This window comes from Scardinius erythrophthalmus (assembly GCF_964197995.2).
Source record: "Scardinius erythrophthalmus genome assembly, chromosome: 2".
NCBI classification, from domain to species: Eukaryota; Metazoa; Chordata; class Actinopteri; order Cypriniformes; family Leuciscidae; genus Scardinius; species Scardinius erythrophthalmus.
The window spans coordinates 43639127-43700074 of record NC_138222.1 but is presented as its reverse complement, the minus strand read 5'-3'; the positions used below and the strand labels follow the sequence as shown (position 1 = coordinate 43700074).

At 37.5% G+C, this 60948-nt stretch overlaps 4 protein-coding genes across 11 annotated transcripts in view; 3 read left to right on the top strand and 1 right to left on the bottom strand.

The window, feature by feature from the left end:
- Positions 1 to 991: 991 nt before the first annotated feature.
- apba2b (amyloid beta (A4) precursor protein-binding, family A, member 2b) lies at positions 992 to 31224 on the top strand (the record flags this gene model as incomplete). The annotated part of the gene is made up of 12 exons (XM_081394185.1): positions 992 to 2140; positions 4393 to 4473; positions 6741 to 6780; positions 7571 to 7716; positions 16156 to 16191; positions 17263 to 17352; positions 22106 to 22291; positions 25592 to 25771; positions 27981 to 28193; positions 28447 to 28566; positions 28659 to 28799; positions 29808 to 31224. The coding sequence occupies 12 exons, from the start codon at positions 992 to 994 to the stop codon at positions 29877 to 29879; spliced, it is 2454 nt and encodes an 817-aa protein (XP_081250311.1). The 3' UTR covers positions 29880 to 31224.
- A 2880-nt stretch (positions 31225 to 34104) lies between these two features.
- Positions 34105 to 41410, bottom strand: sord (sorbitol dehydrogenase). Its single transcript, XM_081389823.1, has 17 exons — positions 41333 to 41410; positions 41088 to 41169; positions 40701 to 40840; positions 40550 to 40596; positions 40059 to 40147; positions 39740 to 39828; positions 39535 to 39658; positions 39371 to 39387; positions 37108 to 37169; positions 36977 to 37010; positions 36708 to 36872; positions 36218 to 36377; positions 36016 to 36134; positions 35657 to 35722; positions 35389 to 35567; positions 35130 to 35251; positions 34105 to 35007 (listed from the first exon to the last, which is right to left on the bottom strand). The coding sequence occupies exons 1-17, from the start codon at positions 41394 to 41396 to the stop codon at positions 34842 to 34844; spliced, it is 1725 nt and encodes a 574-aa protein (XP_081245949.1). The 5' UTR covers positions 41397 to 41410; the 3' UTR covers positions 34105 to 34841.
- LOC308686228 (uncharacterized protein) lies at positions 38050 to 40054 on the top strand. Its single transcript, XM_081358668.1, has 4 exons — positions 38050 to 38280; positions 38451 to 38871; positions 39108 to 39247; positions 39373 to 40054. The coding sequence occupies exons 1-4, from the start codon at positions 38119 to 38121 to the stop codon at positions 39403 to 39405; spliced, it is 756 nt and encodes a 251-aa protein (XP_081214794.1). The 5' UTR covers positions 38050 to 38118; the 3' UTR covers positions 39406 to 40054.
- Positions 41411 to 42821: 1411 nt separating the features above from the next.
- LOC308686187 (uncharacterized protein) overlaps positions 42822 to 60948 on the top strand; it is a 74537-nt gene continuing 56410 nt past the window's right edge. For 2 of the 8 annotated variants that reach the window (XM_081358639.1, XM_081358644.1), the window contains exon 1: positions 42822 to 42872. The gene's annotated coding sequence lies outside the window, so the exon portion shown is untranslated. Of the gene's footprint in view, positions 43107 to 60948 lie in introns of all 8 variants that reach the window. The other 6 variants (XM_081358640.1, XM_081358643.1, XM_081358638.1 and 3 more) reach the window with 4 other exon arrangements.

Below are 60948 nucleotides of genomic sequence, written 5' to 3'. Positions count from 1 at the left end.
ATCTGCCCACTTGGGCCAATATTTTTTTCTTTTTCTTTATTTTTTCTGCCAACATTTTTACTGCCCCAGTCATAAAAGAAAAATTCAAAAGTTTTAAGTTAAGTAAAAAAAAAAAAAAAACTTTTATTCACCAAGGACAAATTGATCAAAAGTGACTAGGTAAAGATTTGTTCGAAAAAATATTGTATTTATGTATCACAAATTATACAAAAATATTAAGCATACATTAACTATTTTCAACATTGATCACTGACTGAAATAGTTGTTCTTCTCAGCTGGAGCGGTTCAGTGATGGTGCTGGAGTGAATGTGGAATGAGCATTAGTTACTGGATGACTGAAATTGATCAGGTGCTGAGAAGAGATTGTGCCTCCACTCAGAGATCAATACACCTCAACAGTGCTTGAATATGTGGCTGTGTTACAGCACAACTATTATCACACATGAAGACCTGTGTGTGTTCTTTAGACTGTTGTACAATTGTGAGGGCTTCATTGGAAACATAGTGTTCTCATAAGAGCACAGCACTTTTGGCAACACAACATTTTTTTTTACCCCAGTCCCCAAACCTTTCAAAGATAGTGTATACATTTGGCATGTGCCTTTTTTTAAAGCGACAAACATTTTTATCTACACAGTGTTTATTATTGTGTTCCCTGGGAATCGAACCCACCCCCTTTTAACGTCATGCTCTACCATTTGAGCCATAACAACATTTCATATATTTTCATAGATTTCCATTGGTTGGTCAGATATGTTATAAAGAAGTTGATTGCTGAAAAATAAGGGTCAGGCAAATCTTAATGTGAATTTCCACCTTCTTTTGATTGTCAGGGTTTTGTTGTCCACCTACCTTTATTAAATTGACTGTTTTTATGCAATTTAAGTGGTGGTTATGGTTGGTTAATGTTGTCACGTGAACTTATTATTCACGTGTTTTTGTTTTGCAGGATTGAGGTTTCCAGTGATGATCGGCCTGTGAGTGGTTCTCAATGGCTCAGAGAAAGAGGCCAGGGACCAACAGCAGCATGGCCACAGAGCCTCACGCTTCAGCTCCACGCTCCTGCCCAGCCCCGTACCCCAACCCTGAGCACCCCGAGGAGGAGTATGAAGAGCATGGGGAACCTGAGGAGTCCCAACACTCCTACCACAACCAAGAAGAGGCAGATTTGACAGACAGCCGGCCGACCACACCCACCACTCCAGACCATGGCCACAGAGAATACCACAGCCACCCGGACAGTCTGGATGGAGACTCTAGCTCAGACTACGTCAACAATACGTCTGATGAAGAAGAGGACGATTTTGATGAAGGGCTACCGGAAGAGGATGAAGGCGTGACATATTATATCCGCTATTGTCCTGAGGATGACAGCTACCTGGAGGGAATGGACTGTAACGACCCAGAATACAGACACCCGGACGGTCGCATAGAGCCACCTCCGGACACAGAGGAGTGCCAGGAAGTGGTTGAAGAATGGGTAGAGGACAGTGCACATGGTGATGGAGAGGTGCGTTGCGAAGTTCTCGAGCAGGACTCTGACCAGCAGCTGTACGACGGCAGACCCGAACCTGTTCTCGATCACCACCACCAACACTATCCGGATCCCCAGCAGGACCAGATTCCACCTCCTGTTGAAGATCAGGATGTGCAGGATTTTGAGGGGAGTGAGGGCTACTGCCCTGATCAGGAGGAAGAACCGGAGGTGGGGCAAGACAGAGATGGCTACGCAGGTGACTGCTATGCCACAGAGGACAATGGAAACTCTATGCACAGGTCAACGTACCGGGGGCATAAAGGCACAGAGGGGGAGACGGGAGAGGAGGCGGAGGAGGATATTGATCAGATAGTGGCTGAGATTAAGATGAGCATGAGTATGGGCAGTCTTAGCAGTGGCACTGATCAGAGCCCGGAGGAGCTGGCACCTGATCCAGCACCAAGCGGGTACCAGCCAGAGACACGCTCCAAACCCGAACCTGCCCCTGCCCCATACCCTCAGCCTCACCGTCATGATGGCAGACCCAAATCCCTCAACATCCCCCCTGCCAGACACAATTCTGAGCTCCAGAGGAACTATAAGGTACGACCTCACACACCAGAGGACAGACAGAGATGGACGCAGGACCAAGTGAGAGAGCAGGTAGGTGGATTTGCATAGCAAGCTGTAAATGCATCTATCTGTTGCAGCTTATTAAATTAAATACATGGTTCAGTTAAAACAGAATAAATCAGCTCTGTAAATATGAAAGCAATACGATCTATTAAAACATAGAGAATTTGTATTCAATTTATTTAGCAATTTATTCAATGTATTCAATTTATCTCAAACTAATATTCTGTGAATAAATGATGAAATAAATTATCTCGGTAACACTTTACAATAAGGTTCATTAGTTAACATTAGTTAATATATTTACTATCATGAACTAACAATGAGCAATACATTTGTTACAGTATTTATTAATCTTTGTTAATGTTAGTTAATAAAAATACAGTTGTTCATTCATTGTTTGTTCATGTTAGTTCACAGTAAATTACAGTAACTAATGTTAACAAATACAACCGTTGATTAAAATAACGTATTAGTAAATGTTGAAATTAATATTAACTAAGATTAATAAATGCTGAAGAAGTTTTGTTCATTCTTAGTTCGTTAACTAAGGTAGGTAGTTAACTAATGAACCTCATTGTAAAGTGTTACCATTATCTCTTATTAGTGTCTTTCTGAAGGCAGCTGCTCTGTGATGATACACTACCGTCCACAAGTGTGTGGGGTTGGTACAATTCTTTAATGTTTTTAAAAGCAGTCTCTTATGCTCACCGAGACTGCAAATATTTGATAAAAAAAATTTAATTATAAAATATAATTTTTTAATTATACATCTATTTTAATACATTTTAAAATGTAAATGTTTAAAATGTTGATTGATTGATTGATTGATTGATTGATTGATTGATTGATTGATTGATTGATTGATTGATTGATTTTTGTACCATGCTTCAAAACTCGAAAAGTCTTCTGCATCCTTTTAAATAGTTAAACAGTCAGAAATATTAATGTAATAATAAATGTTACTTATTTTAATCTAATAAGAAATATAATCCCTGAAGGTCACTCTGAAATATGCATATTCATTATTCTAGTTAAATATTTATGTGAATGTTGACAACCCTCATTTAAATGCAAGTGGCATTTAAGTAAACAAAACTAGTCCTTATTTATGCCAAGTCAAGATTGAACCTCAATATCTTGACAGCTGAACAATGAGTAATAATCTACTATTTTATGCTCTTTAGAGCTGATGCATAAAATGTGATATTTGGAGATGGCTCAGAATGTATTCTTTAATGTGATGTAAATGTATTTATGCATAATTCTGGGGGTAGATCCAAAGACAATTATAGAGAATATGCCGTTTTTACCATTTACTTGCTCATTTCAAGGCGAAAGCATTCAGTTTGAGCAGCAAGTTGAAAAGGATGAAAGAAAATCATCTGGCAGATATTGGAACCGTCTCATAACCCAGACATGAAGGGGACCCTGATCAAAAGCAATTTCTTGAAATCCCCAAATGACTTTCATATGTGCAGCCATTTGTTAATATTCAGGAATAAACAAATTTCCACCCTGCTAGAATACATTACCCTGAGAAGCTTTTTAGATTCCATCCCATTATGTTCACTCAGGTACATTGTGCGGGTGTTTTTTCTAATCTGCTTGAACAACCCCAAAATGAAAAACTGGCTCATTGCTAGAAACCTCTGACTAAAGTCACTAAGCAAGCAATAAAGACAAACAATGATATCCATGCATTATGCCAAATAGTTTGGTTTGCTGAAAAATGAGAAGAGGTGCTGACTTTCTAATGGAAGTTTTAAAAACTCGAATCGAGTTTGAAAAATGTTTTCTTAGATATTTTCTGGAATTAGGTGAAGGGGTGAGATTTAGTCAGATTGCCTCATTGGTCCAGTGAATGTCTTGTGAAGTTCTATTACCCTCCTGCTTCTTTATTGCCTTTGGGCAATGAGGAGATTACATTTTATCCTGTCAGGCAACAAATGAATTTCATCAAGTAATAATGTCCTTATGTGCAGTAGACAGAGTGCTCATTTGAGACTTTAACTTCCCTGCAGATAGACAAAGATTAAAAGTGTCTTTTTAAGCACTGTGCATTTTCAGTTAAAGACAACATCTGTTCATTTTACCAAAGTGTTTCAATACATTGTGTTCATTGTACTGTCTAATTTGTTCATGTTGGTTTTTTGGATAGCATCAACTTTTTAATGCTGGTCAGTGCTGTCTGCAACCCTTCATCTGTTTTTTTTTTTTTATGTCACATTTCACTCTCCACTCATTTTTCACTCATTTCTCTCAATTTAAATTCTCTCTAGGTGTCTAATAGTGCAGAACAGCCAAGGAAGCAGCAGCGGTCTGATCTCAATGGACCACTGGAGAACAACAATGTCACTGAGGTGAGCCTACAGTATAATCATAGAACACATTAACCAATCGATATGTGACAGCATGCAGACATTGCACCCCACATAATCACCACATATTTCTTTCCATCAGAGCTCTTCTAGTCAATGTCAGCCTGTTTTCTTATTTACTTCACGTTTCTCTGGCTTTCTTAGACAATTTATGTTTTTTTCCCCAGTATATCTAAGCTCTTGCACTAGCTTGTCACCATCCTCCCCCATGTGTTGATATAGTAAAATAATTGGCTTTGCCCTTTCCTGCCCTGGTTCTACTGTATTTACATAGACTGAGGCGAGTTCAGCCTTGAGCTGCCTGTTCGACTGCTTCTCTACATTTTTTATGTATTAATGTAACCTCCATAAGAGCCTTGCACCCTGAATGCAAGAGCCATAAAATGAGACATCGTCTGGGCAGCTACTCAAAACCACCAAATAGGTGTTTAAAACATGTTTTATAGCGCTACCAAGCAACCTGCCAAGGTCATTTTTAGATCATTCTCAACACAAGCATTTGAATGTTCATGTTTTTTGTGCCCTTTTTTTGGTATAAAAACTGCCTTTATGAATGTTTCACATGTAGGAGGTAGTGAGACAGCCAAATAAAATTTGTGAATTGTGTCAAGAATATTCATTGTTAAACCTTAAAAATGTCTGAGATGTTCTTTTTTTTATTTTTATTTTTATTTTTTTTTATTCGTTTTTTGTACATATGTTATTTTTGCAAGTTAGAGAACACTCGCCCAATAAGTCAAATCGTAATGGTAATAATTATCCACCAAGTATTCACCCAAGGGAATTCTGTTTGTACACATCACTTGCATTGGGATGCAACTATCTTCTTATGTCATGTAAAGCAGTATTCAGTCTTGCCTTACTTCCTCTGAAAACATTTAATTACCTGGGCTGAGGGAGCTTTTGAGTTCTTAGATTGCATTTAATGAAGGCCTCTTGAAGCATAACCTCCATTTGGATAGCTCTGTAGTAAAATGATGGCTATTACTCTGTCTGACAGTGTGTCTGTGGCATACAGTGCTCGGCACAGTCCTGCAAAGAGCCACTTCAGAATGAATGACAGGATTTTGTATTGTGATCATACATTTGATTCTGAGGTTTAGGTAATTTATTTATGTTAATTTTTTTTTTTTCTGGGCTCATTGACTATACTCTGGTCTGGATGGCAAACATTTTGTGATAACCATATTATATTTAAAGGTGCATTGTATAATATTTAGGAGGATCTGTTGACAGAAATGCAATATCATATGCATAACTATGCTTTTAGTGATGTATAAAGACCTTACATAATGAAGCGTTATGTTTTTATTACCTTAGAATGAGCCATTTCTATCTACATACACCGCTGCCCCCTTACGTTGAAATAGCCATTTTCCCCCGACATGTTTTTACAATAGCCCTAAACGAACAAACTACTAGAGCGCGTTTCGTCACTATGTTGTTCTTCGTGCAAAGAAGCTAGCTAAAGTCAGCAAATAAAACACTGACACAATGATGAACAAGTAACAATAATATTCACAATAACATATCGTTTTACTGAATAATTATGTAAACATAATTTCTTAATTTGTCTTTGTAAAGAAACCTCATTGCTTAACTGGCTACTCTCTGCTGTCTCAGACGACGCCATCTTTTCCTGTCGGCCACCGTAACTTCTGTTGGGTGCAATTCGCAACCTCACCGCTAGATGCCGCTAAAATTTACACACTGCACTTTTAAGATATGATTATTTAATTAAGTCAAATCACACAATCGTGCTCCGAATACAGCTGAGTGCCACACAGTCCTGCTGATATTGAGACCAGCATGATAAAGAGTAAACAAGAAGTTAATTTTGAGCAAGCAATATTTTCCACAAAATATTGCCAGTTACTTTGTATGTTTATATGTTGGCAAACAAAGCCACATGCGGAACCGTTCTCAAACAATACAATAGTGTGAGTAATTCAATGACTCATAAACAGTTGCTGAATTTGAAATAGCAGGATATAGTATAGTATTTGAAATAGTAAGAATAGTACTTTGTTATGCTACTTTTAAACAAATCGTTTGATTGAATGATTCGCTTGTTCCTTTTAAATAAATTGTTCCATGACTCACTCATTAAGACACTTGTTGCTACCTCATGAAGTTAAACTAGAGATTATGTTTTTCTTATAAAAGGTAAATACTTTATAAGCATGCTGTATGTTGTGAGGACGTTTCATCTCCTTACACACATCAAACACTGTTTCTCTGTTTCTTAGCCAGCAAAGAAGACGGCCTCATTTCCCAGCTTTGTGGATGGTAAGCGAGCATCTCCTGTCTTTTATTTTTTCTGCATTTGATAATCTGCTCCCAAAACTTTTATTCTATCAGAATTAAATCAACTCAAAAACAAATCAAATTCACTAAACCAACTCAGAGCATGGAGATTAGAGAACCGCGCTGAAGAATGAATTATGTCTCAGTGGATTTACATGGTGAAATGCAGGCAGAATTGTAAGCTGTTTTAAGGGGTTACAGTGGTGAGACCGTAATTAGAAATAGTCATGTTTGCTAAAATAAGGGCACATGGAGTAGATGCTCAGCTAGAGAAATACTTACAGACTGTTGCAGGAAGCGAAAGAGAGTTCTGGAAAACCAGAACAATCGATTGACCACATCTTATTTTTGGTTTATGGCAGCCAAAGATTTATTGCTGCTGTCATTTTTGGGAACAAATTCTGCTTTCTATTAAATGGATAGAGAATGATGGCAGTATAATGTATCCCTTGGTGGGTGTCACTGTCATCCACATTTCCATATCACACAAACAGAAAACACGCCACACACTCTGGTTTTCCTCATGTGGCTACCTTCGTTCCCACATTTCAGTGTCTGCGGTAAAATATTATCTGCACTCACTGTGGGATGGAATTGAGAAGAACACATATATTCAGACACACTTTCATACACACAACATCTGCATGCAACTTTTCTTCCTGATAAGCTCACGCTCATATGCCTTATCAGTCACTGTGAGGTGGTCTACAGAGGACGTGGCAACACAACAAATAGCTTTAATAATGAATTCTCAATGCTTCCCTTCTAACAGTGCCAGGCCCATGTGAGCCTGAGGACCTCATTGATGGGATTATCTTTGCCGCCAACTACCTCGGGTCCACTCAGCTTCTGTCAGAGAGAAATCCATCGAAAAACATCAGGATGATGCAGGCCCAGGAGGCAGTGAGCCGGGTCAAGGTACAGAAACCTTGAACCTCTATTTTTACGTTTTATTTTGGTGTGGCTCTCAAGCGAAGCAGTTTGGATGAAGCTAATGCAGATTTCTCTGTGGAGAATTAGATGAGATGAGATTTGTTTGTTTACACCCCGGGACTTGTTGACTAATCAGTAGTTATAGGATTATTTTCCATGGTGTAGGAGTGTAATCCCTCTTCCTCCCAATTGGTTAACGTAGAAACGTAGAAAGCCCTCCTGTTGCCATGTTACATGGAAAATTCAAGTGAATTTATTGTGTTTTAAGAGAACACGTGGCGCAATCAAACTGGGAGTTTTTTTCCACCTTCAGTGTCTTAATATTCTAAATGAATTTGATTAAATGTAAGAATTTGAATAAATGTAAGAATTTGACATACGGTTAATACGGTTAGGAAAAATAGCCCTTATGAAGGTAGAAATGCCCCTGGAAATCACTATAGTGAGGCAAATATCACCCCTTAATGGTGATATTAATATATTTATAAACTTCATTTTTTGCCATTTCCACCGCCCAGAATAAGAAAATTAAAAGCTTCGGGAGTCAGCTGTCCTAAAACCAGATAAGGTACCAGCTCAAAAACACACTCAGCAAAATATTGTCTAATTATCATCGACAAACAGAAGAGGATTCATATTGCCAGGATGAATCTTTAGTTTACCCACATCTATTTATTTTGCTGTTAATAATTAGCCATGACTGGCACTCCATTGCACTGGGGCAGGAGTTAATGGACTTGTTGTTAGCCCTGTATTAGATGTTTTATGCCTTTCAGCACTAAGCAATGGGAATCCACACAAGCACTGTGAGAAGCTGCCACCCTAACAAAAATATGCTGTGCACGATGTGTCTCAATCAGTTTCAGACTGCCTGGCTCCACTCATGCTTGATATACTTCAATTTAAATTTTGCAGGACAGGAGCCGTTCTAGAGTAGTGCATCTGAATATAAGAAATGAAAACATGCTGTAGAGCCGCGAAATTTGAATGCATCAGGAATATGCAACTTTTGGCTAAGTATGCTTGTTTGTTCATGACAGGAGAATCTGTGAAGGGTAAAATCACTGCTTTCTGGTCCTATGGATACATTGTACTTTGATGGTATCAGATGGTAATAGTTGGTTCAGAATGATTATCATATTCATATTCATGTTCATCATATTGATTGATGATTGTTAATGATGATAATGATTATCATATTCATATTCACAAAGGTATTTATATGGCACATACGTCAAATAAAAACATTGTATTATCTTGCATTACCATGTCCAAAAAAGTGATACCATGGTGCCTTTTTTAGGCTGGTGAGACATCAAACTTTGAGATCGAAATGACCTTTTAATGCTTTGAAATGTGGTACAGAGTATTGCATTCCTTATCCTTACAAAGCAGTAGTCTTTAATCCCTAGTTTACATTGCTCCCTCTTGTATTGCATGTTATTGTAGGAAAAGACTGTTGTTTTAACTGCAGTGATGCTTCATTGCAGTCCTCCTGGTCAACAGCTGGCAGTTAATTTTACATGAGATGCTCCACAGTGGCCCTCTAAGCTGCTCCACATTTAGAAACACATACCTGTGGCAAGGACAAGCACACACACCAACAGACATACAGTACACATAATTTGTCAGCTGGGTGCACACTCACACAGACCCATGGTAGGAATGAAGGACTGGGAATGTGCCCCAAAAAGGCAGGATCACTCACTTGAATCTGTGTAATACAGAGGTTCTGTATAATACTACATACAGGTCTCTCTTTCGTTCACAATCACACAACGAAGTACCCCTGTCTGGTCAGTCTCTCTCTCTCAGATTAAAGACCCCATAGAAGAAACTTTCTTAGGGTACAGTATGTTCCAATTGGCCATTATAGAGTCCTGTGAAGTCTGATCTTCAAGCAATCTTAAAGGGGTGGTTGATTATGATTTCACTTTTCTAACTTTAGTGTGTAATGTTGCTGTTTGAGCATAAACAACATCTGCAAATTTACAACGCTCAAAGTTCAAAGCAAAGGGAGATATTTTCTTTTAAAGAATTGCTACAACAAATGGCTGGTAAGGACTACACAATCACAAACCCTAAAAATGTACATAAACCCCGCTCCCGGGAACGTGATGTATAGATTATCATGACAGAATATGCTAATCAATGACTTGAAGATATCTACACATAAGCTACATAAATTCATCAGCTAACCATTCAGAAATGTCCTGTTGCTTCTACATGTTGTCACTTCTTCTTGAGTCTCTCCCTCTTTGTCTGACATGGTTTGAACATTAAAGGCTAAAAGTTTTTAAAAATTTCAGTGCAAGTCTGTGTGAGGTCAAAGGACACAAGCTGTTGAAGCTCCGCCCCCTGTGCTGGGAGCAGCAGCTCATTTGCATTTAAAGGGACAGACACAAAAACTTTTTGCTCACCCTCAAAAAGTGACCATTTTAACATGCTAGATAAAAATATCTGTGGGGTATTTTGAGCTAAAACTTCACAAACACACTCTGGGGACATCAAAGACTTATTTTACATCTTGTGAAGATGGCATTATACCACCTCTTTAACACTAGAAGTGCCAGAATTCCATAACTACTAGAACTGCCGCAAGCGGTCATTTTGACTGCTAGATTCCAAACGCTATATCTTTAATAATAAATACCCAATTGAGAGATTAATGCATTTATTGTATTAGGATGTCTTTTAAAAACAAAACAACACCAAACTGTACATTTAAACAAGTTTAATTATACATTTATAAATAAATAATATCCGTAGATGTCCTGAACAAAATGACGGCGTAGGCTATAGCCTATGTTTTCATGTTTCTGTTCGATCGCGCTCGGCGACACATACACCATTTTCCAGCATTGCAATCTTGACATTGCAGCCTGTTCATTATAGCTAAAATAAAATATAATAATAAAATAGTCAACCTAACATATAAAAATTCCACTGCTCTGTTTGTCAGTAGCCTACAATTCGTACCATTTTGCGCGTGTGAATAGGATGATTTTTTCCGTCGATACTGGAACATGAGTGAAGTACAAAGCCTATAATAAAGAATAGTTTACCATTCAAATACATCACAAATGTTGAAACATTTTGATTCTAATTAGAGAGTTACGTGAGCCCAACGCCGCTTACTTTCACTTTCGCTTATAAAGTAGCCTATTTCATTTTGGCTTGTTTATAGTTATTTTTTTCATTCTTGTTCTGTTCTGAATATCATTACATTTAAATGATTTGTTGTTGAATATTTTTAGTGTATTTTTTTACCACATTTTATTGTTGTGTATATTAGTATAGCCTATAATAATACCGCGAAATTCAGTGCGGTCAATATGACCGCCTATGGCCGACATAGGTAAATATGTTCATTTGTTTTTTTGCCTTATGTGTAATTTATATGAAACACATTTTAAATGAAAATACAGACACTTTTAGGAAAAGTCAGGTACCAGCAGGATTGTATTTATTATTTCAACAAAGTTATTGCAGATATAAAATTCAAAACGGTCAAAATGACCGCCATGGCCGTTCTAGTGTGAAGTAAGATTTCAAATCATAAGGTGTATGTATTACCAATATTCATTGATATATCACAATATATTGTGGAGAAGGAAATTTATCGATCAGACATTATTTATCTTCACAAAAATCAAGGAGTTGGAGCTCTGAAAGTTTCGTGCAGTTTAATTCCCCTCAGACATGGACATAGGTTTTTGTGCATAAGTTTAATATGCACAAGATATATGACACAATCAAGAAGAAATATAGTGCAAATTAACCAAAATTAGTTTTATATGTTAAACATGACAGTCTTTAATTTAAATTAATATTCTAGTCACTAAATGCAGGATTTTCAAATATGACAAATTCTAAAATTATATATATATATATATATATATATATATATATATATATATATATATTGTTTTTTTGTTTTTAAAAGAAGCCTCTTATGATCAAAATACTGTAAAAAAAAACCCCACAATATTGTGAAATATTATCATTTAAAAATAACCGTTTTCAATTTTGATATAGGTATTTAAAATGTAATTTATTCCTGTGATGGAAAAGCTGAATTTTCAACATTTCTTATCATTATCAATGTTGAAACTTGTTGTGCTGCTTAATATTTTCGGGGAAACCGCCATACTTTTTTTCAGGATTCTTTGATGAATAGAAGCATTTATTTGAAATATAAACCTAGCATTGTACTTATTGCTGAATAAAATAATATTAATATAATAATTTTCACAAGTTGTCAAGTGTAGAGCATAATTTTTGTCAAGTGAACTGAAGTTCTACAGATATTTCTTGCCGAGTGAACACTGCGTAGGGACCTTGTAATTCAGAACGCAGCTTCAGTGTCTACCCCGGCTACCAGTGATCTCAGACCTCCTTCTGTTTCCTCTTCCAAGGGCCATGCCGGTCATTTTTCTTGCCAGCCTCCATTAAAAGCCATTCAAAATGAAACCATGGCAACACACTCTCTCCTTCTCCTCTCTATCCCTGCTATTATTATGTGGCTATAGATTCTTAAAAGTTGAGATGAGCTGCACAATCTTCCTTCCTTTTCCTCTCTTTCTCCTTCTTCCTTTCAGTATCTCGCTCACACACACACACACACACAACTCTGACATTCATGCACTCATACATCTGCTCTTCCTCTCTGCAGATGATAATGTGTCTGTCCACAGCTGAGTGCGCAGTTTGTCAGTGCAGTGCCTGAGGACAGTGTTTTTCTCGTCGCATTTCTAAAGTAGTGATTTCCAACCGGGTGTACGCATACCCAGAAGGGAGGAGACGGTCTACTCATATAAAATTGAATGGGAGAAATTGTGAAGCTCCGTATGGTGGCTATAGGTTCCATCGTAGAGTTAAAAAGGTCACATCTGTTTTTTTCTGTAGTTTTCTCTTGAATGTGCATTACCTGGACCAGCCTAAAATGTATAGTGTTATTGTTGTTTGCGTGAGAAAAAAACAAAGAAGCACTTTATGGTACCATCAGTGTCTGAATTTATTCCTGATATGAAATATGTTATTTCAAAGTTCAAGATCAGAACACACAGCATATGCAAACACTGAACATGATGCAGTTCCATGGTAATTATAATAGTTTTACCCTCACTTAATTCGGTTTAATCTTGCAAATGTTCTGTCATTGGCCTGTTGTACATGTATAAGTTCTGATTATCGTTTGATTTCGCTCATGTGATATTTTTCATACAGATTTGGTGTCGATGTAGGGGTACTTGAGCCTTACTGATGGGGCTGTGGAGGAGAAACACTTGCCATACCTCAGTCTGTCTCTAGCATCTCACATTTTTTCTGAATAATAACAGTAGTACTTAAGCCAACATAATTGCAGCACATTGTTTTTCATGCTGGCCAAGAAAGCAGGATGTAGCCATTTCTTTTGTTTTAGGCAAGAATCGTAGGAAAGATGCCTAATGTTTTATTGAAGTGTATCCATGTAGCCTCCAGATTGATGCAGTATTTATGCAACATTCATCGCCCACACGTTCACCGTCTCATTTCCCCTTTACTTTCAAGCTCTTTCTTTCTCGTGCTGTTGATTTATCTCCTCATTTCTCTCTCTCGTCTGCCAATGGAGGATGAGGCATGTTGGCAGCCAAAATGACAGTAAAGGAGCAGTCGTGCACATGATGCTCAGTCAGAAAGAGATGAGAGCAGTTCAAAGGATCATGCTCCCAGTCAGGTGGAAGAAGTCTGTAGAGAGAGACTTGAATGGGATCGGAATGGAGAATGCTTGTGTTGATGTGTGCATTCAAGCTGCTTACACACTATCAGACAGACTCATAATGTGTGGGCTCTTAAAAGTGTATTGCAGGACAATTTTTACCTCTTTCTAACCTTATCACTCTTCTTTGTTGAAATTGTATGTTCATTCTAGACAGATTTACTTTTATAATTCAAGTAGGCTTTATATTACTTGGAATTGTTTAATGTTTTGTAGACAGCTTTAATTTGAAATTAAATGAAAATAATTTTAGTCATAGTTTTTGTCTTTCAGTGAAAATATCCTAGTCATGTTCATTAATTTTAGTCAATTTCATTCTGACTAAGATGGCATCAGCATTGTTATTGTTCAGATTAAAATATTACATTTTTAATTTAAGTAAAGCTGAAATAAAATTGTAACAGATCTACTGGAGGCAAGTAGTAGAGAACCCAAGTGCAGTTTATTACAAACAAGAAACAAAAACATGGCGTGGCATGAAAACTCAAAATGAAGACATTAACAGACTTACACAACAGTGATCTACAGGAAACAATACTTGACAGACACATGGCAAACATGAGGGCTTAAATACGCAGACTAATTACAAGACAAGGGACACCTGTGAACAATGATCAAACTGTTAACCAATGACAAGACACATGGCAGGATCACATGACAAACAGGGAATCACATGACACAGAAACATGGCAATGACAAAACTAAAACGTGACAAAAATATAATATAAATATTAGATGAAGAACCTAAACTTAAAAAACAAAAGGCGAAAATTAGAAATGTTGCCTTGGCAACTAACTAAAATAAGTTTGAAGTACTGAAGTCCAAAAAATAAAACTGAAATAAAAAAATGTAAACTAAATAGAAATATATTTAAACAAATAAGAAGCACGTAACAAAATGACTGAAACAAACGGTAACACTTTACTTGAAAGAGTGTGCATAAGACTGACGTGACACCTTAATTATAATCATGACATGACACATGTCATGAATATGAAGGAGGTTTTATGCATGTTTATGACGACTGTCATTAAGTGTCATTCGTTCAATTGTCATTTTTAATGCAAAGATGACATTGTTTGAGATGTCTTTGTTATGACAACTTGACATAAACCAATACATCATAACCTGTCAGTGTCTTTTTCATGACAACTTGACATTACCAAGACAACATAACCTGTCATAAATATGTCATACACATGACATAGCAGATTAATCATCAAACTTAAGAAACTACTTAGCTTTATGGGTTAACATTTCATTATATTACTGACCACTTTTTTTCCAGTGGTACAAATTGAATTTGTCATTAAAATGTAATTAAGTGTTAATACTCTGTCAAAAAATTTGATAACAGTGACATGAATATTTTTCTTGACCTCAACTACTGTCAAATTATTTTATAACTAATACTGGAATACCGGAAAAAAAGTGGTCAGAAATATATTCATGACACAGTTATAATGGCCTCATGACAGTCAATGTCAAAACCAACCACATGACATTTTAATGCAATGGTAACCCATAAAGCTAAGTAGTTTCTTAAGTTTGATAATTAATCTGCTATGTCATGTTTATGACAGGTTACGATATATTGGTTTATGTCAAGTTGTCATAACAAAGACATCTTATGTAATCTTTGCATAAAAAATTTCATAACTGAGCGATTGACACTTAATGACAGTTGTCATAAACATGCATAAAACCTCCTTCGTATTTATGACGTGTCATGTCATGATTATGAAGGTGTCATGTCAGTCTTATGCACACCCCTTCAAGTAAAGTGTTACCAAACAAACTAAAATTAAAATGAAAACTGAAATTTTTTGAAAAAAGTTTCAAAATTATAAAAGATAATTCAAAATAATAAATACTATAATAGTATATAAATAAGACTAAAATCATAAAATAATATTTCAGTTGACCAGCAAGTGCAAAATTAAACCAAGTGATTTAAAACAATCATATTCTTTCTAGATTTTCCTTCCTCAAAAAACATTGTTAGTGCATTATAATATCTTGCCATGTTATTATGGTATGTTGTTATTAAAGTTGCTTAATTACCATCATGACGCATTATTGTTAATGAAATCCAAATAGCATTTTTCTCTAATTTCGTTGCACAGTAGGAAACATTGTATCCAGTCAGGTCCACTATGACAGCTGTTGTTCTCCCTGCAGTCATAATAAATGACAGGTTAATAAACTGAGGTGTCTGCATTTCAGTGTCAGTGATGAATCACACAACAATAACAATTTGACATTTATTGAAAGTAATGACTGCTTGTGTTATAAGAGGGCTAAAATATCTATTTAGGTACAAATATAATTTTTTTTCTTATACTGCTGCTGAGAAATTTCAATAGATAAAATAATTTAAACCTTCTGTATTTTTTGGCTTTCAGTGTAACAGTTATTAAACCCATATCTGCATGTCCTATGATTTGCTATCCGTATGTATGTGTGTGAAGGGGAAATGTTGCTGCATTCTGGGTTTGTTTGTGTTTGTGTACAAAGAACACACATGCCATACATGGCATGCAGACTTTGTGTTTGGTTGTTTATATGTTTTTGCCTGTTTTTTAATGTTTTTTTTTTACCTTCATGCCTTTTTGCTGCTCCCGTGTGTGACGACCCCTGTACTGTCCTGAACGTCTCCCAGAGGGTACAGAAGGCAGCCAAAATCAAGAAAAAGGCGGTGTGTAAAAACAAAGAGAGCGATAAAAGAAAGAACTTGCCTTTTTTTACCATCCACTCCATGACTGTGTCCATCATCTGTGTAGTTTTCATAAGTGCTGGTTCATACCATGTGGAGAGAAGCTTTAGATCGGGCTGTCTGGGACCTGTGAGGGCCTCTTCATGACCGCAGTCTAACCAACTATTGGCGAACCAGCCTCTTCTAGGCTGTGACTGAAGCATATGAACCTTTGAAGATACAGTATGGAGTCAAAATTTCAAAGCCATTTTACACAGGCTGCACTTTTAACCCTATAAAAAAAAATGTAGCTCTAAGCATCCTTGTGTAGAAAGTAGCACAAAACAAAAGTAAGAATCTGAGCAGAAATGTGCTGACAGGTAAATGATTGGCACTCTGAGACAGCCTGACAGCTGGTTAAGTGTGTCCATTGTGTTATTTTACTTGCGTCTGTCATTGCATCACCTCACTGCACCGAATGGGTCTCGCTCTCTCTCTCTCCTTCACTTTGCTCTCTAGTGTCAATCATCTCATTACTTCAAACCTCTGCATGGCTTCTACTTATAACAGGAGGCTGTATACCCAGTTATTATTTGTCTCTTGGCCTGATTACCTCACTGTGTTTCTCACTAATAGGCTTTGAAGAGTTTAAAAAGAAAAAATGTTTTCAACAGTTTTGATTGTGAGTACGTTTGCCACCATTGCCCAGCAGTAATCAATTTTTAATTGGACAGGTTATCAATGAGCAATGCAGTTTCACATTTTCAATCCATATGTTCTTTGCCCCTGAGCATACCATATTGTTTCCCATTTGGACTATTAATGCTGCAATTTACTGAGGTTAAGCACTGCTCTGGGCTCCCCTCCCATGTGGACAAACTTATACTAGTGCATGATTTATGAAGCATAACATACTTTCATTAGGGGCTTGTGAGTTTGTGCTTTTTCCTTAGGGCTTCTCATGAGCCATTGTGAATTATGGCATTGATACATTGGTGACCTCTTGGAGGTAGGGGGCAGTTTTTCACAGTTTTGTTCTTTTTTTTTTCTTCTTTTTTTTCTTCTTTTTGTCAGCAGAGCCCAGAGGGAGATGCTCAGACTTTGACGGAGGTGGATCTTTTCATCTCAACTCAAAGGATCAAAGTGCTCAATGCAGACACCCAGGTGAGTTCATGCAGCTGCCTAGAGCTACAGGTATCAACATCAAATCTGAAAAAAGACCACACTATAAAATAGAAGCACATTAGTTTAAATCATTAACTGACAGCTAAATTAATTGTAACACTTGGATGCTTTTCATAAAAAGCTAATTAAATAAGCCCATAAAATATGATCAAAATAGCCCTGAAGCAAAATATGTAGCCTATACAGGTTTCATTTCACTGTTGCTTGTTTTCTTCATTATAAATTTTTTTTTTATAATTCTTTTTAAATAAATTCTTAAAATATTAACTGAGATTGTTCTATTTTTAAAAAGTTTGGGGACCATTTGCAAATTATCTTGACTCTGGGGTTGTATTTCTTTTCTTTGATGTAGACTTTTTACACTAAGTAATGCAGGGTATATTTTGATATGCTGAAATTGGATCTTGTAGTTTCTGAGCATTTGTTTTCTTTCTCCCTTGAAACAGTATTTTATATAAAAAAATAACTTAATTTGTGAAAAAAGTCAATGAATATATTGTTAAAATATATTATATTGTATACAATTAAATATATTAAGATTACAGTGCATTTAGTCCAAATAGTATATATATATTCAAGTATTCAATGTGCAAAATATGAAGACAGAGAAGTTCTCAAGACATAGGTTATACATTATAAATGATATTTTGAAAAAAGGAGATACATCTTTTTTAGAATGGTGAAATATTTATGTAAAGAGAGCGCTTTTTTATTCAGATATTTTATATTACATAACTTCTTGTTACATAACTGACATAACACGCAATGTGTATCCATTGAGAGAAGGGATGTGCGTTTTGTTATTGATGGAGAGCTTAATGATGGCTATAAGCTTTGTACTTAATCTCCAGCTGCACATTTTACTCATGCAGTGTACGATCAACAGCTCCTCCTTTTCCACTCTAGTGGTACTATAAACAGAAGGAAGAGTATACATGCTCTGCAGCATTTAATGGAACATTTATTGCCCTGATACTGAGTAGCATAGCTATGTTGCTGCGTTTATGTGTATGAGTTCTTACTGAGTGAACAGCAGTGAGTGGGCTGGCTGGCATGGACATTTCATTATGTGCTGCAATGCAGTGTCAGTCCTCACCCTGCCTGTCACATCTCACAGTGAGTCTTTATTGGCTGTAACAGATTCATTACAGTGCCTGCAAGGTACTCCTTAAACATTCAAAGTACCCTATACGTCTTAGAATTAAGTTTCTGTTTTTAAGCTGTTTTGAGTACTACAGCGCATCTCATCCTCATGGACTGCACCAGATTTGCCAGTTCTTGCTTGAGATATTACTCCACTCTTCCACCAAGGCACTTGCAAGTTCTCAAACACGTCTGGTGGGACACATGGTTACACGAGGTTTGGCACTGCAAGGATGATCAGCTGTCTTTTCTGTCTCCCTGTTGTTTTTCAGAGTCAGTAGAATGGTCTCTTTAGTGTCCTAAGTTATTGTAACTGTGACTTTTATTGTCTATCGCCTGTAAACTGTTAGCATTTTAAAGACTGTTCCACAGGTGCATGTGCATTAATTGCTTATGGTTTATTGACAAGCATGAAAAACATTGTTTAAACCATTTACAATAAATATATGTAAAGCTTATTTGGATTTTACAAAAGAATCTTTAAATACAGTATCCTGAAAAAGGGAAGTTTTTGCTTGTTTATAATGACTTTGTGGATTCTGGTGCACAGCCAACCCAAAAACAAAACGACTATGATAAAGCATCTCAGATGCAAAATTTCCATAACACAGAAGACCAAAGAACCTAAAACATAACCTTACCTGAAACACTATTCTTTTCCTTCTTTGCAAGCACTGGTATTTCCATCATGTAACCTGAGTATTATTAGTGAATAACAGAGGAAGCTTTTTTCAGGGTATCATATCTGCTAGCTGGATGTAAAATATGTGCATTAAGTTGAAAGAAGAGGTTATTTATAATAAATTATCCTAGAACTGTTTCATAGAGGCTTTGAAGTAAACATGTCACATATTATGGTCCTATGATTTAAAGAAGGGCTGCACTAAAATGAAAAATGAAATTGAAACCCCCACACATGACCTTTGTGTGCATTGAATACAAATTCTTCATGAATTTCCTCTGTGCTCTGGATCATTATTTATTTCAGCTATCTGATGATGTATTACCTATTCTTTTGTACAAATGAGTGTCATTCATGCTTTTTTTGTGCTGTGTCTCAAACAGAACAGCATCTAAGAGATATTTTAGTGAATACAACTTCAAGGTCAAGACTCATTTCCCCTTTACTGAGCAGGGATGGTCGTGGCTTACTGTTTAAAAATCTGGGTTAACCCAAGGCTGTAAGCTTGGAGCTTCAAACAGATCTTCCTGAGGGGGAGATTCATGAATAGGAGCGTTCCGGAAACCCACTGTGCATGTTTAACCCCAGATTGCTAAGAAAATATAATGCCCATTGGGATAAGAAAGTCTGCAAAATGATAACTAAGCTGCTAAATGGGATTAAAACACAGCCTTAAAGGAATAGTTCACTTAAAAATGAAAATTCTGTCATTTGCTTGAACACAAAGGAAGATATTTTGAAGAATGTCGGTAACCAGACAGTTGATGGACCCCATTGACTTCCATAGTATAAAATAAATATCAACAGGGTCCATCAACAGTTTGGTTACCGACATTCTTCAAAATATATTCTTTTGTGTTCAGCAGAAGAAAGAAATTCATACAGGTTTGAAACAACTTGAGGGTGAGTAAATGATGACAGAATTTAATTTTTTAAGTGAACAATTCCTTTAACTTTAGTCTGGTGTGATGTGTTGGGAGGTGTCGTATGAAGGTAAAACAGTAGCAAAACTCGAGAGCATGTAAATGTGAATTTGAGAACTTGTACAATAAATATTCGTACTTGTACATGAACATTTACACTCACAGCTCCAATGTGAAAACCTGTAAAATAAAAATCTGAAGTTGAATGTTGAAATCTGCACTCGCAGACAATAGTCACAAACCTGTATTCTGAATCTGAAGCTGCAGACAAGTAGACACACATGTGTAAAATGCCATTCACAGAAATACAACGACAGACACAAACTTGTAATATATATTTTGCATTTAATCTTACGTTCACATTCGCGGTACTTCCTCAATTAGGCAATTGCAGCTTCTCAAATCTGTCACTGCAATTTCAAATTTCGCGCCTTCACTTTTGCTACTCTTTTCGCGATATATCAGGTGCAAAACTAACTTGTGCACTTGAAACTCAGAAGCGGTGAGAGAGAAAGGGGGCGGGAGGAGGGGGGGTCAAAGGAGCCGTTTTATTGGTTGGCACCTAGCCAATGAAATGGGAGTTTGATGATGTCACGAAACCCGCGTGCACTGAAACACTAACATGGCTTATAATGCATTAGACTGATATTAAAATAAATAAACGATATTATCAAACTCAGTAGACACAATGCTAATGCATACTACAGAAAAGCAGATGAGCACAGAATATGACGTAAAACATATGACGTATGCCATATATATGCCATATATATATATGGTATATATGCCATAGACTGTAAAAGACACACACACACACACACACGTACATATATATATATATATATATATATATATATATATATAATTTATTTATGTTTTGTTTGTTTTTGTGTGTCCAACCGTAGGGTGAATATTTAAAACATTTACATTTTTCCAAAGCGACTTACATTGCATTTCAAGGTATACATTTTACATTCTTATCAGATAATTTAGGTGCATTTTCATATTGCAATGGAATTGGCATATATATATATATATATATATATATATATATATATATATATATATATATATATATATAAACTTGCTGCCTGTGTTTTATTAATAAAGTAACAAATTATGTGTTTTTTTATTGTTTTTAATTTTTATTTTATAACTGTTAAGCCTCATTAAGCGTTTTCTTGGGTGTCGAGGAAAACGTACAATTAAACTCGTTGCGTTCATATTCTGTGCTCAATTTTTTTCTGTATAGGCTATGCTTTATGGTGTTTCCTGAGTTTGGTCTTTTAATACCACTGTCTCAATTAAACGCGTTGCGTTCATATTCTGTAAAACTATTCCAGTAAAACTAATGATATTTCATAAAAATATTTTCCAAGCGTTTTAAAAAATAGCTGATACATATGCATACAAATGTTTGCATTGTGGCTGGCGTTGTTCATTGGTGAGGCATCGACCAATAAAATGACTTCATTCCGACCCCAGCCCCGCCCCCGACTCTGCTCTCTCAAGTTTGCATTTACAAGTGCACGAGTGAGTTTTGCTACAGGCATATCGCAAAAAGAGTAGCAAAAGTCAAAGCGCTAGGATTTGAAGTTGTACTGCCAGATATGAGAGGTTGTGAGTGCCAACTTGTGGTTGTACAACGAAACTGAACTAAAGCACAAAGATAAATGTGTAGTACACAATTGTGCCTGTCATTTTGTTTATGTAAATGACACTTTACACATTTGTAACTATTAATCTGCAACTTCGAATTCAAAACACAGGTGTTCTGAGTATTGTCTGTGTGTGCAAATCGATAGATGCAGCTTTTCACATCAGAGCTGCAAGTATAAATTTCAACTTACAAATAAAAATATTAATTTTACAAGTTCTCACATTCAAATTAGCAAGCTCTCGAGTTTTGCTACTGTTTTACCTTCATAGTGTCGCCACAGCATGCTAAGAAGTGATTGTGGTTACTCTCTTGGTTGTTTCGTAGGAGACCATGATGGATAATGCTTTGCGCACCATCTCATACATTGCTGACATCGGGAACATCGTGGTTCTGATGGCAAGACGCCGCATGCCACGCACCGCTTCACAGGACTGCATCGAGACGACCCCTGGAGCTCCTGAGGCCAAGAAGCAGTACAAAATGATATGCCATGTCTTTGAGTCCGAAGATGTGAGTGTGGCTTTCCTTTTTTAAAATACATTCACTATACCAGTCCAAAGTTTGGACAAAAATAAATTATTTTCACTTAATAAATTGTGCCTAAATATGACTTTCTTTTATATAAATAAATGTATACTTTATTTATTTGATTATTTTTTTATGGGTGAGTCGGACCAGATGGTGAAGGGAAAACAGAGGACATGTGGCCAGCATACATGTAGCTTTAGTGTTATTCTTAAAAGTTATTCTTCCAAACATTTGATTTGTACATACACTACCGTTTAAAAGTTTGGGGTCAAGATTTTTCATTGAATGTTTTTGAAAGAAGTCTCTTATGATCATCAAGGCTGCAAATGTTTGATCAAAATACAGTAAAAACAGTTATTCTGTGAAATATATTTTTTATAATTTATAAGTGATTTCTAATAAAATAATTATGTAGTTTATTCCTACTGTATGTCGAAAACGCTGAATTCCTCCAGTTTTCAGTGTCACATGGTCCTTCAGAAATCAATCTAATATGCTGATTTGGAGCTCAAGTAACATTTCTTATTATCAATGATGAAAACTGATGTGCTGCTTATTTTTGTAAAAACTGGGATTTTATTGATATTTCTTCTGGAATATTTGATGAATAAAAAGTTAAAAACAAAAGCAATTATTTTTAATAGAAATCTTTTTTAACAATATAAATGTCCTTACTGTCACTTTTGATCAATTTAATGCATCCTTGCTGAATTAAAATATTATTTTCTAAAAAAAACTCAAACTTTTTAACGGTAGTGGATGTATGGAATGGGAGCCGTTATTCAGCTGAAGCTCACATACAGATTCACCTGAGGTTCAGATAATAGCCTCAAAAGTAACCCTGGCTGCAGCTTTACATAATCCTGTTCTAATGGACCTACTTTTCTCTCCTCTGCATTGCAGTTGTTCCTCACTCATGCTGTCTAATTACACTCTTTGATGTTTCAGCCAATAAGTGTGTGCGTGTCTATGTGCGCACCCACAAATGAGTCATTTATAGAGGCTTGCACGTCTTTATTTTTACTAAACCTATTTTTCATATCACATTTCCATTATCTACTTAGTTAGCAGAGTACAATAATTACACATTTTATCATATCATACAAGTTGTTATCTTAAAAACAAAAGTGTGAACTTTGATAACTTTGCTCCATTTCTCCTCTGGGGTCCATTGGTGTGTTTTTCTTTTTGTTATTATCATGGCTGATTTAGATGTTCAGTTCTCCTGAAGCAGCTGTTTTTTCTGTGCAAATCAAAGCCCGCACACACGTTGGGATGTTAGATTATTAATGGGATATGACCCCTTACCTGCACACGTCGCCTGAGGGGAACTGTTTAATCAGAAACCGTGGCTTGGCATTAGAAAACAGCCACAATCATTAGCAAAGGGAGTGAACCTCTTTTCCACTGCACCTCTTTAGCATTCGATATAACAGCCTTTATCCAGCTACTTTTCTACTTCCACAGAAGATTATTCATTAAGATTTGAATAAGGTTGCAGGTCTTGAAATAGCCCAGTGTATTCACATTTCACAGTGAGCACTAACTGTAGCACCTCCGTGGTTTCAGAGACGACAGCTGGCAGTTATGGAAACCATAAAAAAAGAAACCTGTTATAAAGTGTGAAATCGATGTACAATGATACACCATGATTGAGCAGATTCACAAAACATCAAATCAATGGAGTGAAAAAATGACACAGTGTTCATTTGGTGCATTGATCTGCAGTGTATAGATGTATACAAAAGGCACAGAAGCTTGTATTCAGAACAACTAATGTTCTTTTCGACCAGAGGAGAACAGCCTCCTAAATAAGCCTGGTTTTTCTCCACTGCTGTCACCTGATGGTGCTTTGGTTCCTTGCCGCTGTTGCTTTTGACTTGCTCTGTTGGAGTTTTAAATACAATTAATATTCAGTAATATTATTGATTTGACTGCACTGACACTATCAGATGAGAACAAAATTTGAACAGAACTGAGCTGGGTAATGACACTATAATCTTCTGTAGAACTGCTTTATAGTTTAAATGAGTTTTATTACTGACGAACTTTGCAACATTGACACTGTTATTGAACTAAATTTAATCAGCATTAACCTAATTTGAGATGAGTAATGACACTATTGTCTTCTTTAGAGCTGCTTTATGGCTGAAATAAAATTTCTTTTATAACTGATGAATTTCAACACTGTTATTTTTCTGTTTATTTTTGAAACAATCTGTATTGTATAAGGCCCTATATAAATGTGACTTGACTTGCTTTTTTTGTTTAAGAGGCTCATAATAAAAGAACAAACACTATGGGCCCTATTTTAACGATCTGAAACGCAAGTATCAAACGCGAAACGCAAGTAACTTTGTGGGGGCGGATCTCGGTTGCAAAATCTAAAATGGGTTGGTCTGAAGTAGCTACATTACTCATAGGTGTGGTTTGGGCGTAACGTGAATTAAACCAATCAGAGCGACATCTCACATTCCCTTTAAGAGCAGGCACGCTTGTTCCATGGCGGATTGCTATTATAACGGTGGATTTGCCAGGCGCACGCCAGAAGCGGTTCACAGCCGAGGAGACCGACGTTCTCGTCAGGGCCGTAAAAGACAGAGAAGTGACATTGTATGGGGATGGGAGAAACCCACCCAAATATGCTTCGGTTAAACAGGCGTATAATAATTTGGGTAGATGTGTAAGCTAGTTTTATCTAGTGATCTTCATGGACACCACAATGATTTCCCTCGTGTGGAATATTTTACCTTGTAATTATGTATGGTTTGCAAAAATGGCAACTGCTGCATGTCTGTGTAGATGAGAAAAGCAAAGTGTATACGCGTTGTGCACACGCTACATTATGGCCAAGCATGCACCCTTAAAATAGCATCTGAACGTGTCACTGAAAACGCGCCACTGACTTTAGACTAGGCTTTTCCTGGTCTGTGGTGGAATTGTTTTCTGGAACTGCACAATAGCACCAGGGAACGTTTGCGCCGGAACACGCCTCCTCTTTTCGCTGAACCGCCCCCGGGAGCGCAAGTTCATTCCCTAATTTACAGACGTGCGTCTGTCGAGAGAAAAGTCCGCTGTGCGTCGGGTGCAAAATAGGAATGATATATGCGTCGTTGTACAAAGTCAATTGCACTGGGTGCAAGATAGGGCCCTATGTGTAAAGTAGATTTAGTTCTGTTTACCTCTCGCATGTAACCCATTTATAATGAATGACAAATGTATACACAGGTTAATTGATTTTTGCAGTTGTTTTCACCTGGTTTTCTTCTCCAACAAATCCAGGCCCAGCTCATAGCACAGTCCATTGGTCAGGCATTCAGCGTGGCCTACCAGGAATTCCTCAGAGCCAATGGGATCAACCCAGAGGACCTGAGCCAGAAAGAGTACAGCGACATCATCAACACACAGGAGATGTACAATGATGACCTCATCCACTTCTCAAACTCTGATAACTGCAAAGAGGTCAGCTGCCTGACACTTTCTTCTCTATCAAGTGCTCTCTCTGTGTAATACATAGCTGACCTGACACTGCTGGTTTTCTGGTCAATACAAGTGGGATTACTAGAAAGCAGAGAACTGTGATGACGGACAGCAGCACAAATGTTCAACACTTTCGTTTGTTGAAAAAACAAGCACACATGGAAAAAATTGGTAACATTTGTACTAGTTTCTAAAGCAACTGATGGTGAACTTAAATGTTTTGCTTATATAATGGCTTATATAAAGGATTTAGCATAGTGTTGCTGTGCATTTATAACCAGTGGAGACCGGTGCTTTTCAGAAGACATCACTTAATAGAAAAATGTGTGCTCAGCTCAGATAAATTTAGTTGTCTACAATGTTGATCCCAAAAGCTGCTTCTGAAATGGCTATTATAGGTGGGGTAAGCTGTTGGACATTGTTGATATTTGAAATCAACCCAAACAAACACACCCCTCTCTTCATTGCTCCGCCTCCAAAACTCACCCGCCAATCCTAACCACCGAGTCAGCCTACAACCGGTGTGGTGAATAATCCGGTCACTTTGGTGTGATGAGTCCGGGCTTAGGACCCAACCAATCCGATCGGTTCAAAGCACGTTTTATGGGTAATCGCTTTAGTGCCTGATTACAAATCATACAAATCATTTTATTATAGAAGACGTTTGTACTACATTATAACGAGTCATTAATGTATTTTAAATTATACGTTTCATATACTAGTATTTAACCGAAGCTATAGATTGTGAAATTAAACATTTCTCGTTGTTAGTGTGTTTTTTAGTTAGCTTAGATCATCGGATAACGTTCGCTGTATGCTATGCTATTATCTAAGCTAACTAAAAAACACACTAACAACGAGAAATGTTTAATTTCACAATCTATAGCTTCGGTTAAATACTAGTATATGAAACGTATAATTTAAAATACATTAATGACTCGTTATAATGTAGTCCGACTAAATTCCAAACTGCGTTTTTCAACACTTTCAGTTATTGACAGTCTGTTGCAAAGTCCCGCCCATTTGATAGCTCACTCAATTGTCATATAAAGAAGCCAGTCTTACAGACAAGACAAAATTACAGTGATTAAAATCCAAATGTCCAATAAATAATCAGATGCTGAATCAGATATTGAAATTCTCTAACAATTATATAATACTCACTATCATTTAAAAGTTCTTTTTTTAAGAAATGAATAATTTTATTCATCAAGGATGCATTAAATTGACATCATGGAAAAGAATAAAAAAAATCTATCAAAGTTTCCACAAAGAGTGATTAAAAATAAGAAATGTTTCTTAAGCTCAAAATCAGCATATTTCTTTTCAGATTTCTGAAAGATTATGCGACACTGAAGACTCCAGTAATGACTGCTGAAAATTCTGCTTTAAAAATGTTGAATAAATTACATTTTAAAATAGAAACAAATTTCACAATAACGTGTCGCAATATTACAGTTTAAATGTATTTTTAATCAAATAAATGCAGCCTTGGTGAAGAGAAGGGACTTCTTTCAAAAACATAAATTATTTTACCAACCACAAACTTTTAAACAGAAGTATATAGATTATTTGTACATGAACAAATGCCATTGACACAATTTTATATATATATATTTATATATATATATATATATATATATATATATATATATATATATATATATATAAAATATATATATATAAACCTTTTTAAGGTTTAAGGTTAACCTTCATAACCTTTTTTTGGTTATGACCATGGGACCAGTGCATCAAATATCTACATTTTCCTTAATTAGAATTTCCTTTGAGCACATAATGTACACTAGAGGTAGAGGTTGTGCTATTTTGAACCCTGATGCTGTCAGTCACATGTTATCAACTGAGTAAAATTGTTTCCTTAATTGCTTTGTCTTTTTATGGCCTTTTATTGACAATCAACTACAATCCCTTGCCTATACCCCCCCCCCCTCTCTCTCTCTCTCTCTTTCTCTTTCTCTCTCTCTCTCTCTCTCTCTCTCTCTCTCTCTCTCTCTCTCTCTTTTCTCTCTCTCTCTCTCTCTCTCTCTCTCTCTCTCTCTCTCTCTCTCTCTCTCTCTCTCTCTCTCTCTCTTCTCTCTCTCTCTCTCTCTCTCTCTCTCTCTCTCTCTCTCTCTCTCTCTCTCTCTCTCTCTCTCTCTCTCTCTCTCTCTCTCTCTCTCTCTCTCCACAGTTGCAGCTGGAGAAGCAGAAGGGAGAGATTCTGGGCATAGTTATTGTGGAGTCTGGCTGGGGCTCTATTCTGCCTACCGTCATCCTGGCCAACATGATGAATGGAGGCCCTGCCGCCCGTTCTGGGAAGCTCAGCATCGGTGACCAGATCATGTCAATCAACAACACCAGCCTGGTGGGGCTGCCTCTCGCCACCTGTCAGGGAATCATCAAGGTGTGCAGAGGGGTCGGGTTGTCACAGTGCGCAGTGGGCTGAATCTTGGCTTGCCCATGAATCCATCTGTGTTATTCTGAGTAGCTGGTTATTAAGGGTCTCTGGTTTAGGGCTGCTAAAAGACCAAAGGACAATCAATAAAGTGGTTGCGAATCTTGATTTTCTGTTGTTATAATCCCAATGCAATAATACAGTGCATATGGTGTGATTGGTACTGAGTTATATAATCACATGTTTTGTTTATTTCCATCAGGGCCTGAAAAATCAGGTGCAGGTGAAGTTGAACATCGTTAGCTGCCCTCCTGTAACCACAGTTCTCATTAAGAGACCAGACCTCAAGTACCAGCTGGGTTTCAGTGTGCAGAATGGCATTGTGAGTATGGAGGGATAGAGGAACAGGTCTGAAGTACAGTACTGAAGTATAATTGCTACTTTTAAGTGCAACTTTTGTTTTGTGCTCCTCAGATCTGCAGTCTAATGCGTGGAGGGATCGCAGAGAGAGGAGGCGTGCGGGTTGGTCATCGTATTATTGAGATAAACGGCCAAAGTGTTGTTGCCACGGCACACGAGAAGATCGTCCAAGCTCTCTCCAATTCTGTCGGCGAGGTGAGAACTATACATACACTACCGTTCAAAGGTTTGTAGTTGGTAAGATTTGATTTGTTTTTGAAAGAAGTCTCTTATGCTCACCGAGGCTGTATTTATTTAAACAGAAATACAGTAAAAACGGTAATATTGTGAATTATTATTACAATTTAAAAGAACTGTTTTCTATTTGAATCTATTTTAAAATGTAATTTATTCCTGTGATGGCAAAGTTGAATTTTCAGCATCATTACTCCAGTCTTCAGTGTCACATGATCCTTCAGAAATCATTCTAATATGATGATTTGGAGCTCAAGAAACATTTCTTATTATTATCAATGTTGAGAACAGTTGTGCTGCTTGATATTTTAGTGGAAATCGTGATCCAGGATTCTTTGATGCATAGAAAGAAAGGACAGCATTTATTAGATTTTTTTGTAACATAGCCTAAATGTCTTTACTGTCACTTTTGATTAATTTAATGCATCCTTGCTGAATAAAAGTGTCACCCGCTTTAAAAAAATGTCTTAACTGACACCAGACCTTTGATTGGTAGTGCATATATTAAATAGTGTTGAATAATATTGTGTTAAGTATTTAGTAGAATAGTATTATTATATATATATATATATATATATATATATATATATATATATATATATATATATATATATATAGTGCTGTCAAATCGATTAATCACGATTAACTGCATCTAAGCAAAGTTTGTTTATATAATATTTGTTTATATTATATTTATATATATATATATATATAATAGATGTGTGTGTGTGTGTGTGTGTGTATACACACATACATATAATATTATATATATATATATATATATATATATACTGTATATATATATATATATATATATTGTATATATATATATATATACTGTATATGTATATATATAAACATTATATAAACACATTTTTATGTTAGATGCGATGTGTTAGCACTAATTGTATAATATTATATATTATATTATGTTTTTGTAGTAAAAAGATCTCCTTTTACTTGAAACAGATCCACATGAAGACTATGCCAGCCGCCATGTTTAGACTCTTAACTGGTCAGGAGACTCCTATGTATATATGATCTGAGTTGGACATGGCTGAGATACACAACCCCGGGCACTGGCAAATGTTTGAATGCAGCAGTCACCTTTCTCTTTTTATCTTCACCAAAAATAACTTCCATCACTCTTGCTGTCTGCTAACATTACTTAAGAGATATGGTGTGTCATTTCTGCATATAGTGTGGATTCTGTTGATGTGTAATGTCTGCTCTCGGGGTGTGTGCATAGTCAGATGAAGATGGAGTCGATGCATCTCAAGTCCTTTCTTCATAATGTAAGGCGGGGGCTTTGTACATTTTATTTTGATGCTATTCTTGTTTAATTTATTTACATTTATGTATGTGTGGACATAGTTAGAGAGATGCGAGTTTGTTTTGTAAATATGTAATCATTATATCAATATCAGAAAGGAATGGAAAAGCCAGAGAGAGAAGTCCAGACAGTAGAAGCCCAAAACATCACGCCTAGTTACCATTCCAGAATGTTTGTTTCTGTTAATAAGACTTTTTTATTATTATAAACAAGGTATTGGACATTATACTTGATCCATTTCAGGTGTCATTGAATTTTAAATTCATTCAAATGCGCACTAAACCAGTACATGCCCCCTACATTAACATAAGTGAACTTACAGCAGCAAATAAATATGTGGCATGACACATTTAAAAAATGCTCAAGAAGTACAGGTGTAATCCATACTCATCGTACAGCGAACTTTGCGAGACTGACTAGTATCAGCAGGGACTTTATCAACAGAAGAGAATCGTTCCACATCGCCAGCCTTCAGCGGATAAATGTCATCTAGTGGGCATTAAAGACTGAGCAAATTGTGAGTAATTTTTTTTACATGTGAGCAAGTGAGCAAATCTTTTGTAAAATACAGTGTGTAAACAATTTCTGGACTTCTCCCATGCTGTAATAATCAAACATTCTCTTGCCATGCTGTAAATGAATTTTGTTTCAAACACAAAAACATTGTATGAAATGTAAGAGTTTATTTTTTAAGTGTGCTTTTTCTTTCTGTGTATGCACAGCTGCAACTCATTTGAGTCAGTGGTGAATGTAATAGTGTTGTTAATAGTGTGTCCACTTCCTTAAGCAGTATTAGAATGTCTGTACATAAACGTTTAACCTGGTTTAGTACTGTGTCCATGTAGGAATCACTGTTAGTCCCATTTTATCTTTGTGAGGCTTTGGCCTTGGGAAAATAAAAAGACACTGTGACCAAAAGCCTTACCGCCGCGTAAGAAAGCTTTTGAAGATGAATTGTGAAACAACTAATAATACATGAACATGAATACCTGTCTGCATGCATCTTAAAATGACACTATGGCAAAATAACAATAAAGTGTTACATAAGCCCTTCATGTTGTTTTACCTTGATTCTCTGGCAGTTTTGCTATTTGGGAAGTAAAGAATTGCTTAAACTAATGAAGCCTGAGTGGGTCATACAACCTGGAGGCTTGAGTCAAAATCCATGCCAACCGCCTCGAACAGCTGCCAACTTCCAAAACTTTTAAATAGCTCCCTCGCCTCATATTATGGCCCTAATGAGCATAGATTTGAGTCTCACAGTTGGAAATCAGTTCAGCCAGCTCAGATTTCCAGGCTTTGACATAGTCAAGAAAGGAATCAGGGAAGAAAACACTCAATAGTAAAACTCCTTTAACTGATCTTAGGGGAGATTAAAGAGGCATTGCCAAGCTTTATAGCAAGATTGTGAGACAGGATATTCATTAAAGTGTGTGTGGGTTTTTATTACCGTTCTCCAATTTTGCAGATCACTGCTCCCCCTAGAGGTTATTAAAATACACTACAACGCTTCCATGAACACTGGCAAAAACACACTATGAGCATAATTAAAATATATACCGTTTAATGCAGCTCAAAAGTATGAGATATCGTTTGTAAAGATTAGCTGATTAAAAACAGCATCTCAGTACCAAGGTCATCTCAGTGGTCATCTCAGGACCAAGCCCAACCAACACCACCACCACTCCTCCTGAACGAGCAGTCTAGACAAAAACACCATCATCAGCATAATCAGCATCAGTATAATATTTCAATACATCTCAGTACTCTGCACAAACAAATATAAACGTGAAAACAGTCATCTGTATTATATATAAAGATATAATTGTGTTTTCTAACACAATAAAGCAAACATTAATGATCATCTCCTAACGTGGCCACATATTAATGTTTGGTAGATTAGATGGTAAACAATCAGTTCTTGTAATCAGCATGTTGGATGCAGGAGAAAAGATCTGAGAGACTTTGACAAGGGCCTTATTGTTATGGCAAGGCGACTGGGTCAGAGTCTGAAACGGCAAGGCTTGTTGGTAGGTCCCGGTCAGCAGTGGTGAGAATTTTCCAACAGTGGTCCGAGGAGGAACAAACCACAAACCTGCGACAAAGCTCTTCAGTGCATGAGGGCAACAAATGCTACCCTATCTGGTTCGAGCCAACATAAGGTCTACTGTGGCACAAGTCAGAAAATTGTAATGATGGGACTGGGAGGCATGTGTCACAACACAATGCATTGCACTCTGCTGCATAGGCAGACCAATCAAAGAGCATATGACGACCCCGTCCACCACCGACAGCGCCTACAACGGGCACACGAGAATCAGAACTGGACCTTTGAGCAGTGGATGTAGGTCGCCTGGTCCGATGAGCCACATTTTCTTTTTCTTTTTCTTTGAACCAGGATGCACTTTTGGACGATGACTAACTGGAGGAGGGAGTGTGATGCTCTGGGCAATGTTCTGCTGGGAAACCCTGCGTCCAGCCATTCAAGGATGTACATTTGACACGTACCACCTACCATTGTTGCAGACCAGGTACACCCCTTCATGACAATGGTGTTCCCTGCTGGAAGTGACCTCTCTCAGCAGGATAATGCGCCCTGCCAGACTGCACACATTGTCCAGGAATGGAACATGATAAAGACACGATTCAAGGTGTTGCTCTGGCCTCCAAATTCTACAGGCCTCAATCCAATCGAGCATCTGTGGGATGTGCTGGACCAACAAGTTCGATCCACAGTGGCTCCACCTCGCAACCTACAGGACTTGAAGGATCTGCTGCTGGTCGTGGTGCCAGACCCCACAGGACACATTCAGAGTTCTTGTAGAGTCCATGCCTCGGCGGGTCAGCGCTGTTTTGGTAGCACGCGGAAGAACAACAGCATATTATGCATGTGGTCATAATGTTTTGGCTCATCGGTATATAATATGAGTTAATTTTATATCATATTGGATACTTAACTTTCCACTTTTTATTACTTGTGAGGCACCCATTGCTTTGGCCACCAATAAAGACACAAGTCCAATTGGTCCTATGTTAATAAAAACATAGTCTATTTTGAGTCATATCTCAAAAGTCATGTTACAGAGATGACATTTCTAAAAATGAAGCATGCTTACAGTGATATTAAATTAATAAGCAACAATTGTTTTACAGTGCTGACGCACTATAGAAAAGTTGCCAAGAAGTCAGAGGTCATTACAGATTGGTTAATGTGTAACAGTTACATAAACATGTGCTATATAGAGATGGCTGACCTGCACTGCAGACAAACAGACTACAGGCATAAATGCCCACTGACAGGGGCTCAATCAAGGCTCCCTCTGAAGCCTGCACACAGTATATATGATTATTATTACTCATAGAATCGAAGGACCATGGACTCTCTCTCTCTTTCATGATCTAATTTGTTCAGTAATAGTGATCTGACTTGTAGCAGAAGCTAGCATTGTGTGTGTAGTTTCTGCAAACTTGAGGACATGCACAGAAGAATATGCTGGGAGAGAGGTTGTAGTGTCCAGATTTAAAGAACTCATCTATTTCTCAAGGAACTCCAGGCTCAACTGCAACTCTGTCCCCTGCTGAATACAAAATGATAGTCCCCAATGGCCCCGTTCTGCCACATGTGCACATCTGATCCACAAATACCCACAGAGTGCATCTGAAGTAACACGTCTTCAGTAAACATCCAATATTATAGGGCTAATCACCATTGTGAATTTGGAAATATTGCTAAGTCACAAACCAATACCATCTGGTCCCATCTCAGGAATCGGACGCTGTTCCTGTTAAAGATATAGAAAAGTCTGCAAATACAGTATAATTTGCAAGTGCAATCAGAGTTTGAGGGTTGCAAAATCTTCAACTAAAATTTATGAAATGTCACTGCAATCTGAGCTCTCCTTTAGAGTGCACGACCAAAGAGAGGTTGTCTTTATCCATTTTATTCACATACAGTATGCAAGTAGAGAACAACTGATAAGTTCTGTTAGTTTACAGAATTATTTGGCTCTTGAATGGATCATGCACTTTCACTCACTTTATAGCCATCCCACATTTCCTTCAAGTTGATCAAAACTGCTGTCAAAACACAGCTATGTCCTTAAAAGAAATAAAACGTATCTCGATGGTGTATAAATGAGTTTTCCTCCAGATGGCCAGTTGTGGACTACTTGCACAACTCCTTCTACTTATGCTCAAATTACATATTGACCAAATATATGAACAAAAATGCTTTATGAAAATGATTACAAATATAAAAAGAGCTCACAGTAATTACACAGACAATCAAGTTAGTACGATAAATCTTAGGTAAAGATAAGATTCATTGTTTGTGAAAAAGATTAAGGTAATTAAATTGTAAAAATGACCTGCTATTATGATGAAATGCCATTAAAACTGCACTCAGACAATGTTACATAAAAATAAACGAACACTTTTCATGATTCTATAAAATGTTTATTTATATTCATTTTATTAATGTAACATGCTAGATTCATAAATTACAATCAAATTTAAATTATACATAATTACATCCACTGTGAGGAGAATCACTGTGACTGCTGTACCTGAGACAAGATAGTGAAGTTACTCTCAAAACTAGCTGGATTAAACTAAATGTATTGAAGTGACTGTAGCAAGGCAATAATCAGATGTGGGTCCAGTGGTTGATCTCATGGGTTCTGGTCATTCTTGTCACATTTTAACATGACTTTAACCCCAAGACCCTGACGGGTGGTCTCAAAGGCCTGCACAGCCTGCTCCAGCGGGAAACGGTGGGTGACCAGGGGTTTGACGTTCACCTTCTTAGACGCCAACATAGAAATGGCCACCGGCCAGCTGAAAAAACAATGAGGTATCATGGGTAAAAGTGTGCACATTTTATTTTATTTTGATCTACATTATACTCAAACCGCCGATACAGTCATAAGTACATCTCTAGCTTTAGTGATCCTACTTACGTATTACAGTAACGGAATACACCTCTGATGTCAACTTCTCTGAGTGCTGCATTGAGAAGAGGTATGGTGGTCATCTCAGGACCAAGCCCAACCAACACCACCACTCCTCCTGAACGAGTAGCCTAGACAAAGACACCATCATCAGCGCAAGAAGGTCTAAGTATGATCAATCATTTTAGCATGTCTAAACACTCAAACAAATTTGACACTCCAATAATGTGAAAGCTGTATGACTTAATTTTTTTGTTATCAAACTTGCATAGATGGCTGTTTGAATGCTGTTCTGCACTCCAGTGCATTCAATGCTGATTTGAGGCATGCAACCCAGCATTCCCTCCACTTTTTTGGCCATGTCCTGAGGTGTATCCTCTTTTTTCACAAGAAGCAGGAAGTCTGCTCCGATCTCTTTAGCTTTGGCTAGCCGATCAGAGGACAAGTCTACAAATACAGATTAAAAATGTATTTTATATGCACAATTTATTCATACATTATTACTTTTTATGCATAGTGAAGAATATATACATTACCACTTATTATCACTTGTGAAGCACCCATGGCTTTGGCCGCCAACAAAGAAACTAGTCCAATTGGTCCTGTGTTGGTGAAAACACACACACACACACACACACACACATAGTCACACACACATATATACAAACATAGTCTTTGATTGCTATAACCAGTTACATATGTCAAAAGTCATGTTACAAAGATAACATTTCTAAAAAAAAGTTTCTGTGATATTAGATTAATAAGCAACAATTATTTTACAGTGCTGACACACTAGAAAAGTGGCAGAGCCCCTGAAGTCAGAGGTCATTACACTGATTGACTAGTTAATATGTAACAGTTGCATAAATATGTGCAAACATTAGAGATGACTGACCTGCACCGCAGACAAACACTGAGCTTCCAAGAGTAACTCCTGCCCTCCTGCAGGCATGAATGCCCACTGACAGGGGCTCAATCAGGGCTCCCTCCTCATAAGTCACGTTATCGGGAAGTCTGCATGCACACAACCATATGATTATTACGCATAGAATTAAAGGACCATGGACTTATAATTCGTCCAGAAATAGTGATCTGACTTGTAGCAGAAGCTAGCGTTGTGTTTGTAGTATCTGCACAGGTTTCCATCATCTGGAGGAGTGGCACAGAAGAATATGCTGGGAGAGAGGTTGTAGTGTCCAGATTTAAAGAACTCATCTACTTCACGAGGAACTCCAGGCTCAACTGCAACTCTGTCTCCTGGTTACAAAAATGAAAGACACACTTAATCCAAGTTTAACTGTTATACCCCTGGTTTCACAGGCAAGCCTTAAACTTAGTCCCAGATTAAAATGCATGTTTTAGCTGTTTTACTGAAAGCAACTTACACTTACAATAACTTCAAATATGTCAGTGCCATTGTTTTTTCTCAAAATGCACAACAGTACGTTTTTTTTCCCCCTAATGCATGTTTATAAAAGCTACTTAAATGCCCCAATTGAACTAAAACCTAATCCTGGCTTAATCTAAGCCCTGTACTGTATGTGAAACCAGGCCATTATCACAAACTAAGGCAAACCCAGAACTAACCTGCTTTGAGGTGAGTCACAGCAGATCCCACTTTCACCACACGACCAGAGGCTTCGTGTCCCAGAATCATGGGCTGTTTCAACACATAGTCCCCGATGCGCCCGTTCTGCCAATAGTGCACATCTGATCCACAAATGCCCACTGAGTGCATCTGAAGTAACACGTCTTTAATAAACAAGCCCGGAAAATGGATAAATATGAATACTAAAATGTTTATCACCATTGAAAAGCATTTAGAAATATTGCTTAATCACAAATCTATAACCTACCATTTGGTCCTGGCTCCGGGATCGGACGCTGTTCCTGTTAAAGATACAGAGAAGTCTGCTATTATTAATTGCAAATGCAATCTGAGATCAAGGGTTGCAAGATCTTCACTAAAACGCATGAAATTTCATACCAGTCTGAGATCTCCTTTAGAGTGCAGGACTACGGAGAGGTTGTCTTTATCCATGTTATTGTCTCATAAAAGTACAGAACAACTGACAAACTCCCGACAACGCGTGTTCTCACCGTTGATATACTTACTATTTGGCTCCTGTACGGATCATCCACCCTTTCATTCACAGGCGAACTGACACACATAGAAATACATACATAGAAACCTTAGGTTTCAATGGGTCGTCCGCCATATTGAAACGGTCAAAGCCGGTCAAATAGAAAGTTGACAGCACCGTCTGCAACCACCACAGTGCGGTATGTCGTTTGTATGAATATCAATATCTGTAAAATACTTAAGCAGATGATTTTGCTCAACTAACACAATACAACAAGAGGAAGGCGTCAGCTAACAGCACTAATAGTTACCAAAGTTTAACTCAATATGACAGGGGTTTAAAGTTTAAACCCCTGTCATATTGAGTTGCTACATATAAAAACACAAACTAACACATTTTTACCTGTAAAAGGTTATCCCATTTCTTCGGGAATTTAAATCTTGGTGGTTTTTACAACCAAAATCTGCACAATGTTGCAGCATCATTGATGCTTACTGTGAGTGAAGATACGCTGACCGTTCCAAGATGGCGGGCGCACCGACGTGTCTGAAGCGGCCGAATAGGGATCTACTTAAATATATCTATGCCCCTTACGGCCATCCCACTTCTTCCTGTTTTCTCAGCAGGTCATTCAATAACATCAAAACTGCGCGCTGTCTGTGCAATCTGTGCGCATTCTGCACAAAATAATGGAGAGGAAAAGCTAGTTTCTGCTGTTTAACATTGTTCTTAAAATGCCAATAAATACAAATTAATTATACAAATATGGACAGATCTGCCCCGTCTTTTCTTGCGTTAATTTTTGAATCTCACATTTATTTCCATTCAGTCCCAGTTCCAGAAATGCCGGAAGTTGTCTGTTACTATGGTGATGCGCCTTCTCTTTTCAATGTGTTTTTGGTAAATTAAACAAAATGAACGGAGAGGATATGGTACTGGAATGTATCAACACTCAGCAGGAGAGTCTGAACATGAGTCACCGGGGTCTAGTTGTTTTGCCACCTGGCGTTTCGAGACTCGTTACCTTGAAAAAACTGTTTCTGAACAACAATCAGCTCATTTTACCACCAGACGAGGTAACGTTATGCCATTTATCCCATAACGTATGTACGGTGTTTTACAAAGTAGCTACTCGCAAAGTGAACGAATTCGTCGCACATATCATATAATAATAATAATAATAATAATAATAATAATAATAATAATGCAAGCATAAATCATGTCTAAAGTGTCTATCCCCTGTTAGATTCCGCACCTGGAAAATCTTGAAGAACTGACACTGGACAGAAACCAGCTGACCGTTCTTCCTAGCAACATTGGATCTCTGAAACACCTGACTTACCTGGGTGTAAACCACAACCCTCTATCTGTTCTCCCAGAAGAAGTAGGGGACCTGAGAGAACTGAGAGAGCTCTGGGCTGCTGGATGTGGTCTCATCTCCATACCATTATCTATTGGTAAACTCAGCAAGTTACAGAAACTTGGGCTCCATAATAATACAATTACACACCTGCCTTCAAAATTTGGAGCCCTCAGCAGTTTGCAGTGGTTAAACTTAGCTGATAATAAACTTCAAGACCTCCCAGCAGAGGTGAATCACTTACAGTCTCTGGTCTTCATGAATCTGGACAAGAACTGTTTTACACACATCCCTACTGAACTAACAGGTTAGAAACTTCCCACTTAATGAAATGACTATTTATGGCATCTACTTCCCTGCTCTAATTGATCTAAGAACTAATCCTGGCTTAATCTAAACCCTGTCTGTGAAACCAGGCCTTAGAGGACTAAAAGTTACTCTTTCACTCTCACTATTATCGGTAATGGTTATTATGTGTAAATCCCTGTTTTCCTTTTTTGTTTTTGCTCATGTGAAATTTTTTTTTTTTACATCTGTTTCCAGACATGGCAAATCTGCAGATCCTCTCTGTTAAATTTAACAGCATCAGATCACTGGAGGATTACCTAATCCCTGGTTTCAGCAGACTTATAAAACTTGACCTCAGAGAAAATCCTTTAATGGATAGACCACCTCACTGGAAGGTATTTAACCATCAACAGAAAATAAGCAGAGACACACTTTGTTTCAAGTATATACACTTTTATTTGTTAATATTACTATTGCTATTCTCTGTAACCTATGTCAAATCAACTCTGTTCACGTACAGGGACTGGATTTCATACTGCTGGGAAAAGTGTGATTTACTGAAGAAGCAGTTTAATATGAGATGAGCAGAAACTGAGAATGAACATCCAGTTGCATTAAATACCTTTGTCAGTGAAACATATAAAGAACAAAGAAGTGGTCTAAAACAGGCACGTTATATTACATTTCTTTGTGACACTGAGGAGGTGTCACATTATTAGATCTCGAAACATTATGGCCATGGAGGGAGGGAAGAAAATCATGAAGTTCCCCTAAATACTTCTTCATTTGGTCGATATGAGCATATCCTGAAAAAGAGACAGAACAATAAACAGTTTCTAAATGTGAGATCATTTGTAGGGTGTCAGATTTATCTGTTAATTAATGACCTGAGATCATGTTGTTTACAGGATACTGCCGCATCTCACAGCATGAACACACTTTGTTCGGTGATGCAACAGACTGGTAATCTTCCTGGCTAATAGATAACATGAACATGAGGTTACACCAGGTTTTTGTGAAGATAAAGGGCTGTGGTAGTGAAAGTAATATCTAGACATCAGTTGTGTGTCTTATGTAACTGAAGAGGAACAATATGAAAAAACTACTGGATGTATTTAAAAATGAAATTCACTACAATGAATTTATGCATTCTGCCCAAATTCTATATTAAATTCAGATATAATTAAATGTTGAGTTAATGCATACCTGCTCTTCTCTCTCACTGGTTGATCTTCAGTCTCATCGGATTGACAGTCTTCAGACATTTTGGTTGTTTTTTGTTCTTCACACATCACCTTTAACAAATAACAAAGACAACGAAGAATAGCCGGGCACAGGTTAAAGGGATAGTTCACCCAAAAATGAAAATTCTGTCATCATTTACTCTCCCTCAAGTTGTTCCAAACCTGTATGACTTTCTTTCTTCTGCTGAACACAAAAGAAGATATTTTAAAGAAGGTTGGTAATTAAACAGTTGCTGGTCCCCATTGACATCAATAGTATTTTTTTTTTCCTACTATGGAAGTCAATGGGGTCCATCAGTCGTTTGGTTACCGACTTTCTTCAAAATATCTTCTTTTGTGTTCAGCAGAAGAAAGAAAGTCATACAGGTTTGGAACAACTTGAGGGAGAGTAAATGATGACAGAATTTTCATTTTTGGGTGAACTATCCCTTTAACTACAGCATGTTCTCCTACCTGTTCATCCGTTTCCCAAATGAACCTTCCAATTAGCACTCTCATTTCTAAAGAGAGAAATTGGAACAGTAATTATGAAATATTAAATGTAGCAACGACTCATTTCATTCTTTACATTGGATCTCGTCACTAAAAATAATGAACAGCTCACCGTTCTGGATGGAGTCTGGAGGCAGTACGTAGTGGCCAAGAGGCACAGATTTGACACTCTGGCGAGGTTTACATGCTGACAGGAAATTGCTGTGGAAAACTGTTGCCCTGTTCTTTATATAATCCTCACTGCGATATACCCTAAAAAAAGAAGAAAGAAAGAAATCAGGTAAAACTTGTTTTTCATGCATTTCAGGGGTTTAGGGTACAGTAGATTTGGATTAAACGACATTCTACAGGCTGGTCTCTCTGCCACAGATGCGAGTAATAACCACTTTGCATTAAATAAAAAATACACAATCCATGCATATTCTGTTACTTTTAAAGCTTCTTTAGAAGTATGACCAAGTTACCCTGAGACAAGATTTGCACAGTAAACTAAACAGACCTTTTAGTGTCTTCAGAAGAGGCATCATTACTGAAGAGGTAATCTGCTGTTTTCCAGGAAGAAAGAGCTCCCCCTTCAGAAACTAAAAGAATATAGACAACAAGTATATAATGTACTCATATTTCAAGTTAAAACCTGAAATAAAATCAGATGATTTATTACAAAATATTCATTAATAGATTCGTTCATTTCTTTAATTAATGAGTTATTTTAGAAGCATATAACCAAATACTCATCTCACCCACCCCAGAAGCTGGTTACCCCCTTTCCAACACTGCTGGAGAACCATGCCGTTTTGTCTTTAAACATGGTCTTATGCGGAGGTGTGTGTCTCTTCAGTTCGCACAGAAGCTCGTCGAAGGCCTCGATGTTGCGATGATCCTTATTCAGACCTCGAATGTGTGTGACGACGTTCAAATTAAAATCATTAACGTTTTCCTGAACCAAACAAGTGGATAGTAAAGTAGAAAAGTTCTGAAAAATGAACAGAGGGAAAAAAATAAAACATTCATAACCTATAACGGACAATCAGATCGCCTCAGGCCTTGACGAGCAATATCCGATTCGTGAACGAGTCGTCTATTCTGAATCTGTTCACAAAAACCGGTCTGATTCGTAATGAGAAGACAAGTGACGACAGAGCATTTAAAGTGAACCGAGGATAAGACTTCTGATCGAAGGAAGGGTTAAGTTAAAGGCGAACTGTAATAGTCAATAGCCAATAAATATATATTTTAGCGATGACGTAGTTACAATATGACGTAAAAGAATCATTGAATCGTTTTTTAATTGGTTAAACGCAACTGATTCGCGCGGGTTTCTGAGTCGGGTTTCCCCATCACTAAAGAATGACTTTTGACGAAATATTAAAGTACTCATGTCATTACCATTGTGATAGTATATTGCAACAATTACATATTATTATTATTATTATTATTATTATTATTATTATTATTATTATTATTATTATCATCATTATCACCACCACCACTACTAGGCTACTACTACTATTGTTGTGTAAAAAAAAAAAAAAAAAAAAAAAAAAATATATATATATATATATATATATTCATTTAAAACTTAAAGTTTTTAAGCTTTTAGGCTAGAAAAAAATTCTAATAAAATATTGTCAAAAAATATTGATATAAGCTTGCAGGAGACCTTTCCTAGGTTCTTCACTGGCGAGAATGCTAAAATAGTGTAGTACACGCTCTTGTCCACTAGATGGTACTAGAAAGGCGTGATGGACTCCGTGCCGTGCTCACTCAGGCCTGCCTAGAAGGAGTAGCAATAATCCTGCCCTCCAAAAAGTTTATCAACCGGAGCCGATTCTGGTTAAAGTCGGCATGAAACGGAAGTTGAGATTGTAATTTTTTCCTTGTTGTGACGCATATCCGAGTGAAACGGCTTCTGAAATTAGAAAAAAATGTAGGGCGGGGATTGATTTCGTCCTTCGGGAATTGATTGGATCGTTGGAGGTTTGGCGTTGCAAACAAAATCGAGGCAGATTTGAATGTCAGTTTACGTTCAGTTGTGGAGGATTTCTCTCCACCAGACTCCCCACCGTTACCCTCCCCTTCCATTTTTTATTTTATTTTATTATTCCCGCGAACCAAGATGAGTCAAGTCAAGTTATCAGCCTTATTAGACATTCTCTGTTATCAGTCAAGTTCACCCTCGAGAGCATCTCGATTATAGCCGCACCCTCATCGGCTCTGGCCGCACCCTTTCGCCATGGCACGTGACCGAAAGAGAAGAGAGGTCGTTTCGAGGGGGGAGGGAAGGGTAATGTATTTGATTAAAGATTATAAGGGTACATGAATTTTAAAAAAATAATGAAGTGCACAGATAAATCATTTATAATAAACACTACAATATTACATATAAGAAGAAGATTTGTCAAATTTGATTTCATGCCGACTTTAAAACTGTTGATCAAGTGTCAGGAATCAAGCACTTGTTATTGATCGTGTTCGGCTGTGCAGGCTGGTACTTAATTACATGTCAACTATAGTCTAGGTAAGCTGAGTTTTTTTGTTGTTGTTGCGCTTATTTCCCCACGTGTCTGCTGACAGTTTATGTGGAACACATAATTTTAAACTTTAATTTAATTGTCCAACGAAAGCTATACTACAGTTAAATACATTTAATCTGCTCTCTCTGGCGATTGCTTAATGTCATATTGACAGCCAGTTTATTTCGTACTGCAATGACATGTCCAAAGTGGCCTCTATATCTCAATTTGTATTCACAGCACAGAGAGAAAGACAGTATCTGACCTTGTGGAGAGTATTTGTTAAAATATGCTGAAAGTGCACCAGAAATCAAAAGTTGTTCAGAAATGAAACATCATCTCAAGATTATTTTAATCATGACTGTAAACAAATGCATGCTGTTTTCATTCATAAACAGGGCTTATTTATTTTGTGGTGATCTAAACATGTTTTGAGGAACACATATAAGTAATCTATACATGCTTTTGTTAGAGATATTGTGGAAGTGTCTGTCATTCTATGCTTTATATCAACAAGAGGTTTGCCCACAGGTCAGTGATTTATGTGGAGTTGGCTGCTGTTGGCACACACTGAAGCTAAATTGCTTCCTGTTTTAGTGGACAGTACTGTCATGTAGTCTTGTGTTTTATGTCTCCAGGAGGCCATTAAAAAAGACAACTATACAGTTGAAGGATAGGATAGTATTATTTGCTGGGTAATTGTGGATTCCTGCTGAGATGAGATGCCTCTGTCACAAAGGTTATGATAGGCTAAAAAAAAAAAAAAAAAAACCAACAACATTATTTTTTTAACTGAAAACTACAATGCATTATAGCATCTATGTTTAAGCCAGTAAGAGTGTTGCTGTTTTAATAGTATATTTCTCTCAACTTTTCATACTTTTCATTGTGTGTATAATGTTAACAATCAAAAGCTTGCTTGTTTTTCAAAGCAGCCAGAATACATAGGCCACTATATGATGCTACACTCTAGAACCATTTTGGGTTCCCTTTTAGTGAACAGTTATTAAAAGAATATTTTTTTTCTTGTTGTGAAGAACATTTTAAAAATTGAAATAATAATTTTTCCCACTATAAAGAGCCTTGTGTAGAATGGAAAGGTTCCACTGATATAAAGGTTTTTTCATGGAACCATATGTGCCAATAAAGAACCATAATTTTTAAGAGTGTACATATCCTAAATGTTTGGAGAAAAATCCACTGCTGGTGGTATGGAGATGGTTGGAGTTAAAGGGTTAGTTCACCCAAAAATTAAAATTCTGTCAGTAATTACTCACCCTCATGTTGTTCCAACCGCGTAAGACTTTCGTTCATCTTCGGAACACAAATTAAGATATTTTTGATGAAATCTGAGCCATGTTTCACTCCTCCATAGGCTTCTATGTGACCGAAACTTGCTGGCCCAGAAAAGTTATTAAAGAGATCGTTAATATAGTCCAAGTGACTCCAGTGGCTCAATCTTAAGTATATCAAGCGACGAGAATACTTTCTGTGCGCAAAAACAAATAAAAATAACGACTTTATTCCACTTTTCATTTCCTTCTCTCTGGCCCTCTAGTTGGTTCGCGTAGTCTTTTTGCGCAGCGCGTCTGTGTTACACGTCACCACGTAGGCTCACTATTGGCCGACGCCGGTCATGTGTGTGTTGCGTGATGACGTGCAACACAGACGCGCAGCGCAAAAACACTACGAGGCCCAGAGAGAAGGAAATGAAAAGTGGAATAAAGTCGTTATTTTTGTTTGTTTTTGCGCACAAAAAGTATTCTCGTCGCATGATAAACTTAATGTAGTGCCACTGTAGTTACTTGGACTATTTTAACGACGTTTTAATAACTATTCTGGGCCGGTGAGTTTCGGTCACACTGGAAGCCTATGGAGGAGTCAAAATTCTGTCAGATTTCATCAAAAATATCTTAATTTGTGTTCCGAAGATGAACGAAAGACTTACATGGTTGGAACAACATGAGGGTGAGTAATTACTGACAGAATTTTCATTTTTGGGTGAACTAACCCTTTAATTCATTGTTTGTTGCATTTGTATTTTTGCATATTTTTGGTTTTACTCTGAAAACAAAGCTTATAGCCTAGTAGTTGTCCATAGAAGTGAACAGCGTGTGTGTGTGTGTGTGTGTGTGTGTGTGTGTGTGTGTGTGTGTGTGCGCGTATATACTCAAAAGTTTAGGGTCGGTAAGACAGTATGTTTAAAGAAGTCTCTCATACTATCACAGCAATTTTATATCCTGCAAAATGTGTTAGATTAAACATTAAATCAGGCAAAGGACAAACTATCACAATTATATCTGCATTATATGGTTCAATGCTCATGTTTGTGATAACACAACATTTCCATAATCTGCATTATTTATAGAGAGAGAACATTATCTTGTGCTTTCTATTATCAGATAGAGCAGACCGTGTGGGTTTCTCTTCTAGTTTGCATGTATTTAAGGATATTTTTTTATATAGTGACATTGCATTATAGTTTAATGTAGCCAGAGAGCCATTAAATAGATTTTCAAGTAGTCTATTCTTGGCTGAGAGGAGCAAACTGAAGTACAACATCAGAGAGGACGAAGACATCAAGGCAAAATACTTTATTTTCTTTAATTGACTAACAGCACCCTGACAGCAAAATCTAAAATTAGAGAGAGGAAGATACACTAAAATATAACTTCATCACCCTGGTACAGCTTTGTTGAAGCTGTGGGGGTTTTGAATGGGTAACAAACTTTTACAAGCGGTACAAAGAACATTTTGCTGAGACTGTGCATAAAACATTACAAGCATATACAACTGGACAGACAGAGAGATTTACAGATGTGCTGAATTTAAACAGAATTCAGCTTGCAGGATATGTTTCCCCTCATTTTGTTTATATGGAGAGATGAACATTTGAAGATTCCAGAATAATAAATGTTGTTGTTATGAATGTAGTGATTGCTACAAAGGTTATATCATTGATGGATCTCATAATGTTCTCTTCTTGTTTTGTTGTTGTTTTGTTGGATTAAGCAAGTCATTATTATAACATGTTTTTTCCAATGATAAATACTGCACATGATCTTACGTACAGTAGATTAAAAAAGGAAAGCATGCACTACCATAGGAGGATCATAATACATATTCTGATTGGGGTATCTAACATTGTTTTCTTGGCATCTGACAATAGCATTGATAGGACAATAAAGAATAGGTCAAGGTGAGGTCTGGAGTGACAATTGTATATAACTCAAACGTGGCTAAATAGATGGCCTTGAGGACTTGTCGTCATCATATACATTTTTAGGTGAGACCGCAATAACCTGTTTATATTCCAGCATTCATCATTTAATTGATTTTTTTTTTCCATCAGATACGAACAATTTATGAGAACAACCTCTCAAAACGAGTGATGAAATTCTGGCCGATACCAATAAGGCGATAATTATTTTTATGTTAACCGATAAATGGGAGATATACTGTAGCATAATAATGTAATACCATACTATTTTGTTAAAAAAAGCTAGTAAGAAAAAGAAATCGGATGAGTCTCGATTTCTGCTGCAAAATTCAGATTAGAATTTGGCTCCTAAACAAAATGAACGCATGGATCCATCCTGCCTTGTATCAATAGTTCAGGCTGGTGTTGGTGGTGTAATAGTGTGGAGGATATTATCTTGCCACACTTTGGGCAAGATACCAATATTTGGTAAAAAATACAAAAGATTCGTACCAATTGAGCATCGTTTAAACGCCACAGCCTACCTGAGCATTGGTGCCGTTAAAATGGACCAACTGGGTGAGTGTGTATGTACAGTATATAACAAACTTGTAGCCATACTGTAGTGCCTTAAATCTGTCTCCTCAGCGCCCACCTAATTGTTTAAGATCACATTACATGTTACTACTGTACATTACATTACTGTCCGTAATATAGCCCACACATGCTTATTGGATTGGCGGAGCCGTCCACATGGACAGATGAAAGCCGTGAGGATGATGGGGTGTGTGGGGGATTAGTGTGCGGATGTCCTGAGCTCTAATTAGGCCAGTTTAGCTCTGCAGCACCAGATCCTGCTGCACTGTGACTGCTCAGTCATGAGATCCACAACCAAGCTTTTTATTTTTGAAGCAGCTGAGATTTTACCTTGCCTTGTTGCTTTCATCACACGACCTGTCGCCAGGGTTTGATGCCAGTCTGTAAATGGCACAACCACCCCCTGCATGTGGATTTTATTGTTTGTTTGGTGTGATAAAGTAGACATTATCATTCTGTACTGGCTAGCATTTTCAGCTGAGCTTTATATGAGGAGGCTGACAGCCAATCAGCCTTTTTGTTTCAAATGTAAATGCAATGTCTTGTCTAGCTCTGCTAATGACTTCAAAGGGCCCCTTTTCATGGCAGGTGTCTCTGGATTAAGGCAATTGCAGGATTGTTCTTCTTTTTTTTTCCCTCTCAGCTTCACGTTTGAAGTGTCATCATTTGCCTTCCTTTTCAGTGTAATTTCGCTTGTATCCAGCTCTTTCGGTGGAAGAGTACTAAAATAAATGTCCTTTTAAGAAGATGAGTGTAATTCTAACACGTTCTCATTTATTTCATAGCGTTTGGTGAACGGTGGCTCAGTGAAAAGCAAGCAGTTAATATGATCATTTTATCTCACAGGTATACTACTAGTGTATTTGAAAGAAGCTTTTGCCTTCTAAATTAGTAGGCATTTAAATCAATTATAGTTTTAGACAATTGACCCTTCGCTAAGCCACGCCCGAAAACCGCCACAGGCCAATCGTGGCTTAGCAACCGTAACTAGGCGCGGGAGGTCTGGCAAGCTTTCGAGCGAGGGAAACATGCCGAAGCGTTGTGCGTATGGATTGTGCAAATCTGATACCCGGTATCCTAAAAGTTTGGACGGGGTGGTGGATTTTGTTCCCTTCCCGAAACCTAAAACCCAAGGGGAGAAATGCCGGGCCTCATCTTCATTTATATAGCGCTTTTAACAATGTAGATTGTTCCAAATCAGCTTTACATTGATAATAGGAAATTAAAAGTAAAGTGTTTTGGCTTTATAGCAGCTCTAGAATAAAGTTATTGTCCAGCTCGTGGATCAAGCAGTGTGATTAAAGGCAAGGCGGAGGCTTACTGACATAATTTAACGTTACTTGAAAATATATTTCAGCATTTTGTTAATCGACGGCCAAACCAGTAACGTTACCCCAATCCGATCGCGACTCTCCCGGTGCCTAGTAAAAGTAAAAGGTAGTTAGTAAAAGAAGGGAACATCAGGGGGCTTGCCGGAGATCTCCAAGGAAAAGGTTGGTATGCAAACTTAATCAGTTCATAACATTAAGTTAGTCACTAATGTGACCCATGACGTGTGAGCAGTAACGTTAGCCTGGCGCGCTACAAATATAAGCGGGAGAATGTTATCATTGCAAAGTGGTCAGGCTAATGTCTTGTGTTTATTCCACAATACTTATGGATAAGCTGTTGGATTTATAGAATATTTTCAAATTTCACTTACGCTGCTGTGCATGCACATAACTGTTCCTCAATTTGTGTGTTTCCCATTTGAATGATCAGCGTACGAGGCGGCTACTGCTTGCGCTGGGACCTACAGTATAGGCTTAAGCTTCAATTTTGATGAAATTATTCTCTAATCTTTGCATATTATGTCGTGGATATAGCCCTCGAATCTGCATACTGCAGTCTTGCTCTCTCATATTTTCACCTGTTCGCCAAAAATGACTAATTAGCGAAAGCGGTCATATAGGGATTGTCAAAGTTTTTTTTTTTTTTTTTTTTTTTTTTTTTGTCAATCTACTGAATTTTCCGTCAACGATACCAGGGACACCGAAGCACCGGGGAACATGAAATTTGGTGGGCATGTAGCCCCACTAGACTTTTACGGAAAAATTTCGTTTGGTCCCCGGGGGACACCCCCCCCCCCGCACTGGGCCCCCCCAAACCCCAAAAATTCAGTTTTTCCTAAATAACTACTTGAACCGTGGAACCGAGGATGAAGAAATTTTTATGGTATGTTGGTCTTAAGGGCCCACATCAACCTAGCCCATAATCACTCATTTGTGATTTGCGCCCCTCCCATAAAAAATGAAAATGCAATATTATTCTGCTTTAATCGCCCCTATCTTCAGTGGAGATGTTCAGAACTGCACCATATTTCATGTGTATGATTAACTTGACATCCTCTGGGGGTATCCTCTGCTAAGTTTCGTAGAATTTCATCCATGGGGGGGTATAAAATCAATTCATTTATGTGCACATTTAGTGACTGTACACTCATCGGCCTGTAGATGGTGCTGTTGAGTGAAGGGTTGCTGGTTTAGGATGATACTGTCACACACACGCACATGCAGGAATACAAACAAACGCAAGCATGCACACACACTGACATCCACACGCACAGACACACACCCATACACACACATACAAATCCACATGCACAGACACACACACACACACACAAACACACATGCGCACACACAAACACACACACATACACACCCACACAGACAGACATGCACATACTACTACTTTTTTTAGGTATATACATAAACACGCAATACAGCCAAATTGCTCCACGTCATTTATTTTTGTGGAAAGCCAGTGCAGGCCTGAGCGGCGGTCATATTTTGTACCGCCATGCGGTACATCTAGCTATCTCCTTAGGAATGTCTGAAACCGGTGCATACATACTGTAATAGACGTGCCAGGCGCAAAAGCTTGGCAGGCGTAGCAACAGTAACTAAGGAGGGCGGGGCTTAGCGAAGGGTCAATTGTACCCCAAATATGTCTGTCTGGTTTAATGTTTTTGAATGAAGTCTCTTATAGATTATGTTCAACAAGGCTGCATTTGATCAAAATATTTGTAATATAACAATTTAAAATATATTCTAATATATTTTAAAATGTAATTTTTTCCTGCGATGGTAAAGCTGAATTTTCAGCATCATTACTCCAGTGTTCAGTGTCACATGATCCTTCAGAAATCATTCTAATGCTCCTCAAGAAACACTTCTGATTATTCTAAATGTTGATAACAGTTGTGCTGCTTAATATATTTTGTGGAAACCACTATATTTTTTTCAGGATTCTTTGAGGAATAGAAAGTTATTTGAATATAGAAATCTTTTGTAACGTTAATGTCTTTAGTGACACTGTTGACCAAATTTCAATATGATAGTTCTAATAGTTCAAAGTTCATTATTCTAGGAACCTCAAAAGATACCTCACAAAACACTCATATTAACACATAACACTCAAACACTAATATTGTTTATATAGCCTATAAAATAGTTTTTTATGCTATCAGCACAATATGTTGATGTTGTACATTTTAGTGTCTATACAAAATGTGCACTATACATTCAAGCAACATCACACTGGGTTTACTGTCTATAGAGTTTTGCTATATGAATTTTACCGTTCTTTTCACTGCTTAAAATGTTGATGTTGTATTATGACCATTTAAAGGTGGTATCAGCGATTTCAGGCCCAAACATAAATGATCACATTCATCTAATATTTCGCTAGCTGCACGCCCCATAAGCATGCTGTCAAAAAACTGCGTCCCTAGGCTCTGAGATCTGCACACAAAAACAGTTGTTTTCACCCGTTTTAGCCAAACACTCAAAACCCAAACAAATAGTGTTCCAACCAATCACCGACAGGGGCGGTTGTTGTGAGGTTTTCGCGTGCAGCCGTCATAGGCAGCCGTGCACGAGCGCAAAACCTCACAACACCCGCCCCTGTCGATGATTGGTTGGAACACTATTTATTTTGGTTTTGAGTGATGTTGATACCAACTGTTTTTGTGTGCTGATCTCAGAGCCTAGGCTACCTAGAGAGACGCGGTTTTTTGACAGCATGCTTATGGGGCGTGCAGCTAGCGAAATATTAGATGAATGTGATCATTTATGTTTGGGCCTGAAATCGCTGATACCACCTTTAAGAGGAAAACTACAATGAAAACAGGCAGCTGCCGGGTAGTATTTGCAGCAACATGTCCCGTTACTTGCTACAGTAGTTATTGCACCTGAGGATCTGAGAGCCCTTGTCAGGTCTGATGCAGATGGTGTGAAGACCATGGCCATACTTCTCCAGCCATTAAGCGAATGATTAGTGGTCGACCGATATTGATTTTTTTAAATTGCCGATATCTTAGAGAGCAGGGTGGCCGATGTCTGATATAAAGCTGATACATATAACATTATTTAATTTAAAGATAGTAAAGACAAAATTTTTTATTTTTTTATTTTACATTATATTTACAAATTTAGAAATAAATAATTTGAAAACTAATATGAAAAAACTTGTTAAAAAAATATATATTGTGAAATAAACAGATTTATACTTTAGATTGCAACTACTTAAAGGGATAGTTCACCCAAAAATGAAAATTCTGTCAGTAATTACTCACCCTCATGTTGTTCCAACCCCGTAAGACTTTCGTTCTTCTTCGGAACACAAATGAAGATATTTTTGATGAAATCTGAGAGCTGGCTCACTCCTTCATAATTTCATTCTGCCAGTCCAGAAAAGTAAGTAAAGACATCATTAAAATAGTCCAAGTGACTACAGTGGTTCAACCTTAAGTTTATCAAGCGACGAGAATACTTTTTGTGCATAAAAATACCCCAAAATAACAACTTCATTTACTTTCGTGTGGGCCTCTGTTCATGAGAGCGCCACCACGATGCATGCGCGAGAACTGAGAAGATGACGCCATGCGCTCACGTCAGAGTTTGCAAGGTTAAATGTTTATTATCGGTCGACCACTTGAGGTAACTGATGATGTAAAAGCATTGTACCCCTTGTACTGTTTGTGTATTGGGTGAATCTGAATTCTTTAGCTTGCATTCACCAAACACTGCTATTGCTTAGCACAAAGATAACTTTCATAATGTTACTCATAACATTTGAATTAAACAGATAAGACAAAGCTATTGCTGTCATTTTTTTGTAAATTTGGAGTGCTGTTAGTACAGAGAACAACGACAAAAATCGGTGTTGCCTACACCGTGTTATCCTCTTTTTAAAATTTGCACTTCAATGGGGCAAGTTTTAAACCTGCTTTTATAGCCTCTTAACATCCTTGATGTGTCATTACAAGTGCCCAGAAAATGTGAGTGATTCCGTAATTCTGAATGTTATTTCAGCCAGCGCACATACCTGTATTTACTTCCCGTTTTCGGTTGAAGTCCACAATAATCGATTATCGAGTTCACGCGCATAGGTTTAGTTACCTATGATCACGCGCGTGAACTCGACAATTGACTACTGTGGACTTCGACCGAAAACGGGAAGTAAATACAGGTATGTGCGCTGGCTGAATAAACATAATTTTTATTCATATCTTTCACATCTACTGCAGTCAGATTCACCCGTGATCACTCTGAAGGAATCACTCACATGACCTGTGCACTTGTAATGACACATCAAGGATGTTAAGAGGCTAAAAGCAGGTTTAAAACTTGCCCCATTGAAGTCAACAGGATGCAAATTTTAAAAATAGGATAACTCGGTGTAGGCAACACCGATTTTTGTCGTTGTTCTCTGTACTGACAGCACTCCAAATTTACAAAAAAATGAGCTCAATGTTAAAGGGGTGGTTTACTGCCTTTTTTCTTTGCTTGATTGTGTTTATGGGCTGCAATATAACATGTCTTCGTGTTTCGTTTGTTAAAAAAACGCCTTATTTTTCATAAATTTCACCTTTATTGTAAGCCGCTTCCTCCTCTGTCATTTGAACGACCGGTTGACTTCCTGAGTCTATGAAACCACTCCCTCAGAAACAGGCAATAGGCTTAGATTGGTTAGTTCGGCCGGTGTGTTGTAATTGGCTAAACTGCGTCCGGAATCTTCACGCCCATTACCTTTACGGGCGACAGCTGCATGTGCTCCGAACCATAGACATCATATAGCTATGCTCCGAACCCGGTCAAATGTAGTGGTGTCAATATTGCCTCAGTTTGAGCCAGAATCAGACCCAGAGAGCGGTGATGAAGAGAGTCAAGCAGAACCTCCGCAAACACGGCTCTTACTAAACGTTTCTGAATGGTAATTTTTTTTAATTATTATTATTTTCTCAAAGAATTTCCACACGCTGTTACTTGAAAATGCTACTGCTGTTTGTTAGCTTTTGAGATACGCTTTCCCCCTGATTAAACATTTAATATAACTGAATACATGACTGAGCAATACCGTTTTTTAAAGAAATTGTTTTATTGATAGAATGAACAACCGTTTAACTATTCACAAAACTTACCGGTAGTTTACTCAGTTTGTCGTTTTCTTTAGGTGTACATATGATAACAGCAGCTGAAGTTTGCTGTTGCGATAATTTTTTGAAGTTTGTACACGTTTCTTCTACACACAAAATAACATCGAACTAACTAGCTACTATAACCAAACAGCTTTGGCATTGGTTTGCATTCTTGATCAAATAAAAAAATTACGTCATAAAGTATACATGGAAAATACGTTTACAAAATTTGTACATATACAAATTCGGGTCCAAAATGTTTATACGCATCTAAAGCCAGCGCTGGCATTTTTTTACATCCTTGATCAAACTAAAACATTCCGTCTTAAATTATACAGGCAAATACATTTAAAATGATTAAATCTTACTTGCAGGTTGTGGCCTCTGGTTTTAAAGCTGTAACTGCTTCATGTTGTAGTAATAGTTTCTTGTTTAATCCGACATTGAACTCGTGTAGATTCTGGAAGCTGTCTTCCGTAAAATGCGCAGCACAGACAGCTAAACTACGATTGTAATTGTCAGGAACATAATCAAACTTAAATTTTAACCATTGTTGACGAACTACAGCGTCTGTAGGAAGCCTGAACACAGAAGACCTGACAGGTACAGCTCTCCACTATAACTCCTCTTCGACAGCAGAACATGTTCCGGAGGGAGGGTTGATGTAAATGGTTGGGTTAGTTACGTATAAAACCCGGGAAGTATCTCGTTGTAGTCCCATTCGAGTCGTTTTTGTAGGCATTAAACTTCCTGATTTTTAAAAGACAATATCTCTGCTTACGTTGAACTTTCAGCGCAGCAACTTTGCAGATACTGTTCATGCACCAACAGCAACATTACACAGTATTTAAAATGAAAAAAGTGAAATAGCAATCAACCACCCCTTTAAAATTGACCGGAGTTCTCTTTTAAGGTTACATTTATAGTACTAGACTATTCTGGCATTATCCAAAATCCTCATCTTCCTGTATTCAGGCAAGCAGGCAGATAGTGCTCTGTCAGATTGTTTATCACTATCTGCTTTCTCTCAGTTTGTGCTCAAGTGTAGGGTCTGTTTCATTTTGGCCTCATTAAACAGCTGCAGTCTTGTCCAAACATACACCAAACACTCTTCTGCTCAATTCATGTTGTTCCTTTAATCCAGCTCTTACTGTATATGGTGCTCTGGTTTCCAGCGCTTTGATCTCACATCATCCCTTCAGCAGTTTTACAGTTTAAGATTCCAGCTCTGACTTGGCAGTCTGAACACTTTAGTCTGAGATTGAGTTCTCTATTTATTCAGTATCTCTGTTTCTATAGACACATGTTTGTTCTCAGTGTTTGGGTTTAGAGCATACTTAAAGACTGTTAAGAAGATTCAGGAGTACAAGAAGGTGCATAATTTAGTTTTTGTTTTACCATGAGCTAAATACTTGCATAATTAATTTGCCTGCCCTAAATATTTTCTACAAAACCTTGCATAGAAAAAGACTCTCTCATTATGATAATCTGTCCAGGTTTACTGTTGACTCCTGTATTAGAAACACAGCGTTTTAGGATATATTCCTGAAGACAGTAGTGTAATATAATATATCAGAAAGTATATATATTGGCTGATATTTGACTTTTTTTTTTTTTTTAAATATCGCCCAATAAGTTTTTTGTTTGTTTGTTTGGCCGATAAGTGTCAAAAGTGGGACTTTTTTTGACAGCGCCGAGAGCGGCGGTGCCCATTCCTGTTCCCGTTGTCTAACTTCATTAGTTTTCTGTCTTTGTTTAAGAGTTCTAATGTGTTATTAGACAGAGATATTAAAGATCATTTCAATTATTAGTAACAGAAAAGCTACAGCTAATACTTTATAGTATACCATCAATGTTCACCAAATACACATTTAGATCTTTAAACAAGCCTTTGAATATCTAATAAATATTTAATTATTAAATATTTTCTTTATTAGAATTCTCTGATTCTTCCACCTTTACAAATAGCCACGTCATTTTCAGCTCTTACTGGCATATAAAGAAAAGTGAACAGAATCACACATTTAAGAGTGGATCATGAAGTAAGATTGTAAAGATAGGCTAAATGTCTATGACACAACTGAAGACACATACATGTGTTGTTCTTTTAGGATAAGATTATCATCATTTGTGGGGTTTGGTATCTTAGTGAGAAGTTACATTGAAAACACTTTCTCAGTAAATTTGAAATAAAACAATAATAATAAAACAACTTATACCCACTACAGCATCGGCCTTACATTCTTCACCATTTTACTGAGGAAAAAAGAGTATTTTATGGCTGATATTAATCCATACAGCATGCAGAGATGCAAACTTTCAAAGTCCACCAGAAATAGTGTAGTGGGAACCTTTTGCGTATTATTTACAATGCATTGTGATTTGAGAGGCACTAATCCTAATTCTGCATACAATTGCAAATTAAGATGCAGCCTTTGTATTATTTGGCTCTGAATCACAGTAAGTTGGCATCATTGGTGGAAAGCTTTTTTTGGGAGAAAGCTTTCACACTAACTGAACGAACCAAACTGTCTTCAGATTGACTACAAACCACATCAAAAGCTCTAGTGTAAAGCACCTAGACGGAAGAAAAAGAAGGAAAAAGTGTGTACGGTGAGAAGAGGACTGTCAGCCTGCATTAGGTTACCCTTTCCACTCCTGGCCGTTAGGGGACAAACCAATGAGATTTTTCAGAGCGCCGCTAAATAGTTCCTGACTGATGCTGGCTGAGAGGCCATGTTTGTGAAATCTGCAAGTGACTCAGAGACTGTGGGGAAAACCGCCAGAGACTCCTAGGGACGTTTGCGATTGGATCAACAACTTGTCAGTCAAACCCTTGCGTTTGTTAATGGGATGTCCTTGAATAGACTGCCAAGGAGTCTGTTGCTGTATATTTGCTGAGTGTGAGCTCACTTGGGCTAGTGGTGCTGCCAGATTTTGTATTAATCGTGAATGTGAGTTAAGTACAAAGAATAGAGGTGGGTGACAAATATTTATGAATCTGTGCCCTCTAATCTCACAACTGGAGATTTTTTCAAGGATCCAGCTTCTTTCACCCATCTTAAATCTTTAAAGTTCCACTTTACATGTGAAATCAGCTGAACAGCTTATGTAATGAGTTCTTTGGACAAACCAAGCCTTTTTTTCTTTTTTTGTCAGATGCTATAGCACTTTACTTTTTTTTATTTTTTAAAGTTTAACTTTTAGTTGCTTTTTAGATGATTACACAGGTTATCTAAATCTAAAAATAGAGAAAGTTAGCATGTATATTTAAATCCTCAATTGATTTAGCAATACCAATAAAATGTACCAAATTGCTAACATCGACTGATAGGCTAACTGATTTACCGTTATATATTGTGTGTCCCTACTAATACCATATCTTTAGTTCCAGATACTTCAAATGACTTTATGCACTTCTAGCACTCTTTATTTAGTCTTTTGTTCCAGCCTGGGATTTTGGTCTGTTTACTTTATAAAAAAAAAAGTAATTTGATAACATTCTGGCTAGGTCAAATCAAGAGTGGGCTGTGATGGATTGGGGCCTCATATCATTTCATTCCAGCTCCCTTAAGCTTAAAATTTCAGTGTGCCTCCTCCCAGTGTGCCCACTCCCCCCACCTCTCTGTAGTAGTTCTGCCTTACTGGAAGTGAGATTATTGATAGGTCTCATGTGTGCATTGATGTGGCTTGGGCTTTAATCAGCCTTATCGATCCAACCACACAGGCAAACATTTGAGAGTGCATGCTTTAAAGTGGAATTTCAGAAAAGGCCACAGAGATGTTATGAAATTATTTAATTATGTAACAGGTTTTGGATTGTCTACCTAAATGCACAGAAGAGCTCATAAAGCTACTCAAGAATGGCTGATTAAAAAGTTTGTGCATTTTATGCACAAAATTCCAAGCTGTTGGTGGAAACGCAATGTTCTTCCGACTTAAAGGCAGGGTAGGTTATTTGTTCCAGAATTATTTTTTGTTATGCTGGTTGAAAGTCTCTTCACATTTTGATAGCAACCACTAATTTAAGTGGTCTAAATGTATTTATATGTCTGTGGAAGGTGTAGGACCATAGAATGTTCATCCAATTATCGCATTCTGTCCGAGGGCAACGATACGATGTCCTACCTGCCTGTTAACATATGTATTTCCATACATCCATGCACCCTGCTTGTTCAGACATCATACATCATTAGCTCATTTCATGCTATGCAGAGTTGTAGACAGACGTCAGTCACTGAGCAGCGCAACCAAAACAGCAGCCACCTTTTACAGTTGCTCCTGAACCAAAACAACTAGCTTATTCTGCGTCCACGCCATAACTACTGTAATTTGTATGAGATGAAAAAACTGTAACATTATACTCAGAGCAGTTCGTGACTTGAACTTACGCGTTTCAATAGCAACATGATCAATGCCAAAATGAATCCGCAGCAGTCAAGTGATACAGGTCAGTGCTCTCATTATTATTGTAATGTTATGTGCTTTGAGACATGAGGTAGTTTAACACTGTCTCTCGTGATGCTTTGCTCCCTGCCGTACGCGTTCATGTGTTTTGCAGGAGGCGTGGCTTTGGGGAGCACTCTAAAGGGAGGGTGGGATCTAATGCTTTCAAATCTATCTTGCTATTGCTAGCCCCTCTGAAAGATTGCCTACCTTACCTTTAAGGTTATGTTTGTAAGCCTAGTGTCTTGGTAAAACATCTCATAAACCCTCAATAAACTGGGCTTAAAGGCCCGTACACACCGGGACGAATATCGGCGTGCGTTATTCGCCAGCGTTTTTCAACGCGTTTTTTGTGTTCACACCCAAGCGATTTTCGCTGACGATGAGCCGAGTGAACATGCAAATTCATTCCCTGACATTAGATGGCGCTTAATACCACTCCATAACAGTTCTCTTTTATCAAGATTTTTGTAGTCGCTGTCGCGTTTGTCATAGTTCTTTATGTTCCGACACCAGCGAGACCAGCAGCTCTACATTCATCTTGCCTTGCATCTTCCTCTTCTTATTTCTTCCCGGCAGTGTTTAGACGCTACTCGGCATTTATCTTCTTCGCCGGTACATAAGTGTGCTCAGCAAGACCGTTTTGTGTTTGAGCGCCCCCAAGTTGTGTTTTACTGTAACTTCAGAAGCTCCAGACACGTGAGCAAAAGCGCCAATCTCATTGGTCGGATAGTTTTTGACGCGACGCATCAAACCAAAAAAACGAGCCCGAGGCATTTTTTTAAAAATGATGCTTTTACGCGTGGCGTTTTTCGCGTCGGTGTGCACACTCACATTGGCGCCCTTTGTTTAGTCACGAGGCGTTAAACGTCGGCGAATATCGCACGCGAAATTCGTCCCGGTGTGAGCAGACCTTTAGGGGTGTAGCAATATATCGTGTCACACAATATATCCCAATACAAAAATGCAACAATATGTATTGTATCATGGATAGTGACAAAATGTAGTTAACCCAAAATGAAAATGACTGTGTGCGAAAAAAAAAAGCATCCTCTGAATTGAGATGCAGCAGTAGTCGTGTCTGTAGGGATGACGTCAATACACACAAACCATTTATGTTTCTTTTTGGAAATGTATGATTTTAATAAGTAACTAGATAAGAAAGTTTGGGTTGGGGCGTGAGTGTGTGCAGTTTACATTGCAGAACAAAACGTCAAAGTATTGTCAAGTTATGTTTACCACAGGCTGTATTTTACTGGCTTAATCTAAGCCCTGTCTGTGAAACTGGGCCCGAAACTGGGCACTCTCAAAAAGTTTAACATCAGCCAAAAAGACCCTCCTTTTAAACCAGTCAAAGAATTAAGTTTTGAAACAGGGCACTGTCACCTATCTCCTGTAGTTACGGACCAAGTCGGATTGCCGTGATTTGTGTGCGCCGTGCTGTGACGCTGTGCTGGTTCAGGTTTCTTCCTCCACAGGCTCTGGCTCTCGGCTTATTGGCTGACCTTGATAAGCCAATGCAGAAGTGGCTGGTGCAGCAGAAACATACCCTCTCCTTCCCGCGCCTGGCATTGGCATTCATTCAGAACCAGGCCTGATGCTGTAAACAGCTAAAATAAACAAAGGGAGGATGCTAAATTAATCGCAGTGAAACGCACACACGAACGTCATTGCTCAGCGTTAAGTTTCAAACAAAGGAAGCTCCTGAAGAACAAAAATTTAATTACATAAATTTAAATAGCTTGGCCTTGCATAATGGAAAAAGGAAGCTGTTTGATGTGGCTGAAAAATGGACTAGATTTTAAACAAATGTGTTAGCCAAAATATAAGAGTGAAAAACTGTGCTTCTACTTCTGTCTCTTTTTATAAAGTTTATAAAGTTGTCACAGATAGTACTGATAACTTTAAATGATATGAGTGTACAGTAGATACTTTAGAATTTGCTCTCAAATGTTCTCTTGAAGTAGGGGAGATCAAGGAGTGTTGTGTCTGTGATTCTAGTTTTGCACCATGTTTCTCGACGTAATGTTCTCATATATCTGCTACAAGGTAATATAATTTAGAAACCAACTCTTATCCTTCAACTCTGTAAATGAATATCAAGTACAAAGTGTGCTGTTTTAAAAACCTCCCCCAACACCAGGGTGGGTGGTAAAAAAAAAAAAAGAAAAGAAAGAATTTATTGTGGTAATTATTAAAAGTAATTTATCATGATCAAAAATTTAACTATAAAGGTAACTTTTTACCTTAAAATGGATTTTTCTCCAGTAAATCCTTTATATTTTACACTAAGATTTAAAGGGTTAGTTCACCCAAAAATGAAAATTTTGTCAGTAATTACTCACCCTCATGTTGTTCCAACCCCGTAAGACTTTCGTTCATCTTCGGAACACAAATTAAGATATTTTTGATGAAATCTGAGTGCTGGATCACTCCTCCTGCAGGCTTATGGACACTATAACTTGCCTAAGTTGACTCCAGTGGCTCAATCTTAAGTTTATAAAGCGACGAGAATACTTTATGTGCGCAAAAACAAACAAAAATAACGACTTTATTCCACTTTTCATTTCCTTCTCTCTGGACCTAGAGTTTTTTTACGTAGTGTTTAAGCGTAGCGCGTCTGTGTTTCACGTCACCACGTATCACACATGACCAGAGTCGCCCAATAGTGAGCCTACGTGGTGACGTGAAACACAGACGCGCTACGCTTAAACACTACGTAAAAAGACTCGAGGCCCAGAGAGAAGGAAATGAAAAGTGGAATAAAGTCGTTGTTTTTGTTTGTTTTTGCGCACAAAAAGTATTCTCGTCGCTTTAGAAACTTAAGATTGAGCCACTGTAGTCACTTGGACTATATTAACAATGTCTTTAATACATTTTCTGGGCCAGCAAGTTATAGTGTCCAAAAGCCTGTGGAGGAGTGATCCAGCTCTCAGATTTCATCAAAAATATCTTAATTTGTGTTTCGAAGATGAACGAAAGTCTTACGGGGTTTGGAACAACATGAGGGTGAGTAATTACTGACAGAATTTTCATTTTTGGGTGAACTAACCCTTTAAGGTCATGTGTGATTTCATCCCTGCAACCAATTTCAGTTTGGTTAGCATTAAAATTCATGTTACAACATTGATCTCACCCACTA

Coding starts and splice junctions, on each gene's coding strand:
- sord (XM_081389823.1), bottom strand. CDS start 41,396: ATGTTTAAAGACAAAACGGCATGGTTCTCCAGCAGTGTTGGAAAGGGG. Junction 41,170..41,332: donor GGGGGTAACCAGCTTCTGGG/GTGGGTGAGATG, acceptor ATATTCTTTTAG/TTTCTGAAGGGGGAGCTCTT. Junction 36,378..36,707: donor TGTGACTCACCTCAAAGCAG/GTTAGTTCTGGG, acceptor TTTTGTAACCAG/GAGACAGAGTTGCAGTTGAG.
- LOC308686228 (XM_081358668.1), top strand. CDS start 38,119: ATGAACGGAGAGGATATGGTACTGGAATGTATCAACACTCAGCAGGAG. Junction 38,872..39,107: donor CATCCCTACTGAACTAACAG/GTTAGAAACTTC, acceptor ATCTGTTTCCAG/ACATGGCAAATCTGCAGATC. Junction 39,248..39,372: donor ATAGACCACCTCACTGGAAG/GTATTTAACCAT, acceptor GTTCACGTACAG/GGACTGGATTTCATACTGCT.